The sequence below is a fragment of the Cryptomeria japonica genome, chromosome 1 (genome assembly GCF_030272615.1).
Source record: "Cryptomeria japonica chromosome 1, Sugi_1.0, whole genome shotgun sequence".
In the NCBI taxonomy this organism is placed as follows: domain Eukaryota; kingdom Viridiplantae; phylum Streptophyta; class Pinopsida; order Cupressales; family Cupressaceae; genus Cryptomeria; species Cryptomeria japonica.
Window position 1 is genome coordinate 426,158,509 of NC_081405.1, and position 72,089 is coordinate 426,230,597.

Consider the following 72,089-nt stretch of genomic DNA (forward strand, 5'->3'; position numbering starts at 1 on the left):
TACTATCAATCAATATATATGCATGTGATATATATATATATATATATATATATATATATATATATATATATATATATATATATATATATATATATATATATATATATATATATATATATATATATATATATATATATAATTTTTTCATTCAAACATATATATATATGTATGATATATTGCTTACTTCAATCCGAATGAGGCTACATCTTTAACACTCCCTCTTAGCAAAAGAGGATTGAATTTCATAATTAAGTTTAAGGAACAACATTCTAAATATGTATTCATTTGGTATGAGCATATACATTCACTCAAAAATGCTTACTAGTGAAATACTTCATATCTCAGGATTATCTGAACTCCAGCACTCTGGGACAACAACTACATGAAGTCTATCAGATAACAACCTTGATTCTAGTAACAATTGTAAGATTGTCATTATCACAGGTATTATGTTCTTCAACATATTAATTTTTGTCCATTTTGTACCTTCATTATCATGACTTCCAACACATCTCGGGACAACAATTTGTGTAGTCCGTCATGATAATGAATCAAAACTAAGGAGCAATAATTTTAGTATCATGACATCCGGCACATTCCAGGACAGCAAATTAATATAGTCAATCATGATATGATTGTTATCATAATCTCTGACACATTTCGGGATAACACTTAATGATAAAAAATCAATAACTCAAACACAACAATTTCAGTATCAAGATTTCTAACACATTCTGGGACAACAACTTAATGTAGTCAATCTTGATAACAGATCAGGCTATTGTTGAGGTTGTCACCTTACAATAGCGATCTTACACATACATCACATGAAAGATCGTCACCTTTCATGAAATAACACATAAATGCAATATTGCATCCAAGATATTCATGAATATATTAAATTACATATGACTGAGATTCAATATCAAAAATTTCAATTATAATTTAGTCATACCAAGTTTACCTCTAAAGTACTCCACTTTCAACTTTGCAAGAGGTTTGGTGAATATGTCGGCACTTTGCTTTTCAGTGCTAATGTAGGTCAATTTTATAACATCTATGTCTACCATATCTCTTATGTAATGGTAAGGAATTTCTATATGCTTGGATCGATTATGAAAAAATGGATTTACAAAAAGTTTGATGCAACTTTGATTATCATAGTGAATCATAGTGGGGTTCAGGGGCTTCCCAAATAGTCCAACTAGCAATTTCCTTAACCACACTTCTTCATGAGCTCCCATGGAGGCAGCCATATATTCGGCTTTAGTGGAACTCTGAGCAACTACTAACTATTTCTGCTAAACCAAGATATCATAGCTGATCCAAGACTAAAACAACACCCCATTGTACTTTTACGATCAATGGAATTGCCTGCCCAGTCGGAATCAGAATACTCTTGGAGTTGTATCTCAACATTTTCATACTTCAGGCCAAGTCCAATAGTACCATGCAAGTATCTCAGAATATGCTTAGCAGCCATTAGGTGAATCTTCTTGGGTTTGCACATGAAATGACTTAACACATTAGTAGCGTAACAAATATTAGGGTGAGTGTTACCAGGTACATAAGAGATCCAATAACTTGTCTATAGTATGTAGGATCTGTAGGTTCTGAATCTCCTGCTTCATTTTTGAGCTTATGAAGATTTGTTTCCATTGGAGTGGATAGAGGTTTACAATCCATCATATGAAATTTGGTCAAGATATCAGTGGTGTATTTTCCTTGATTTAGGAAAATATAATTCTCTTTTTTCCATACTTCTAGACCCAAAAAATAGTGCAGATGACCTAGATTCTTCGTATCAGATTCAGCCACAAGATCTTGTTTGCATTTTGCAATAAGATGATCGTCTCCTATTATCAACAAGTCATCAACATAGAGGACAAGTATTAACATCTCACCATCCGATATTCTGAAGTATATGTTAGGATTTTCTTCATTTTTAGAATATCCTAGCTTGAAGAGATAACTATCTATCCTTTCATACCATGCCCTGGGAGCTTGCTTAAGGTCATAGAGAGCTTTTTTCAGTTTACACACATAGAGGTTTCTATCATGTGTGTAGAAAAGCCTTTAGGTTGTTCTTTATATACGTATTCCTCAATAACATCATTCAAAAATGTGGTCTTTGCATCCATTTGATGTATCTTCCACCCTTTAGACGTTGCAATGGCAATAATAGTTCTCACAGAAGTAAATCGGGCAACTGGAGCAAATGTCTCTTCGTAATCAATTCCAGCCTTTTGAGAAAACCCCCTGGCAATGAGTATGGATTTGTGTTTTTCAATACTACCATCTGTTGCATATTTGATTTTGAATAACCACTTTGAAAAGACAACTGATTTGTCTTTTGGTCTAGGTACAATGTCCCAGACATCATTTTTTAAGATAGATTGGTATTCCTCAATCATTGCATCTTTCCACGATTGACATGTTAAAGCCTCTTCAACATTTGATGGTTCAAATTTTGTAAGCTCGGTCATGAGTGCAACATAGCATGATTGACTTCTTGTTTTCTTATTCTCTCTGAAGATTTCATTAGGTTCCACATTATTTTCTTCAATCATCTTTCTTGCCCATAGTGTTCTTTTCTTGTTGTTAGGATTTTCAGCATTCTCAAAATTAGATGATTGAGGTTCGTGATCTTCTATGCTATTCTCCCTCTGATTCTCAATTGTAATATTTTTATCTGATTCTGTGGTTTGATCATCTTCTTCACTTAGAGAGAGTTTATAAGCAACATCTTCTTCAAATTTGACATCTCTACTAATTTCAATAGATCTTCATCCTGAAATATAGACTTGTATCCTTTAGTGGTTTCACTGTAGCCAACAAATATGCCTTTCTTCCCAGAGGGTTCTATTTTGATCCTCTTTTCTTTAGGAACGTGAATATAAATGTGACAACCAAATATTATTAGATGGCTTAAATCTGGTTTATTCCCTGTAAAGGCTTCTTCAGGTGTTATATTCTCTAAGATTGAATGAGGGCATCTATTTTGAATGTACGCAGTTGTATTTGAGGCTTCAGCCCAAAATGAGATATGTAGATTTTGATAATGCATCATGGATTTAGCAGCTTCAATGATGGTTTTGTTTTTCCTTTCTGTGACTCCATTCCATTGAGGATTATAAGGTATTGTACACTCCCTTGTAATCCCAATAGAAATGCAAAATTCTTTAAAATTTTCAAGGATATATTCACCCCCATTATCTGATCTTAGAGTCTTTATTTTCTTCCCAGTTTGATTTTCCACTAAGGCTTTAAATTCTTTGAATTTCAATAACACTTCATTTGATTCTTTGAGTTTTATGAAATGGATCCAAGTTTTCCTAGAGTAGTCATCAACAAATATCACATAATACAAAAATCCCCCTAGTGATGGTAATGACATTGGACCACACAAATCAGTATGGACAAGTTCTAGTACAACTTTTGATTTGTGTTCACTTGAAGGAAAGGACCCTTTTGAGTTCTTCCCTAGAGCACATCCTTTACAAGTTCCAACATGATCAGATTTTAGATTAGGTAATCATGTGGTGATCTTTCCTATAGAAGGTAGGGCACTAAATCAAAGATGTCCTAATCTTTTATGCCAAATTTCATTAGATTTTGATACTTCACGATTTAGTGCATTTTTTTTAGTATTACGTAGTTTATATAAACTACCATCTCTAGATCCTATAGGAATAGAATTCTTTATGCTAGAATTTTTAGGCCAGATTAGAACATCTTCATGGAAGGTGACGCAATATCCTTGATCGGCTAGTCCTGAAATAGAGACCAAATTCCTTTTGCTACCCAGTACAAAAAGAACATCTTTCAATTGTAATGTAACTCTTGTTCTTAATTGAATTGAGCAGGTCCCAATTCCTTTCCTTGGATAGGTAGAATTGTCTCCTATTGTAACTTCTTCAATTGAGTGCCCTTCAAAGGTTTCGAATTGATCTCTAAATCTGGTTATGTGTTGTGATACTCCGCTATCGATTATCCACATATGTTTGTTTGAATTTAGTTCGCTTGATAAAAATAAGAAGAATAGAGGATTCTCTACTTCCTTGACTTCAACTATGGTTGCTTGGGATTTCTTTCTTTTTGGGCAGAACCTGTGAGTTTGTCCAAATTTATTATACCTATAGCATTGAATCTTGGAGAAGTCTCTGTTTTTGTGATTATTTCCTCTCTTCCGTTTGAACTTCTTTTTCTTCCCTTTGTTGCTTGTGTTAGCATGTAGTGCTTGAATTTCTCCCTCTTTGTTTGGACCCATCCCTCTTATAATTAGTCAAGATTCTTCTTGAGTGCAATCATTTTGAGTTGATCAAATTTTGGTAGTGTCGGTCGAGCACTAATGCCTTGAATAAAGGATTCCCAACTAGATGGTAATCCCTTAAGTGCTATTAGAGATAGCTCCATATCATCTACATTATTTCCAATAGTTGACAATTGGTCTTTCAACTCTAAAATCCTCATGAAATAGGATGTGATTGTTTCTCCTTTGTTCATGTTGATATGCATTAATTGTTATTTTAAAGTGAGCAATTTGCTTGCATTATTTATTTCATATGTATTTTGGATGGTTTTGAACATATCCTAAGCTGTAGTTAGTTTTGATATGGTTGGAAGAATGTGATCTTTAATAGCATCAATTATTATTTTCTTAGCCTTGTTGTTGTGTCTTTTCCAGGTTGTTTTCTTTGGTTCGTCTTCGGGCATTTTTGTGTCTTCTTCTATGTATGCATCTAGTTCAAGTTCTTGAACAATTTCTATTATTATAATTCTCCATGAGACAAAGTTGGATGCGCCTTTGAGTCTATCCTCCACTCTAACATTGTTCACCATGATTTTCTTCCTTTGATTCTAAATGCAAGTCTGAATTTTAATTAAAAATGTCATTGTCTTTTATTTATTTCTCTACCAACCTGGCTCTGATACCATGTTAAGGAATATATATCAGTGATAGAGAAAGACAATACTATAATACTATATAGTAAGAACAATCTTTCAATATGATCGCAGATATGTATATATTGACCACTGACATATATATATATATTTGATTTTGTCAAATAATAACTGATGAATATTATTGACCACTTGATGTATCATGAAATTGCCATTGTTATCGATATCATCCACAACAAGCATCGATATCATTGTATATGTATAATGATGAAGGGTCATGTCTACATAGGGGCATGACTTCTACATGGCTTTATGCCACGTAGAGTCATGACCCTATGTAAACACAACTCTTCACATGTATTATTCATCGTTCATTAGTTATTAGTTATGTATCAAAACATTTACCGTGCTCGATACTATCGGGCTTAACAATAATACTTCGACCTCAACAGTCATCGGATAATACAATGATGACAGTCATTGATCTGTCATAAGCAGCTGGTAATATGTTAATGTTACTATCAATCAATATATGTATGTATGTGATGTATGATGTATGATATATATGTGTGTGTGTGTATAATACTTCGCCCTCAACAGTCATCGGATAATACAATGATGACAGTCATTGATCTGTCATGAGGTTACATCGTTAACAACTAATGAGTTCTTAGGAACAACAAATATAAGTAGAACCTACTATCGATGTGTTCTATCATATAATGATCCAAACAACACTTCAAAAAAAAGAAAAGCAATCTATACATAGCACAAAAATCAACTGGAAGACAAGACTAAGTATTGTGACAGAGCTTCATCAATGTAGTAGTGATCTCACTTTTTTGTTTTGAATCAAGCAAAAAGAGAAAAAAATACCAAACAAAAAAGATGGCTACATCTGTTTTACTCTTGTGGATTAATGAATTTCAGTAGCTATGAAACTGTGAAGGCCATTTTAAACTGAAATAGCTCAAAGGGGAAACCTATCTGACAATGGTAGGCACTCAGTCTTAAAACTACAAGACTTACATAACAATAAGTTTTATTTATAAGACAACTAACACAAACCACCCAATACCTCTAAATTACAGACTTCATAGAGATGAAGCACTGAGACTTCATAGGAAGTCACCTATCCCTGCACTATTCTTGCACGAGCCTACTTCAAATTTATAGATAGATTTCACCATAGATAGGAAACAACATCTAAATTTGTATCCAATCATTACAATTTGTAGCACCACAGTTACCATTAGAATCTCCATCAGTACTAATTTTAGTTCAAGTGGATTCTAGCTTGACCCATACCTCTTTTTTCTTTTCATTTTAGCAACTCTATGATTGGGATAATGAGGAAACATAATGTTGACATACTTCTCCCATCTATTTCTACAATAGCAAGCACTTACACTTTTGTCCCTACCAAATCAAAGATAATAATTTCACAAAGAGATCTTTCAGGGACAAAAGGAAAACATTCTTTGGCAAAACCATTTGAACAATTTCTACTTTGTCTTTACACTTTTTTCACTACTAATGAAAAGACAAGACTTTCATAAATAGATCTTTTCAAGACTTGAATTTATGTCACATAATATTCTCAAAAAGATCTATTTATAAAATATTTGTATAAAGAACAAAAGGGTAAGGTCATGTTTGGGAAGAGAAACATCTATCATGGGAAAATTGTGTTTTTCTTGACACTGCTACCATCATTCATGGAATAAAGAAGAAGATTAGCTAGCTATACTTTTTGTTGTTTATTATTTATGATAAATAATAACATCTAAGTCAAAGAAACCCAAATTCTTATGCTACTCAATGGAAGTGTTGCAAACAACAAAACATATATTGTTTGTTTTTTTGTCTGATGCATATGTTTCTTGTATCTATTGATTCCAATATTGGCTTATATTCTATAAGATTTTATGTACATTCAAAAGGAGAGGACTAGCTATTTCTATGAGAAACGATTGAATATTTTGAAGCAATAAGTGGTCAAGAAGAACTAATTAATATGGGCTTCAAGTTTACTAATGCGTGATATAATTTAAGAGAACATTTGGGAAAAATTTTAATATTTATTTGAAGGAACCTTTGTATGATGAGTGGTGTCAAGGAAGATAGACAACTATTGTTTGATTAAATGTCAAAATATGATGATCATGCTTGGACAAAAGAATTTGATTGTAAGATAACTCATAGTTTCCTTTTGTTATGAATATGACTAATATTGGGAAATACGTGTGATTCTATGAGGTCTAAGGATATCATGTTTTTACTTACGAGTATTATTAGTTGAGTTCAACTATTGTTGGATATTTTTATTTGAGTTGTTTCTCTATTCTACAATATAGGATCTACTCTATATAAGATAGAATTTTATCTTTATAGGTTTATATTTAAAGTTTAGAAAAAGAAAAATTAATATCTGAATGTTGGATACAATATAAACTTATGTTCATGCAATTTTCTAACCAATACATATTGTTGAGAAAAAAACTTAATAGATTACAAGATCAATTATGACACAGAGAAAAAAAATTAAGCATGGTGTCCCTTATTCAAAAATTTCAACAAAGAAAATAAATAAAATTGATATGAACTTGAAGAAAGATGTTATGTCCTCTTTGATGTTAAAAGGAAAAATATTGTATCTAAATATGAGATCCAAATTTGACATCAACCAAAGTCACAAATATATAAACTTATTGAATCAAAACTTGCTACTTTAGTGAACTCCATTATAGGAATTTGGGAATCTTAAAAATAAAAAAAAGGGTAAATATGGTCTCTGTTATCAAGGTTTTGTTCATCCTTATAATAAAGAAAGAAAAATAAATAAATAAATTTAAAAATTTTAAACAATAATATTAGGCTATGTGCCTATGTGTATGTATTTATTGCTCTGGTCCTATATCGCCTGTCCACATGTCCACCTTCAACTAGGTGTTTGCCACCATCTATTGTCAGTAACCTTCGTGTTATTGACCTTTTTGAAAAATGAAAGAGGTAGCTAGTTCTGTCGAGCATGACCAAGATCTATAATTTTCGACTAACCTTCGTGTTGTGCGGAAGTCGTGACTTTTTGGAGCCAAGTTAGCCACAACCCAAAAGTCACGATTTCCACACAACACGAAGGTTAGTCAAAAGTTACGTATCCTTGATCGTCATCGGCAAAGCTATAACTTTGAGTTTTCAAAAAATTCAATAACACGACAATTTTGAAGCCAGTTTAGCCAGGCATCCGTCAGCTCTTTTTTTCATACTACGAGTTCTTAAAAAGACTATAGATTTTCATATATCACCAAGATTTAACAAAATAGAAAATTTAACTCTAACTCCTTTATAATTTTATCTATAAACGTAGTAACCATTGATTCTTGTTATGCCTTATACACCAGAAAAACCATTCGTATAATATGTATACACAGAAAAAACTTTCATGTTATGCATTATCATTTAACTTTAGACTTACCTTCCTAGTGCCACAACCACCAAATACCAGTCCATCCAACCCAAGATGCTACCGCCAAACCCTAGTCCACCCACCTCTAAAACCCTTGTACGTACAGATAAATAATTCTCATGTTAGCACGTAAACCCTAATGTGTGACAAAGAAACGAAAAAATTTCATGCTTTCTTGTAAACATACCTAAATAAGGATGGACGAATTGTCTTTCTTCCCTTGCCTATGTCCCCCTCTAGCCCTTGATCCCTTTCCCTAGTAGGAGTTTGTATTATTTGGCTCTAAATGGCTAAGCCAAATTACTTATCCCAAAACACCCTAAATTACTAATTCTCCAAATAGATGAATGCAGATCTGTCGCACAGATGGGCAGGTTTGGCTTCCACTATGTAGGTTCGGATTATCACTTACACGTGCATCCACTGTGGCTTGTTAACATTTTCTTGCCTTCCAAGATTTGCAGGTTATTGATTGGTTTATTGAGGTCAAAGTTTCCACATGTTCTTGACTTTGTGTTATATGTACATTGTCCAACCATACTTTCCCTACTTTCCCACCTAACCGCAGATTGTTGCCTTGGTTTACGCAGTCTACGCGGCCTGCTAGCAGTTTTTTGAGTTTGCAGATTATGATAGTGTGTTATGCACACCTTGATCTTTGGTGGCATGACATCATGTGGACATTGCCTCTAGCATGTCCACGTCGTCACAGCCCATGTGTAGGACCTATTCACATTGTTTTTGGTTAAAGTCAACGGACAAATTTTTTTGATTAGGATGCTTCTTTTCCTTATTTAGCTTTCCAGCCGCGCTTGACGTATAGGCCAAGTGTCATCTCGGCATTTCCCTAACACCCCATATTTTATGTTTTGAATTCTCAAAGAATGTGGAGGTGACAGATAGATCGGTTCTAGTGACTTGGCTTTGCTTTTGGCCCCCGCCTCGTGGTTTGAAAAATGGAGACACCTAGCCTCTCCACGTTGTTGGTAGTTTTTCGATTGGGAGGCTCTTCTATAGAGTTTCCTCTATTCTTCCACGTGTCCTTTAGTGTGTTTTCTTGCGGAGTGCCACGACATGGTTTTCTATTCAGGGGGGTAGGAATATCGTCGCGGTTAGGTGAGATTAACAACTTCGGAGGCCGTTTCGTTGGGTGTGTTCCTACGGAGTGCCACGACATGTCTTTTCTATTTCAAGGGTGGTTGTGCTCGGTTGGTAGATGTTTGGGCTATTAGCAGAGCCATGGGCTCTATTTATGCCCGTGTTTTCCCTGTTATGGGGGTTCAGAACTTTTAAAAGAAACAATTAAGTTTTCTTAGTTAGAATTTTGGCCTTTTAGTTGTTACTGTTTTCTGAAGAAGGTTAATCAAATTGTGCCTACGACCTTTGTGATGCCTCTTTTTAGCATGCTCTAATGGTTTTTTGTGCTTTTTATTGTGATTCTGAAAACTGGGGAAATATATATCTAAGATTATGTCGATTAAACTATGTTTTGCATTTGTTATATGGTAGATGGATGATTGATATTTCTTTATGTTGTAAAGGAATTTTGATTGTATCTTAGTTGTGGTTATGTCTGGACATGTAGATTGTTGAAAGGGCTTCAAAACCACATGTCTTTGGGTTTTATATGCTGCGAATATTTTTAGAAAAATGCTCTGGTGTATCGCCTTAGTAGTTTAGATCTTGTTGTTTTGAGTTATTCCTTCTTCCCCTTTTTCTCAAAACCATAAGGAAGAGTCAGCTTCTCAAACCTAAAGGTCATTCAGTGAGTCTCGCGCAATTGGTCCCCCGTCACTGAATTTCCCATATGGCTATTTGCTTCTAGAGTAAAATTTAGAGTCAACAGTTCTTTTTCTAGTACGCCCGGTGGGACCTGAAGTTCAAATAAAACTCTGAGCTAGTTTATGAGTCGCAGGCCTGTTACCAAGAGTCAAACAACCTCGAATCCCAGTCTACTCTTACCACCCCTGGTGACCCTGCATTTGGCCATATCTTCATTGTCACAGAGTTTTCCCGACTTCCCTGCAGTCTCCCTCGTAGCAATGGCGCATATTTCCCCCAGGAATTTCGTGACCTGGGATAATGGGAGCCCTCTCATTCCCCCAACCCTGCCCGTGGTCTGGGGACCCATCCCTATAGCCGCACTAAAAGTCATGCCCAAGTTCACTGGAGAATATCATAAAACCCCTGGGGAACATTAACAAGATGTAGCCACTGTCTACACTATCCATGGCATTATTCAACAAAATGTGGCCTTGAGATTACTCGTAGCTTCTTTCAAGGGAAGAGCTTTGGATTGGTTCTGATCTTTGGGTCCTAATACTATAGGAGACTAGGATTAGCTGGGTGACCATTTTTTCCAGCGATTCTTCGATAAGGCTGACAAATCATCCTTGATGCATCAATTGATCACAATAAAGAGAGCCCCTCAAGAAGTACTGATTGATTTCAACCTAAGATTTCAGAGGACCTAGCAGAGGATACCTCTATCCGCCTACCCTCATGTTGATATGGCATTTGTATTCTACTTAAAAGCTTTCAATTCCGATGTATCAGTGATGATTCAATCCCTAGGAGGCAATACTCTCCTGTAAGCATTTGACATAGCAGTCCAAGCAGAAAATAATTTGATTGATGTTGGAAAGCTCTCCCCCTGCCCCACCATGCCAGCCTTTCTTGAGATATCCCCTCAAATTCTCGAAGAAGCCTCTTCTAGCACATCTACCCCACAGTCTATGTACTCGTATCTCGTTCCTTCGTCATCATCCTTGGCCACCAAAGTTAGCGATATGAAGAACTTGTTGAGATCCTTCTCCAATGAGATTGTCAATCTAAAGTGAGCCCAAGTTCCACCCGCCAGACCCCCTTTCCAGCAGAACTTCCAAGGGAACCGACCTCCATACCAACATAACCAGCATGCCAATCACCGTACTGACAAGCCCGCTCAGTGGAATAGCCAAATAGTCCTGGTCCCGAATCCATTGAAAACTTTCTATTCAAACATTGGTAAGGAGCTGACAGTGGGTCAAAATAACCTTGCAGATGATACTAATTCTTGGTGCTTCCCATGTAACAACGCTCATGCTCTGAGGAATTTCCTGAGGGAAAATTTACAACAAAAAGTTGCCAAGCAAAGGAGTCTAGGTATGGCGCCGGATGAGTCTCTTTATACATCTTTGGGTATGGATAACACGTCTCTTGTTGCTCAAATGCAGGGCATGTCATTGTAACAAGAGACAGAGGTCGCCCCAGATTATGCACTATTTTCTGGGATGGAGGACGAGGGTGCATTTTTCACCAACGGTGCATCCAATTCAAGGGAGGGAGCCCCCTTCGTGCAGTCAGATTATAATCTCTGCTCCAAAAGGCATTTCACCGGGGATAATACCAACACTTCAGGACAAGCTCCCGTAGATACAACTCCCAAACAACCAGCGATTGGCCCCGCTTATCTGAGGAAATATTTCATCCCCTATAAGTTGAAAGAGCTGAATGTGCCCGCACCCACAATAGTAGACATTATGGAGCAGCTGAAGAAAGCTTCGGCCCATGTTTCCCTATGGGATCTCCTGAGTATCCTCGAGTAGAAGAACTGACTGAAGGAAGCCCTGTCTGAGGGCGGGAGAGATGCAAGAGAGGGCACCACCAAAGCTCCACAGACCAACGAAAAGGGTTTCCAACCTGCTACCAACAAGTCATGCTCTCCAACCGTGTTGACCAATGAGCTGCGTGATGAGAAGAGATAAATTGGGAGTTGCACTTTTTTCCATGGTTACATGGGCACATGACAGGGGATTGGGTGTTTGTTGCTCAATTTGAGCATTTTATATATACTTATTTATTTTGTTTTTTCATTTATCTATTTCTTCTTCTCAATGAGAAGTGTACCTTGTGGCAGGGCATAAAGGGGAGAGATATTGATTCTAAGCTTGCAAGAGGAGTTTAGCTACCTGGCTTGGGTAGATGTATAAGGGTGAGTTCGAACTGTTTGATCAATCATTTCTTGCCATTGCCGTAATAGTTTGTTTCAAACCAGAGGGCAACGATAGTCCCTAAAATTTAGGGACTGTAGTTGATTTCATTTTATCTTGCCATTAATTTGTTTGCCTTCAATTTTAATTTAACTCCAACTGATCTAGGTGCTTATTTGCAGATCTATATTTTTGTTGTATTTTTTTTAAAAAATATTTGTATCTACTGTAGGGGTTGAATCCTAACCCCGTGACCTCAGACTATAGATTATGTTGTTAGAATGGAAACTATATCCTTCTACATATTTATATGTTGTGAAAGATTTCATTTACTCATATATTATGTACACAATATCTTGTGCTCGAGTGCAATAAATTTTCTATTCATTGCTACGACAGTGAAAGTGTAGTTTTAAAACTAGCTTCTACATGCTTAATCCAACCAAGATACTCTACGTAGGCATTATTTTATTTGATTTACAAATTAATTTATTTCATATGGGAATATTAGCTCATTACCCAGAACTAACAAATTTCTTTACTTACCCATAAGAGCTTATTTACATGTGACAACCATACAAGGTAAGAAAATGTCATAACATACAAGATAGGTCAGACATAAATTTGTGACACAAACTCATTTATGGTAACTATTAGCTAGAAATAACATTCTGATAATGAGAACATTCTATGGTTGAATTGTGTATGACAATCTCTTTTACATATATGTGTATGATTTTAGAACCATTCTTTTTCAAAGGCTTTTGTTGCAGCTTAAAACAAGTTCCCTCCTAGAAGCTATTAGTTTAGCTTATACACCATACTTTTATGGTAGCAAGATAACATACATCCTCCATAATAAGTTTTCCTTCTTTAATCAACCCGCACAAATAAATTAGTAATGGAAATTTCTAAGTTCCAAGTTTAATGTAAGTTCTCCTCCCAACCACAGGACTATAAGGCAGTCCACCCCCGAGCTTGGGGAGGTAGCATAATGATCAGGTAGCACATATACATAACATGACAACATGGTCAAGTGAACACCACAAAAAACTCTGTCACACAACAACAATCAACCCAAGGGGAAGGCACTACACAGAGGTTTTTTACTAGAACCATGAGAGGGGGAAAGCGGAACACACTTGTGGGAAGTAGAGAAACATCTGAAACATGTTATTCCACATTAAATCACCACCATATCACCATTATTTCACACCCAACATCATAATATTTTCCTCCAGCACACAAGGCTCTCCACAAAGACACGAGGGTACTCATACCCAATAGTAGCCAACCTCATACACCAAATTTTCTCATATTATTTTAAGATGATTAAGGGTACTCATATCAAATAGAAACCAACTCCATACACCAAATGTTAACCCCTTTTTTTGAAAAGTAAGGGTACTCATACCCAATATGAAGAAACTCTTCCCACAATGCCTCATACTCTCTCATACCCCAATACATAGAGTGGACTCCTCATTAAGGGAGCCTCCTCTAATCTATTTCCCAACCCAAAAATGCACCATTACATAACACAATTGTATCACAACATGATATAGTTTAACAAGAACAATAGTAAACATGCTCACATAAATCTATTCACATTGTTACAATTGTATTGTAGCATTATATTATTTGACAAGAACCAGAAATAAACATATTCACATATATATATATATTCTCATTCAAAATGCAAGAGTGATGAAGAAGAGGCCTACCTTGATTTATCTTCACCTCTTGGTAAATATAGAAGTAGCTCTACAAACCTATCCTTACATTTCTTCCTGCTCTAATTTCACCCCTTTCATCCCTCCTTCCTCACTACTCTCCACTCTCCAAAAATATGGACAAAAAAACTATGGACTCAAATTTCCTTACGAGCCAGAATGAGTCCTCTCTTTCTTTTTCAAAACTTAAGTAAAAAGAACGCCCCCTTGCTCACACATGTGTGTGTTGGATTGTTGGCATTGACAAAACCGGTCAATCTAGAAAACCGGTATATGTGCTGAGGTTTGTCATTGATGTCCAACACTTACCGGTGAAGTGGCATAGGTAGAGTGGTGTTGTTGTTTAGTAAGCAATAGTGAATGGAAACAACATTGGTATTGAATGACCAAAGGTTACTTCAGCTCAAGGAAATATAAATTAAGTTAACCGATCTATCACTCAGGAAGATCGGTCACTCTGGTGGTGGTGAAGTCACAAAAGGTGACTCAAGCAAGGAACAAAAGGTGACTCAGGCAAGGAAACTTGTTTGCTCCAACCAACCGGTAACTCACTGGCATACAGGGGAGAGACATGATGCTAGCACAACAAACCGACAGCCAAAGAATGAACCGGTAAAGTAAGAAGTGTAGTTACATACTGGTACATCGATATGACAGAAGGAAGACAAGCGATCACCATAAATCTCATAGCAGTGATCGGCCATTTAGTTGCGGTGGCAAAGAATGAGTTGGTAAGCTTGTGTATACGCCAAATCATTTGTTGGTAAAGTTAATTTTCAGTTATCATGCAGTCAAGCATGATTACATGCAGATTCTCGGGTTCACATTTATTTGACTAACCATGACTCAGAGGTTTATATCCTTGGGAGATGCGGTGGCAGAACTGGTTGAACACTTGGCGAAATTGTTGAAAGATGCACAGAGAAAGAGCGGGAGAGTTTGAATTTGAAATCTTTTGGAATCCTTGATTGATCTGATTGAGGATATTCCTATAGGTGTCGACAGAAAATGTATAAAGAGTTCTGAGGCTCTTTCTGAAATTTTTGATCGTGAAATTTGGAACAAGGAAATCTTGTTGAAGGTGATCCAAGGTGAAGAGCAGAGTGAGAGGAAGTGCTAAGAGATGTTAGCACAATTGAGTGTGTGTGTGAGGTAGATCGACTCAGTGCAGAGTCAACAGATAGAGAACCGGTTGAGTGCAGAGCCGAAGGATAGAGAACCGACTGAGGGAAGAGCCAAAGGATAGTGGACCGATAAAGTGCAGAGCCAGAGGTTAGAGGACTGACAGAGTGTAATGCCGAAGGAGAGGTGAACGACCGAGTGAATAGCCAAAGGTGTAAGAAGGAAACCGGTGTTGTGCAAAGAAGACAAAACTGATGTGTATTGAGTGGAATGCATATTGAGATCTGATCAAGCTATCAGTAGCTAATTCAGCAGATCATCCATTTGTTGCTTTCTAACAACTGCAACATAAATCCCTTAACTAGGTAGACTTTAATAGGTCCCTATTGTAAAATCCCTTAACCGGGTAACATCTTAGCTGATGTTCTAAGTCCTCTAACCAGGCTACTTATAACAGGTTAAAGGAACTAACTGTCCTTGATCAAAATCCCTTAACCGGGTGGCACCTAACAGTGTCTTTGTAATTTCCTAACATGGATGGCTCTTAACCGGGCGTACTCCAGAAGAGTGCAAATTTTGTGAGTTCCTACTCACACCATGGTTTTCTCCCTATTGGGTTTCCACGAGATAACTCCTTGGTGTCATTGTCAACTTTTCATGCTTGCATATTTTACTTCAGTGATTCAGTACATTTTTGGATCTTAGATGAATAAAGATTTATGATAAAAGTTAAATTGTGTAATTTTGATTAAGTGATGATTCACCCCTCCCCTCTTAGAACCGGTTGGGACTAATAATTGGTATCAGAGCATCAGGTCCCTAGAATCAGAAGAAGCTTAACTGGCTTAGGGAAAGATCAAAGATGATGTGTAAGGAGGGTCCTAAGTTCTCTAAGGAGAACTACATATTATGGTGTGGAAGAATGAAACTCTATTTAAAATCCCTAGGTGAACACTATAGGAATGTGATCACAGAATACAATGAACCTACAGGGACTCTTACTCCAAAACATATCAAGGAAAGGCAAGATAATATTGTTGCTATGGATCTGATTGTTAGCACACTTTCAGATAATGAATTTGTTGAGGTACGAGATTTGAAAACAACTTTTCAGATATGGAATAAGCTGAAGACAGTCTATGGGGGAGATCCCCATGTTCAAAAGGCCAAAGTAGACAGCCTGAGAGGAAAATATGATGAGATGAGAATGCAGGAAAGTGAAAACATAGAGCATTACAGTAAAAGGATAAAGGATGTAGTAAACTCCATTAAAAGTGCAAGAGGAAAAATCGAGGAGGATGATGTGGTTAGCAAAATCCTTAGAACTCTACTACCACAATATGCAATAAGGGTCTCTACTATCCAGGAACTTAGATCCCTGGGAACAGTCAGTGTAACTCTTCACTTACTGATTGGTAAGTTGACTGCTTTTGAATTAAGCAATTATGACAACAACATACCAAAGATTGATGATGGCTTCAAAGAATCCATGATGCATGCACCCACAAGGAGAAGGAAAGAAACTGGTAGTAGCTCTACTACTAGAACCAGTCATTCCCATGAGAGTGACAATCTGCTCTTTGAGGAGCAAGAGCAAGACAAAATTGAATCTCTACTAGAAAGAAGATTGCCAAGAGGTAAAAAATAAATTACCCTTAAAGTGATTCTCCTATAATAAGATAGGTCATATTGCTTCAAGATGCCTTGGCAATGATAGAGACATGAAGGACAATTTCAAAGGTTACAGGGACAAGAGCAAGAAGGAATGTTATCTTGCAGAAGAAGGAGTCACTGATGAAGAATCAAAGAGATCTGATGAAGATGGCATTGCTTTTGTGGTAGTCAAAGAGGACAACATAGAGGAAGAAGATATGGCATTGATTTCTAGCACAAACTGGTGTGGAGAATGGGTGATCGACAGTGGCTGCACTCATCATATGTCTGGTGACAAAAGAAAATTCCTCAGCATGGAGGATTGCAATGGAGGAACAGTGAGGTTCGGAAATGATGCCCCATGTGCAGTAAGAGGTAAGGGGTCTATAGCCTTGAATGATAAGACAAACTGTGATGATGTCTGTTGGGTAGAAGGATTAAAGTATAGCTTGTTAAGTGTTGCACAACTTAACAATAAAGGATACCAGTTAGAGTTCAATAAAGGGATATATAAAATAAATAACAGATCTGGAAGTTTAATTGCCACTGGTAAACAATCAAGAGGCAATTTGTTTCATCTAGACACCACCATAGGTATATTGTCTAGTGGCTAAGGTAGAAGACAGTTGGTTATGGCATAAAATATTGTGTCATGTTAATTTTGATAGCATAGATAAAATCAATAAGGCAAAATCTGTAAGAGGTATGCCTGACATAGTAAAACCTGAAAATGCTATGTGCAAAGAGTGTCAACTAGGGAAGTTGACCGGGTCCAGCTTCAGCAGTAAAAATTTCTCATCCAAAAGTGTGCTGGACTTAGTTCACACAGACCTGTGTGGTCCCATGAGAACCAAGAGCTTCTACGGAGACTGGTATTTTATGTTATTTGTGGATGACTTCTCAAGAATGATGTGGACTGTATTTTTAAAAGAAAAATCATAAGCTTTTCACATGTTTAAAGTGTTTAAGGCTCGAGTAGAAAGAGGAACTGGTAAGAATCTGAAGTGCCTAAGATCAGATAGAGGAGGAGAGTTCACCTCTCAAGAGTTCATGAACTATTGTGAGGAAGAGGGAATCGTGAGACAAATGTCTACACCCAGAACTCCTTAGCAGAATGGAGTTGTTGAAAGAAGAAACCGAACTCTCATTGATTGTGCCAGAACTCTAATGATACAAAAGGATATCCCACATACCTTCTAGAGAGAAGCAATAAGCACTGTTGTATACACTTTGAACCGGATACAGGTAAATAAGGGGACAAACAAAACTCCTTATGAATTATGGAGTGGTTACTCACCTAATGTTTTCTATTTCAAAGTATTTGGGAGTAAGTGCTACATCAAAAGGGATGAGTACACTGGAAAATTTGATCCCAAGAGTGATGAGGGATTCTTCTTAGGTTACTCAACAAAGAGCAAGGCACACCGGTGTCGAAACAAAAGGACCAGTAAGATTGTGGAAAGTGCAAATGTCAGAGTAGATGAGTACTATGAGAAAAATGAATAGGACAATAAGAGTGAACCAGAGGACTACAAAGGGTTTGAGTACAATGTACCAGTGGAACGTACTAAAGATGATCCTATTGAAGTGCCTAATGAAGAAGCCTATGAGATAGAACCTGCACAACCAATAGAAGAAGTTCCAAGGAGTGAACCAGTATTGGCTAAATATGTTAGAAATAATCACTCTGCAGAAGATATCATCGGTGACAAGGATGCAGGAGTTCTAACCAGAAGAAGAGCAAGAGAGAATGAGTGTATGCTCTCCATTTTTTAGCCCAAAACAACAAAAGAGGCTTTGAAAGATGATGACTAGGTCAAAGCCATGGAAGAAGAACTGAAGCAAATAGAGAAAAATGATACATGGACTCTAATACCCAGATTGGAAAATAAAAATGTAATAGGCACCAAGTGGGTGTTCAAAAATAAGATGGATGAAACTAGTAAGGTAATAAGAAATAAGGCAAGATTGGTCTATAAGGGCTATACTCAAGAAGAAGGTTTGGACTATGGAGAAACCTTCGCACCAGTAGCCAAACTAGAAGGGGTCAGAAATGTGTTGGCCTATGTTGCTTATAAAAGGTTTAAAGTATACCAAATGGATGTCAAATTGACATTCTTAAATGAGGTGTTAAAAGAAGAAGTATACATAGAGAAACCAGAAGGGTTTGCATCTGAAGATGGGAGGAATATGGTATGCAGGTTGCAAAAGGCTCTGTATGGGCTGAAACAAGCACCGAGAGCTTGGTATGAGAGGTTACACTCATATCTACTAAGCATTGGGTTCAAACGAACCAGTGATAACAATAACTAGTATCTTAAGAGCGAAACTAAAGGAAAACACCTAATTACTGAGATCTTTGTGGATGACATCATCTTTGGGGGAGATGATGAGATGAGCAGGAGCTTTGCAGGACAAATACAACAAGAGTTTGAGATGTCCATGATTGGTGAGATTAAGTTCTTTATTGGCCTACAAGTCTCTCAGTTAAAGAATGACATCTTTATTAGTCAGACTAAGTACATAAGAGAAATTCTTAAGACTTTTGGAATGGAGGATTGCAAACCTATTGGAACTCCAATGGTTATAGGTTGCAAGCTATCTAAGTATGATGAGGCTGCAAAAGTGAATGAGACACTTTACCGGTCCATGATTGGTAAATTACAGTATGTTGTACATAGTAGACCAGACATAGCACAAGTTTTTGGCTTGGTTGCTAGATTTTCTGCAAATCCAAACGAAACTCACATGATGGCAGTCAAAAGAATATTCAAATACCTAAAAGGGATTGATGAGTATGGTCTCTGGTATCCACACAAAGGAGATTTTAGTCTAAGTGTCTTCACTGATTCAGATTGGGCCGAAAATGTCGATGACAGGAAGAGCACCAGTGGAGGAGCATTCTTTCTCGGAGAAAGGATTGTATCTTGGACAAGTAAGAAACAAAACTGCATATCTCAATCTACAGCTGAGGCTGAGTATGTAGTTGTTGCAATTAACTACACACAGATAGTTTGGATCAAGCAACCGCTGGAAGGAATTCAAGAAAAAATGGTTGGACTAGTAGTGATTCATTGTGACAACACCAGTGCCATTGAAATATCTAAGAACCTGGTGATGCACTCCAAAACGAAGCATATAGCCATCAAATATCACTATCTAAGGGAACAAGTTCAAGAAAAGGAAGTGGCATTGGAGTACATACCAACAAAAGAGCAGGTAGCTGATATATTCACCAAACCACTACAGAATGACACTTTTGACTATCTCAGAGGTAAGTTGGGGGTTATGCCCCTCCATTCAATATAGTAAGCAAACAGGGTTCTACATCAATCTAGTATAATTTCAAGTTTTTCAAATAAAAACAACTATATTGATGAGTGTGGACTACTCCGGTTAGGGGGAGTAGTCTTGTAAGTGTTCAGAATGGACTCTTTGGCATTGTTGTCAAAGGGGGAGATATGTTTAGAGTGTTTGAGCATTAGTGAGCATTGGCGGATATCAGTGACAGGGGGAGATATTCTTCACTTAGGGCAGAATGACTGGATTGTTATAGAGATGAAGAAGCATGCATCTAATTAGTCAAAGTTTGAAGTGTTTACCATCAATGCCAAAGGGGGATATTGTTGGATTGTTGGCATTGACAAAATCGATCAATCTAGAAAACCGATATATGTGCTAAGGTTTGTCATTGATGTCCAACACTTACCAGTGAAGACACTAACCAGTAAAGTGGTATAGGTAGAGTGGTGTTGCTGTTCAGTAAGCAATAGTGAATGGAAACAACATTGGTATTGAATGACCAAAGGTTACTTCAGCTCAAGGAAAGATAAATTAAGTTAACCGATCTATCCCTTAGGAAGATCGGTCACTCTGGTGGTGGTGAAGTCACAAAAGGTGACTCAAGCAAGGAAACTTGTTTTCTCCAACCAACCGGTAACTCACTGGCAAACAAGAGAGAGACATGATGCTAGCACAACAAATCGGCAGCCAAAGAATGAATGGTAAAGTAAGAAGTGCAGTTACATACCAGGACACCGATATGACAAAAGGAAGATAGACGATCACCATAAATTTCAGAGCAGTGATCGGCCAGTTAGTTGTGGTGGCAAAGAATGAGTTGGTAAGCTTGTGTCTACGCCAAATCATTTGTTGGTAAAGTTAACTTTCAATTATCATGTAGTCAAGCATGATTACATGTGGATTCTCTAGTTCGCATTTATTTGACTGAACATGACTCAGAGGTTTCTATCCTTGGGAGATGCGGTGGCAGAACTGGTTGAACACTTGGCAGAATTATTGAAAGGCGCGCAAAGAAAGAGCGGGAGAGTTTGAATTTGAAATCTTCTGGAATCCTTGATTGATCTGATTGAGGATATGCCTGTAGGTGTCGACTGAAAATGTATAAAGAGTTCTAAGGCTCTTTCTGAAAGTTTTGATCATGAAATTTGGAACAAAGAAATCTTGTTGAAGGCGATCCAAGGTGAAGAGCAGAGTGAGAGGATGTGCTAAGAGATGTTAGCACAATTGAGTGTGTGTGTAAGGTAAATCGATTAAGTGTAGAGTCGACAGACAGAGAACCAACTGAGTGTAGAGCCAAAGGACAGAGAATCGACTGAGGGTAGAGCCGAAGGGCAGTGGGCCGACAGAGTACAAAGCCAAAGGTGTAAGAAGGAAACCGATGCTATGCAGACAAGACACAACCGATGTGTATTGAGTGGAATGCATATTGAGATCTGATCAAGCTATCAGTAGCTAATTTAGCAGATCATCCATATGTTGCTTTCTAACAATTGCAATGTAAATCCTTTAACTGGGTGGACTTTAACAGGTCCCTATTGTAAAATCCCTTAACTAGGTAACATCTTAGCTGATGTTCTAAGTCCTCTAACCAGGCTACCTTTAACAAGGTAAAGGCACTAACCGACCTTGATCAAAATCCCTTAATCAGGTGGCACCTAACAGTGTCTTTGTAATCTCCTAATAGGGATGGCTCTTAACCGGGCGTACTCTAGAAGAGTGCAAATTTTGTGAGTTCCTACTCACACCGTGGTTTTCTCCCTATTGGGTTTCCACGAGATAACTCCTTGGTGTCACTGTCAACTTTTCATGCTTGCATATTTTACTTCAGTGATTAAGTACATTGTTGGATCTTAGATGAATGAAGATTTATGATAAAAGTTAAATTGTGTAATTTTGATTAAGTGTTGATTCACCCCTCCCCTCCCAGCATAGGTTGGGACTAACAATGTGAGCAATTTCTTCATGAATCCGCACCTTTCTCATGTGTGGACATGATAGTAGAAAAGATGCCTTGTATAAGATTGTTCCAAGTGTCCCCCATTCCCTCATGTCTACCTTGCCAATTTATCCATGTGGTCAAACTCGTCACATTTGAAACTGATCATAAGAGGGGTCAAAAATCACATGTAACTAACTTTAAGGTTTTCAAAAGGGTCCTATCCCATAGCCCTATGGCCTAAGAGGTTAGAAACCCCATAATTTAGTGAAAATGACTTAATAACCTCACTTAAGCATTAGATAAATATTAGTTGCACACCAAAATCTACATGCCACATTTTACTATTGAACCCACTTAAAACATCACATTGACACAACCTTGCAATACATCACATACTTAAAATCGCATTCACATTTTACCACACAAAACTTTTCTCATCACAACATAAACACATAACAGAAGACCTTAGCCTCTCCAAAAGGCTAGGTCGGCTTAATTGGCTTAGCACAAGTTCACCAAGTTACCTCCCCGTCCCATTGACCATGGAAACTTGCACACTCAATTTCAAATGTTAGTGTTATCTTGTAAGTTTTATAACTCAAGTAATGGAAACATGAACATGTGTAAATTATATACATCCTATCTAACAAATATCTATAAATCATGTCATTTATGATTTAATTTCATTAGTAATTTAACATATGAATAAAATAAGTATTCATGATAATCCATTCATAAACATGTGCACCATACATTATAATTGAGACATGCACTACATTTCGAAGAAGAATTTCTAGCTAACCACAACCGGTATCATCCACATAATCTCATGACCACATACAAGCATACTCACGTATCAATATTTAATTAGATAACAATAATCAATGGCCCATAACAAAATAGTAGCATCATGATAAAAAGTCTCAATGGCATAAAAATGAGCAAAACATTGATTAGATAGTCCATCACAGGGAGGTGAGCATCACACACACACACACACACACACACACACACACACACACACACACATATATATATATATCTTGCTATATCTATCACTCCTCCCCCCCCCCTCTCTCTCTCTCGTTAACTTCATCTCTCCCTTCATCTCTCCTACTCTATATCTTTATCCCTATTTATTTATCTCCATTTCTCTTTCTATCTCCCTTACTCTATATCTTCATTATCTCCACCTCTCTGTCTCTTATTTTCCCCATCCATCTTGCTCTATATCTCTATCTTCACTCTAACTTTATCTCCTCCTCTATCTCTCTCCTCATCCCTCTCAATCGCTCTATATCTCACTCTATCTATATCACTTCCTCTATGTTTGTCTCTCTCATTCACTTCATCTTTTCCTCTATCTTTCCTACTATATATCTTCATCTCTACTTCTCTATCTCTATTTCTTTCTCTATCTCCCTCTCACTCCTCTCTCTAAATCTTTATATCCATATCTTTCTCTACCTCTATCTCCTTGTCTCTATATCCCTCCCTTTATGTCTATATCGCTCTTTATCTATATCTTTTCCTCTCCCCCTCTCCCCCTCTATATATTGAGATATATCACCTTCTCTTACCCTTTTGTATCTCTCTCCCTCTATATCATCATATATATCTCTTTCTTCCTCTATATCTCTCCTTGTCTTTATCTCTCCCAATACATATCTCTACATCTCCATCTATTTTTATCTCTCCCTCCTCTATCTCTATATATTTATCTCTTCCATCTCTATTTATCCACTTTTTCTTTCTACCTTTATCTCTCCCTCTCCTCCATCTCAATCTCTATATTCTTCTTTATCTATTCCCACCCCTCTGCCCTTCCTCTCCCCCTCCTCCTCTCTCTTCCCAACTTTACGTCTCCCTCCCTCTCCCTCTTCATTTCGATTGGAAAAATAACATGAACCTATTGGTAATGGAATCTAATTATTCATACAAACATGCAATAAATAAACCAAAATTTTCACTAATTAACCTTCCAAACTTCTTCAATGTACCCATTGCACACCAAAAGTACAATTGCTAATTTAAAAAAAAACAAACGTTAAACTTTCTCAAATCTTGTTTCTCAAGACCTTTCGCTTCCTTGGAAAGGCGAAGTGTCTGGTCACCATTATAACATTCCTCCACCTGAACGCCTTTTATAGTCATTATGAATTTTGTCGCGTCTTACAAAACAAACTTTATAATTAACAAGAGTAATAATCAATGTTTGAACAAAAACGTGAGCAAAAAGCAGGGGCACATTTGCAGTTGTATGTAAATTCAGAGAATTCAGATGAGCGTTTCGACGCTCCACCTCCAACTCAATTGTTCTCTGCACAGGCATCCGTCTCGCCAACTGCTCATGTGAGCCTCAGTCCAAAGGCCGAGGCTCTCGCACAGGCTCATCGAGGGCGTGTAGAAGCCGAGGCCCAAGCCTACCTCGACTCTGAGATCAGGAAACTAGAGGCTAGGGCACAAAAACTCCAGGTACACTTTTCTCAGGATGAAATTTAGTAATGCCCCCTTATATTTGCTCGATCTTTCTGTTTCTTATTCAAGCATTTTCAATGAAAATTTGTCCAGGCAAAAGCAGAGAGGAAGAGGATGCACGAAGAAGCAAAGGCCCTCCAAGTTGGGAAACAAGAACAAGTCCGTGCTGATCAAACAATGCAAAATGCCCAGGTATTGAGTTTTTCTTCAATGTTCAAAGATCTCTAGTACACATGCTTAATTCATTCCCACACAAGTTATAGTAGCGTCTTTTGCTGTTCTCAAAGATTGGTCTTGCTTCAGATACATGGGAATTACTTTAGGAATTGACCCTCATGAACTATTTTATGTTTCAGTTGATCAGCTTTTGCAGGGTCATTTTGTGACTAATTTTTTTTAACAGTTCAAGTATGGCTTATTTTTACAATTCCCTCCAGTCATGTTTGTTGATGTTTTTAACTTTGACTGTAGTGTTATAGTAAACTTTACATATATCAATTAAAATTCAAAATGTAAACCTCCCAGTACTTAGTGTTCTACCAGTCAATTATAATTCTTTTTTTTACAAATCTTATATCTAAATTTGGGTTGATCAAATGTTTGTAGTTCAATTGATTAAGTACAATTGATGGGGCGATGGTATGTTCATTGATTTTACTATCCACCAAAGTTCAAATCCGGAGAGGTAATATATAAAGGATGAGATCAGGTTTGTGTCTAAATAATTTTGGTGAAACGGGTACTGCTCAGTCTTTGGCTTTTAGCTGAAGTAGTATAAACATAGGCTTGTACTCTTCAAGTCCTTGACTTTTAGCTGAAGAGGTATCAACATAGGCTTGTACTCCTGTATTGGGTAGCAAAATGAATTCATATGTTAAACTATTTTGATGAAATAAATACCCCTAATCCTTAACTCTCAACTGAAAAAATGAAACCTATACAAATCAAGCTCCTTCCAGATATTTCTTTTAATTTCTTTGCTACACTTGGGAATTAAAATTATATGCCCTGCAGCTGACATCTTAATTACTATAATTTGCCCAATGAATATTTGTATGGTTTTACCTAACGACCAAATTTACACCCAAAAAAGATCCTTACAGTCAGTCAGCAACTATAACTCAACATTCCTTCTCACAAAAACATATCTGTCAATTTTTACATCTTTAAGCGGGGATCTTACACCCAAATCTTAAAAAATTTATCAAAACCTTGATCCTTTCTCTCACTTGCCTAACAGGGTGTCTCTGTTATGAAGAATCAACAAGAGGGACGGAGAGGGAATATAACATAGAAATCTGCAAGCTTATAAATTCTAAATCAAAATAGGATTGACTGCAGAGCAATCTCTCAGTATTGCAATTGTCTTACTAATGCTGACACTGTTTTCTGTTGGTTTAGGTAAAGGCTGATAAAATTCTATCAAAGGCTCGAGAAGATGCGCTTAGAATAAAAGCTCATGCCAGTGAGCAGACAGAGAAGGCCATTGCAGATGCATATACAAGAGCCGAAAGGGTGAAAAATTTTGTTCAATAAAACAATAATGGGTATTGTTTACACTTAGAGGAGTTATGGTATGCTATATATTTAACGTTGGGTAAATCTGGATGTTTTGCAGTGCAAAGCAGAGGTTGAAGAGACAAAGAAAAAGGCTGTGGCAGAAATTACTGAACGTGCTCATTTAATGATAGCTATTGGTGAGCTTCCGTCTGCTCAACAAACAGTGGTTATAAGAATGAAGAATAGTTGGGTATGCCATCCTTGAAAAATCAAAACACATTATTATTATTATTATTCATTTGACCATTTGAGAGCAATAAGAGAGCAATAGGAGTAATTTCAACTTTCAGGGAATGTATATATCTACAGTAGTCTGGATTCCATTTATTTTTATAGGGTAGTAGTATTTCGGAGTATTCTTGCCTTCAATATTTAGAAGGAAATGTATTGGGCAGTCAACATTATATTTTCTACAGCAAAGTGAAAGCTCTTCAGTATATATCTTTTTTGAATAATAAATATGCATATTGCAATTTTTTTGGTCTTGATAGTTGGTTTTTAGTAAAATATTAATGATAAGCACCGCCATGAACTCGAACATTATGAGATCACATCAACTAGGCTGCACTTTTTTTTAATCTCTTGTCCTGTACATCAGGGTTGTGCAAATTATTCCATCTCCAGAGAGTGCAGTCACAGCAAATTCAGAATCTGATCAATTGCTTTTTATATTGTTTTAATATTTTTGATTTCCCAATTCAGTAAAAGATGTATTGGACTGGTTTCATACTATTGAGATTACCAATAAGAGTGAGTTATTGGCATTCCACATCTGCTTGACAACCAAAGGGCTAGATTGCAAAATCATCTCTAATCTTGTTCTATCTGCTGTTAAAATTGCCATTTATAAATAAGAGAGCACTCTGCATTCAATTGGCAATATTTGTTATCATATGTTGGGATATTTGAAACAAGTATGTGACTATAGTAATATTTTTTTCATTATAGATTTGTTTAAAGAGGAAAAGGTTCAGAAATAAGGAAGTTTATTTACAAGCTTACTTACAAAAGAAGGATTTACTTTATCATAAACCATTTTTGATCTTATAAGTTTAAAATTTTTTCTATTCTATGTTATTCCAATAAAATGAAAAGAACAAAAAATGCAATGCAGAAATCAATGACAAAATAAATCTGTTGATACTTATGAGTTTGAATTCTTTGACTTAACATTACACCAGAATAGGATTTAATATTTAAATTGCATTGCCTACAATTGTGCTAGTGAACTTAGTGGGTAATGCCTGCAAAAGTATAAGATGATGCTGCTGTGAAGGAAATCAAAAATCTTGATAAATGGAAGTACAAGTCCTGTTGGGAATAAACGGTCATTCAAATATAAATATTTTATTTTTAATTTAAAGTGTTAGTAGTATTTTTAATTTATGACGAGAGATACTAAATTTTAAATGTTAGGAGCATTTTTAGTTTATGATGAGTTATACAAATCACATATAAGCTAAGTATATTATTAGTTGCTCAAGTTTAGTTCTTGATTTGTATGTTGTAAAATCAAATTCATTAAAATGTTAAAATAATTATTTGTTGAAGATTAATAAATAGAAGAATGTCGAAAGATTTAGCTCTTTAAAGTTCATTGTTCTATTATAATATTCCTTGGACATAAATGCAAAAATAAAAAAATATAGCACCTCATTTTGAAAGGGTGACCTCTAAAATTAAATAATAATATGTAAATTCAATATTTGATGATATGATGATATGGGAGAGAGTTATTTTCCTTATTTATAGGCTTAATTATGTAGGGCATAGTCTTTTATCCTAACTTAGAGGGATTAGTTTATCAATTAATATTTATGCGAGTTAAGCATGCCACAAGTGCTTGTCCTTATTATACTTTAAATATAAAATATATATTTAGGAATATATCATATTAAGATCATAACATGACCCCATCCAACTATATTAAATTTGGTGCACTTTTTATTGTCACAACTATCTTAAGTCTTGATTTTAGAAATATTTTATATGAATCCTAGGTTTTTAATCTGTTGAAGATTGGTGGATGGGACCAATTTCATAGTGATGCCAGTAAAATGAACAGTTTTAGCAATCAATATAAATTCATAATAAAGTCCAACCATAAATCTAGGAATTTAACCATTTTACAACATATCGAGGAATATTAGCATATGAGTAAGTATGGAATATAGAACATTACCTCCCTTATGATGCTCCCAATGCCATTTGATTTTCCTCATCCTCCTCTTCATGACCCCATTGCTACAAAATTGACAAATGAAGTTTTGGAGATGGTTGAAGATAATGAATGTGGATTGCTCTCACGTTTGCATAATAAAGGATGGATGGATGGATGAAGATTTTGACATGGTAAGGAGGGTGTGGATTGGTGACTAGATGGCTTATGCAATCAAATTGATAGCATACGAATGCAATGGAAGTGGATGATTTGCAAAGGGGAGGGACTCCAATTTATAGATTTATAGATTTAGAATGGACGATGGAGATCAAAAGATGATGAAGGGTCAAGATTGAATGTGAGAGAAGAGGACAAGTGGGAGATCCAAGAGATTTAGCCATAAAGGCATTCCTTGACTCCACACTCCTCAAGGACATGGGGAAGAGGGACAAAGGACATTGGAAAGATGAACAAGGAATTGAAAATACCTTGGGAATGAGAATAGGAATTGAAAATTCGTGGGAAGAGAGGTATGGGTGGGTAGATAAAAGTGGGTAGCATTCAAGTTTGGGAGGTGAGATGGGAGAGCCATTTACGACATGTGGTTGACTCATTCCTAATATGTGCAAATGATTAGTGAGTGTGATTAGGTTAGATAATGAGGGGTTATGGCGCAAGTGGACAACTTAGGAGGATGTGATGGGTGGAGAGAGAGTGAGTGGAGAATTTTAAATTGAGAGAAATGATAATGATGATTAAGCCTGGATTAATTAGGCTAAATGATAGGGATTAGGAGGATGATTTGTAGGAATTGGGATATTAGTTTAATTAATTGTGAATCAATTTAACTCATTGGGATTAGAAGGAAGATTGAAATATTTGCCTAAGGTTGAGTTTGATTTATTTAAATAAATCAAACTTTAGAAGAAATGAGATATATATAATTAATTGATAAATTAATTATATGGATGGAAGGGGGTAATTAATTAAATGTGATTTAATTAATTTAGGAATAATAAAGGGCTAACATGGTTAATAAAATTAATACACTTCACTTCATTAAAGCATAGGATTTTCGAAGTGCTGCCGCTCAAAAACTCCCACCCAATGGCCTGCGTTCTAGGGACGACGCCTGGAGGAAGCCCTTCGGCTTGCGTTGTCCCTGGTCTTGGAGGTAGCCCTTCGGCATGTGTTGTCTCTAGTCCTGCGCCAGGTGATGTGTCGTCAAGCCCTGCGACTGATGGTGGTGGTGCTGCTGCAGATTCTGGGATATTGGATGCAAAGCATGTTGTTAGTGAGGCTACTAAGAGTTCGTATGCGGATCGATTGGGTAAGGAGACTCAGTGGTTCCCTGTTTGTCGCTCCATTGTTGTTAACTTTGATGATGAAATGATTAATGAAATAGATCAAGTGGCCTCTGATCTATCTTTGCATGCGGTTATTTGTCGATTTAAAGGCTTTTGGCCTAGTCTTCCAAGGCTTCATGATTGGGTCTCTAAGCATTGGGAGCCCCTTATTTTAGACTCGGTGCATATTTTCCCTCTAGCCAAGGGTTTCTTTGTTGTTAAGTTTGAAAAACCAGCTAACAGAAAGGTTATTCTTTGCGATCATTTTTTTATTTGGAAGAATCGTTACCCTTTGATGATTAAACCATGGCATGAGAACTTCGTTCCTTTGTCTGAATCCTTCTGTAAGATGCCAAAGTGGGTTAGACTTCCTAACCTCCCTCTTCACTTTTGGGTGGATCCACTTCTTGAGGTTGTGGGGGATGCTTTGGGAGATTTTCTGATGGTAGATGTTGAGTCTTCTGATATCCTTCATTCTACCTACGCTTGTATCTTGGTGGATATTGATGCTTCTAAGGGGTTGCCTGAGGAGATTAAACTATCGACTCCCGAGGGTTTCTGGATCCAACCTCTGGATTATGAAGGCATTCCCTTTAGATGCAGAAGGTGCTTCAAGACAGGTCATGTACAGCTAAATGTGATTTACACAAAGTTAAAGCAAAGAAGCCTTCGTCTTGGTGGCTTGGGGCTTCCTCCCACCATTACATGGTGTTAAAGGGCTCTTCTCAGATGGGTATGGGGCCTGATATTTCTTCTGAAAATGTTGTTGAAGATGCTCCGCCTACCACTAATGTGAATGGTGAGATGGTTCGTTTGGAGCCAATTGGCGGTTCGCAGTTGTCAAATGTTGTTGGATCTGCCCCTGTTGCTGGTTTTGATAGGTCTGAGGGTGTTGTTCATGTGTCTAGGGAGGTTGTTGGAGCGGTTCTTGTGCCTGTTGTTGTTTCCAATGGTGTTTCTGACCCAAGTCCTGCTATGCCTGCTGGAGCTTTGTTGTTTGATGGCTATCCCTCAACTGTTGATTTTCCTGCGTTAAATTCATTGGAGTGGCAAGATGAGGCTGCTAAAGTTGAAGATGGTTGGATAATGGTTAAAGGTAAACGGTCTAAGAGGTCCTCACCTTCTTTTGACATGACCCTTCGATCCCACATGAAGGGTCCCAAAGGGAAATCCTAAGTGTGGGGGTTGTCTTAACCCTTGTGGGTAGTTGTGCTATGTTTGTTCTGGGTTGCCTGTATTTTCTCAGGCAGCTTGTCTCTTTGGGGTTTCTACCCTTTCTTTATCTGGTAGGCCTGCTGGTTTTCTATGTCTATTCTTTTTAGCAGCTTCATTTTGCTTTTGTTGGAAGCTGTAGAGTCAGTTGTGCTGGTTTTTTGGTTGTGGTTTTCATTGTTAATATCTTTGCGCAACCTGCTTTGTTGGGTTCTAGATCTCGGTAAAATCTATTGGGTTTCGGGTCCCTTCAAAACCTATTGTATGGGGTTTCTGGTCCCCTTAAAACCTATTTTCCCTTATTCAAAAACATGGTTAATAAAATTAATTATGTAATGCGGGGTAATTAATTAAATAATTTAATTAATTTTATGTGTCTACAAATAGGATGCACATTTTCCATATAAGCCTCGATTTTTATCAATTTTCTCTACATTCTTCAAGTGAGGGTGGTCTTAACTTTTGATTTCAAACTTCTTTTTTGGTGTCAATTTTTAAAAGCGTGTACTTCTAAAAGGAGTTCATAAAAGAGGAGTTTAATAATATTAATACATGTGAAGTTGTATATCAATAAAATTTATTAATTTTTCCTCTGTTTGTTAATGGGTCTACGAGGTTTAATCCTACGTTGAAGGCGAATAGGAATGTGGAATGGAGTAAGCCAGAGGAGGGTTGGATTAAAGTAAACTTTGACGAAGCATCACAAGGAAATCTTGGCCTGTCAGGGGTTGGCTATGTGGCAAGATATTGGGCGGGGATCATTATAGCATTGGGGGTGTATAAACTTGTGAAAGAGATAGATAATGAGGTGGAAGCCCAAACAACGTGGTTGGCAGTTAAAATGGCTAAAAGATTAAACCTCTCCATGATCCATTTGGAGGGTGATTCTCAAATAATTACAAATGCTTTGATAAAAGGAGAATTTGGGGCTTGGCGGATTAATAAATTGATTAAAAGCACAAGGGAATCACTTGAAACATTCACAAAATTTAAAATTTCTCACATTGTGCGTGAGGGTAATTCGGTAGCCGATACACTCTCCAAGGTTGCAATAAATCTTAATGAAGAAGGAAGTCAGGTGATGTGAGATGATTCACATGGACTTCACTTAGTGAACCTAGGTTATATCACGTGCATTCATGGCATACTAAAGAATCCCCCTATTTTCAAAGAATATTGCCCTAAACTCCTTTCTTGCCACTCTTTCCAATACACAACCTAAATTAAAAACCCCCCTATTTTCACCAAATACACCAAATATTGTATGTATCAATTTTTTCTTTAACATTTTCCATACCCCTCTATATTTCTATATTATGTTATGATAAAGAGTTGGCTAGGTTTTAAGAAAAACTCTACATTTGGTGAAAGGTGCTAATATTAATTGATGGGTTCTAAATTAACTAGAGCTACTATTTAACCTGGCTTGGTTTAAAGTTGGAGCCCTTGATACATGTTAACCATTGAATATCAGAGGAAATATTGTTATATTCTTTCGATTGAAATTAACAAGTCATAATATTGGTGTTTCCAACTTGTTAGGACCATTTAAAATTTGGCAAGATTTAGTTAAGTGTTCGTCCTAATTTCCCCCTTTTTGTTTGTGCTAGGGTTGAATAAATTTTTTTAACGCAAGTGTCAAAAAATTACACATCATTCTTGGTTTGTTTCCCCTTTTGTTATAATCATGCGTTGACCTATTGAACCGGTTAATCAAGCCTTTAGTATGACTTTGAGCCTATCACATTGTTTTTTCACCAACCCCTTTGTGTTAGGATTTATGAAATTGACTGGTCATAATAGCTCCATGGGCCTTTTGTTCGAAATTGTTCTAATTTTTCCTAAGCCCTAGGCGAAACGGCCCCATGACCCTTTATAAGTCATGACAAATACCCATGTGCACAATTGTTCACTTAAGTTTCCCCACACCCCCACACTATTTGACTCTAGTCAGACTATGGGTTGTGGGTTGGTGTGGTCATACTCCACGAGGTGTATAACGTCAACAAAATGTAGGTCACAAGTTGGCGAGATAAGGCAAAATCTTAAGGTAATGTTTCCTCGCCACCCTGCTACTAAGATATAGCGGTTAAACATAAGACACAGACTAGTGAGATCAAAGAGAGAGAAAGTCTAGCGGTCAAGGGCTAGTAATCCCTGCCACCCTAAGTGTGTAAAACAACATAGGTTTATACATCACAGGATTGTGGGTTGTTATTGAAGTCATACTCCGCACAGGTTGACTACATTAAAGAGAGATTGTGGGACAGAGGGAAGCAAAGTAAATGGTAAAAGGCTTCAACAACCTTGTGGGCCTTGAATTTAGTTAGAGGATGGACTACGAGATAGCAGGGATAAACAAAGTAAAGGAAAATTTCCCCCATTGTCCCATTGGAAGGAGATACTTGAGGCACAACACTGGTGTAGGCTCGCGAGACACGATGCTTGAGGAAAGAAAGCATTTAATGAATGAACAAATGCCATGTCATCCGAGCAATTAGAGTCAAGATAAATAGTGACCATCTGATCAAGGATCAATGGTGGAGTTTTAAAATCGATGTATCTACCACCTTTCAACACTCACACAAATTGAATTAATGGCGTCTGAAGGATGCATGAAGACATACCATAAATTCTAGTTTTGAAAAACATTTTCCCATCTTACTTTCAAAAAATTTAGTGTAAGGAGCTGCCAAGTGAGAAAGAGCGTTTTGCGCAGTGAAGTAGGGTTTCAAAGTGATAGAAAACCAATAAGTTGACTATGTTGCTTGTTTTGTATTCTAGGTGAGAGGCGAGAAAACCATTCCATTGCTTGCCCTCCTAGATTGTGAGGGAAGAGATGCATAAGGTGGGTTTCATTGTCTACAACCTCTATACAAGTGGTAAAGAACTCGTGGATAATGGTCTTAGGGGTCTCCTTTTCCCTTATAATTTTCAAATTTAGGCACTTAAAAACTTCTAAGGAAAGGTGGCATGTACAAAATTTTACCAAAGGGGTATAGACATAAATCCTCCATGGTATAACTTTTCTTTGTACCCCCAACTTGAAGATTAGACATTTGGCATTGTAAGCTCTGCGCTTGTTGCATGACTATATCAATTTGGGTCGGTAGGAACCTAGATGTTGAGGTTTGGATCGAGGAATAGGTTGGTGTTGGTATAGGTATGTAAAATTATGAAAGAGTTGAGAATTGTCTAAAGGCGCTCGATGGGGTGAATTAAGTGTATTAGGTATTAGCATTTTATCAATGTTATAGAGAAGGGGTTTTGCAAGTTCTAGTTGGGTGGTGGAACATTTTGATGACTAAATGTGGATTACACTGAGACTAAAGTGGAGATTTGAGACACACTAGTCATTGCTTAAGAGGGAGCACTATTATTTGCTTGAGACGAGGCACTATTATTCGCTTAAGGATTTGAGGACAATGTGTTATGAGTTGAGCTTTGATTTTGGGTGTTGACATTGGAAGATACGGGATCTTGTGTGGAAGCCACATTGGTTTGATTGACCAATGGGGTGTTGAAAAGAGGATTGTTGTAGAAAGATGTAGATATAGCACTCTACATGGCACTTTGGTTGGTCCTCACCAAAGGAATGCTAGTGGATACTTGTTGTGAAGCTGAGCCTTTTGAAGATCCCATACTGTGAGAATTTTGAGATCCTGGTTGCATTAAGTTGAGGGGAAACTTGACACCATTTTGTGCTAATAATAGGAAGCACCTATTTGGGTCATGGTTGAGGAGCACATTTATGATTGCGAGGATTTAGGGGTTTTGTTGAGCATCATCAAGTTCTTCACTAGTTAACCCCTTTTGATTTTTTCTACGAAATATGGATCATTAAGATTGGAAGTGGTAGCATGATCCATTAAGGTAGCTGGTTTTCGACCTTATCTACATGGGTGTGATGTAAGGTCTATAGTGCTAGTGGGATTGAAATTGGGGTCATTGTTGAGATCTTGAAATTTTCACTCTTTGTGATCAGGTATAGGTCATGGAGGACACCTAAAAAAAGAATGCACTAAGGAAGACAAAGAAGAAAATTATGTTTTTGGTGTTTTTAAGAATTTTGAAGATAATGCAACTAAAGGATGGTGATGTTTTTTGTATTTTTGAGGTAATACCTTGGATGATAATGGATCTAAAGTGCACCTATGTTTTGGATTTTTCAGAAAAATAACGAGACTAATATGCACCTATGTTTTTTGGATTTTTTAGAAAAATAACGAGACTAATATGCACCTTTGTTTTTGGATTTTTGAGAGAAATAATGAGACTAATATGCACCTATGTTTTTTTAATTTTTGAGAATTTAGGAAGATGATATAGTGATAAACTTAATCATAGAGTATGCAATTCTACAATCTATTGATTGCTAATAAATTTATAAAATTGAAAGAGGTAGCATACCTGGAAATAAGATGTGGTTAATTGACAATTTGATAAAAGTTGTGACCTTGTGATAGATTAATGAGTGTAAGGGGCTAAACTTGAGGACTGGTTGAGAATGAAATTTGACAAGGTCTTGGTATCTTGACAATAACCAAGGTTTAATCCTAAGGCTTGATTTCCTAATTTCTGTAAGAATGGTTGATTCCTATAATGCGATTTGTCTAAGGACACTAATGTTTGCAAACTTGAATTTTGATCTAGGAGGACCCTAAAGGAAACTAATGTTGCAAAAATAGAACTAGATGAACCTCTTGTTCCTAATGACCTTGTAAAACATAGAGTTAAAAAGTAGATTTTGAATCCCAATTAGATAGTTTGTGACTAGATTGAGTTTATTATTTTAGCAGACAATTGTGTGACTGAAATAGATAGATGCTTGAAAGATTGTAGGTAATCACATAGCTCAAATGTTAGATGCGTGAAATATTGTAGGCCATTGCGTGACATATTTTAGTGAATGTGTAAATTAAAAGAAGTTGTGTGATAGATTTATCAGTTGCGTGACTAATGGTTTTAGACAATTATATGTAATTTTTTTCAAGGAAACCAGATTATCAACCAATCATAAAATAGTGCATACAATTTGGTTGCTAACTTGCATTACTATGAAATTCAGAGTTTCACATTAAGGGCCTAAATTAGCCTAAAAATAGACTAAATCTACTAGCATAAACACAACAATTTTAAAAAATACTTTAGAAGCAAGCACTTGTCCTACTCAAGGCAACAAAGGATACTACTTGATAGGCCCCCCGTTGTAATAAAATACCTATCCATAGCATATAGATAGAGATCCAGGCCTACAAAAGTTTTCCCTTCTCTCTTACCCTAAAGGTCTAAAGACCTTATGAACTAAGGAGTTCCTATTTTACTATGGGAGGTACAACAGGGTACGATCCTCACTCCCTGAACTATCAAGCATAAGGTTTTTGGCTTCTAATTACAAGGGTTTTTAACTAATATTCAAAGGAATTGATGCATCCACATTTGATAGTGAGACACTTAAGTCTCTAGTCAACCTTGTATGGCTCTAAGTCCACCCCCAAATTAACACTATTGGCATATAATCGTGAGATGGGCTACAATTTTCATTCTCACCCTTTTTGTATAGCAACATGAATAAAATACTACTTGCGGTTAAGCCATGGGGTGATGAAATCTCCAGGAAGCCTCTCTTACTAGAATCCTATGATTTTCTCTTACACCTAGGATCCATAAAGGCAAGGGGAGAAGATACTTCTCATAAGATTCTAGGTAAAGAATAAAATGTGCCGAAGCACCAGACAATCAAGCAATTATTAATTATCCTTTAGAAATCCAAATGTTTGCTAGCTACCAAGCATGGAAGAATACAAGAAATAAAGATATGAAATCAGATTGTTCTTCAAGGCTTTTGCAAGGCACTTGATAATAGTTTGAATGATTTATTTCTTTGGTCCACAATCACCATGTACTAAAAATCAGAAATTGGTATCAAAAGCACTAACGCATAGAACTAAAAAAAATAGAAAACAGTAAAAAAAAATGATAGAAAATATGAACTGAAAACATATACTTATATACCTGCCAAACCTGATCAGGTGATTGCGTGAATGCAATTGCATAAAAACTGAATATCACTTGCATCATGAAAACTAAATAACAATTGTGTGAATTCTTATACAATTGTGTGAGAAATCATAATTAAATGCATAAATCCTAGCAGCAAATGTGTAAATCATTTGTCAATTGCATAATCAAAAACTTGTAACTCCACATTTTCCAAAATTGCACAAAAATTAGAAGTTAGCTTGTTATTCGTTCATTTTAGGTTCACCAGATGTATACGAGGAAAAACTCAACATGTTAATTAAACTTAATAAGGTGACCACTAAACCTTAAATCTAATGACAAAGTCCATCGTAATACAATGAAAGTCCATCGTAACACAATGAAAGTCCATCGTAACACAATGAAGGAATACTTAAGGGAAATCAACAAAACAATATAATAATGAAACAATCAAACTCATGTTGATGCTCAAGCACTTGGCCTCCATTGTCCTTCTTTTCCTTGTGTGGGATGATGGCTCTCAAAGTTGCACTTTTGAAAAACTTGCACAACATAGATGCATAAGAATATTAACATAGTGGTTGTTGAAAATGGAGATTGATCTTGAATTTATAGATTTTTTGGAATTTGATTCGATTGTTGAGATTGATTTGAGACCAGAGATGATCAATTACTAAGATTTGATGAGACAAAGTGGTTGGAGACAATTACTCAATGCAACTAAATTTGATTGAGGAAGTAACTCATTTGACTAACTGGTTAAGAGATTTGATTGAGAGTGGAATTGAATTGATTGATAAGTCAGGAAAAGGTGATTTTGAAAAGAGGGGAAATGAATAGCTAGTTAGAAAAAGTGATTGTTGACACATTAGTTAGAACTAAGTTTCAATGGCAATTATGAATTTCCATATGTGATGTAGGAAATTGAAGTGAAATGTCATTTGGAGGAAATTTGAGTTTTTTGAAAACATGAAATTGAGATTAAAATGAGAGGAAAATGAAGTTGATTTGAATTTGGAGGGAAAATAAATTTATTTGAAATGAATGTTAAATGAAATTAAACAAATTTAGGAATTTTTTAATTTGAGAAAACATCATTAGATAATCAAATAATTTGAAGAAACTATTTAATTATGGGAATATAGAAATTGAATTTAATTAAATAATAAAGATCATTTAATAGAACCTATTGAATAATAAGATTATTTAATTAATGATAGGAGGAAAATGATTAATTGATTATGGGATGAATTCCAAATATTAGTTTGAAAAAACAAAGTTAGATTAATTAAAAAATTGAAATTACTTAATTAAGGAAGAAGAATAATTAGTAAAATTGGCGTATGTAGGTGTGAGACAATTTTATGTGTCTACAAGTTTCACTTTGTTTCTTAGCAATTTCAAAAAAAATTTACTTATAAAGTGTAAACATATTAGTCATGATGCTATCTTGATTAGTGACTTTAGATCGTATCTAAAGGGTGGACCCTCATGTGGTTTGATAAGTGATTCAAGCATAATAAATTCACATATAATGTAAGTATGTTATATAACAAGCCCATGTTATGTTATATGACCATGTTACATAATTTGTTCACATTATTTAATCAGAATTAGTCCTACCCTTTTAGGCTTAGAATAAGCTTGGATGACTATGCCTTAGGGTCGAACTTTTATGTTACATGTTCACTTGTATTTTTGAACTTCATTGTCATTATATTTACTTGTTTTATAACATATGATTAAATTACCACCAAAGAATATTCTACATTTTATTCTTTACCAATTTAAGAGATACATTTGTATTATTTTTTAGCACATTATGTGATGTGCATGCTTAGTGATTTTCAAGATGCATCCACTTCAAAAAAAAATACACAACTTATATTACTTAGGCTTAGCTGTATTTCTACTAACTAAATTTTATAAATATATAACGCAACATAAAAAAGACAAAGGCAAACCTAAAATGTTATGTTATATTTTAGTGATAAAAATAAGAATAATTTTGTGCACACTCAACATTTCACCCTCTTAATCATTTTTTTAAGAGTTGCTTATAAAATAGATTCAAAGTACTACAATTTTTATTTTTATCATATCTTCAAAATTTGAGTACACACATATTGAATTACACATCCAATTCAGGCTTAACTTATTTTAAATTATAAGTGGCCACTTTTGACCTTGTTTTTGTTTCCCATTTCCATGCACTTACCCTAGTTCCAAATTTGATAAAGATGTTATTGGATTATTGTCAGAAACATGTTTGTCACAATGCCAAAATTTGAAAACTTGTGTTGTTATCCTTAAATTTTGACTAAGCATTGTATTTGCCCACTTCCATGTGAAAGTGAACTCCACAAGTGCATATGTGAACTTTTGCATAAAAGTAAACCTATGACTCGTAAATTTAATCTACTTGATTTTTCTTGATTCTAATTTGTTTGTATTTGCGTGTGCTCGCTGAACCTTGTAAGGAAGAAGTGCTTATAAACACTTATGGGGAAGATGTTGAATTATGAGGGTGTTCTCTTTATTCAAACTCCTAAATGGACCAATTCAACATGTTTGTAATAATGATCAAGGACATAAAGAAGTATGCAATGGGCCTAAGATATTGCATGCTAATGCAATGCTTTGATAATGATCTTATGATGCTCTATGATAAATGTTCTTCAATGATTACAAGGTTGCTCTTGATTATTCTTTTCAAATTAAGGTTAGTACCTAAATATATAATCCTAGAGTGTATTTAGAAATAATTCACATTTTAGTTAGCTCACAATGACTAGTAATATGGTTGCTCTTGATTATTCTTTTCAAATTAAGGTTAGTACTTAAATATATAATCCTAGTGTGTATTTTAAAATAATTCACATTTTAGTTAGCTCACAATGACTAGTAAAAATATTACTGGGGTTTTGAATTTAAATTTGAAGATTTGAAAATTTTGAATTTATATTCACTAGTGCAACATATTATGCACACATGAACTTGAATAACCTTATGTCCCCATGTGATTATTTAAGTGTGTTTTTTGTTTAAATTTGAGCATTTGAAATGTTCCCATGCAATTTTTTAATTATGTGAAAAAAACTAGAATTTTCTCCTATTTTAATTCTTTAGGAATTGAAAATAAACAACCATTGCATATTGTCAACTTTTTGTTATTAATACTATTAGCACAAATTTAAGATGAGTTCTTAAAATAAGAAAAAAAAATTAAATACTCATAGGACCACAAATGTCATAAAATAATTTTTAAATAAATTGAACAATGATGCTAGTCAAAATAAATTAAACACTTGTAGAACAATAAATATATCATTTATGTATTTCCCATTTCCATACAAAATATATCAACTTGCACACTGATCAATACATAAAAACAACCTAATCTTATACCCAAAACAAAAACCAAAAAATATAGAATTTACTAATATAATTTTGTGTTTATCTAGTGGCACCTTAAAAGACCAAAGGCAACGAATATTTGAAGAACATTCCTTAAGATGCGGAAATTCGAGTAATCTTGAATTTTCTTTTTTATATAATTCTTAAACAAGTAGAATACATTCATTATTTATTTCTCCGAAGTTTCGTGTGAAGGGAGCAGAGCAGTTACTTTGTTTGTACTCTTTCGAGAAAAACGCGTGAAGGGGCATAAAAATAACAATAAATATTTGGGAGTAGACAACAAGTATAGCTAATCCAGACTGAAAGAAAAAGGAAGTAAATCTCTGTGAGTATGATTGATGATGATTCAAGTGTATGGATTTACAGCTGTTAAGTTTTTGGACAGAGGGGTATAAGTGAAGATGAGGGTATAGAGTTGTCATTCTCGTCTGCAAAACCATGAAAATGTATATTCAGAGGGGGTAAGGAAAAAATGCTGTATGTGGAACTTGTCTTGCGTATATCTCTCATTGTTCGAAGCGCTGCCACAGTGCTTGTGTAAATCTTCTCGATCTTCTCTTGAGATTGACTGCGCTGCTGCAGAGGCTCAGATGTTGTTTGAAGCTCAGGGGAAGGAAGTGGAAGTGGATGCTCTGGAAACAAACTGTGGAGGGTTTCTTCGCACTGTTTGACGAGATTGGAGAGAAGCTCTGTAGTGAAGAAGGGCTGTTGCAGAACCTCCTGGATGAATGGCTGCCGTAACACGCCTCCTGTTCTCTTGTCATATTTCTTCAAGATCTTTGCAATTCCTGTGTAGTGGCCTCGCTCAATGGACAAATTAAACCAGTAAACAAATCTGGTGGTTTAAATTCGAGTAAGGGGGGAAAAGGAAATACCTGTGTAGTTGAGAGCACTGTAATTCTCTAGCAGAACCATTTCGCCGTGGAAATTGACAATGTCTTTCCTCAGTTTAATCATCTCTTCCTCGTGTTCTTTTTCAGAGAGAGGTTCACCGTTAGGTCCAGTTTTAGTCTTGAGCTTGTCAATCCTGTCATGCAGTTCCTGTTTTACGGGTATTCAAGTCAGTAAAATTGAGCTCTCAGACCTCTCAGACACATAACCATGCCTACTGTAATCATATGAAATGACTAACTGTTCGTCAAAAAAATTCTGAAGGTAAACAAACAGCCAATATATTGTCCGTTATTAGGGATATCCAAAAATAACAAAAACAATGGGCTTATTTAATATCAAAATTTAGGGGTTTTCTTTCAAATTGGTTTACTCAAATTCATGAAATTCGAGTCAATGAGTTTGACTCAAAACTCCAGAGTTGAATCTTATAAAAAATACCTCACTTATCAATGTGTTTGCTTTTTACCGAACAAGAATCCAAACTTCCAGCTCACAATCAATTCAAAAGTTAAAAGCAACCTGTTACAAGAGCAAATTCCACCAAATGCTATATTTATCAAACCCAAAAAAGCAAAAGCAATTTGCCAATTCCCATCCCATCCGCCTGAACTAAATAACGGAGACAATAATTAATTTCTGTAAAGATATCAAAATCCTAGTCTCCGCCTCAATCAGGAAGGTTATTTAAGTCAGATTAGAGCTTAAAAGCTTTGTTCAAAAGAATTATGGCGTAAATTTTACAGTTAAATGTAATTTAATTGAACTCATACAATGATAAGAGTAACAGAGATTCAGTGAATGTTGAAAGCTAAAATGACGGTGTATGCCGTCTTATAGATTATTTCTGACCTTGCAAACATTAAAATTCTTATGTTCTTTTCCATTCTTGGATGAATTTGAAAAAAAATAAGAAGATAAAACATCAGTAAATGAACCGTTACCAATCTCTCATACTTCAAAAATATTTCAAAACTGTGTCGCAAATCCATACCTTTTGACGAATAATGTACTCTTCTTCCTGCTCCACAAAGAAGGAATTGAACTTCTCGATCTCGGCGTTGAGAAGCTGAACAAACTCCGATTCCTCTGCACTCCGAGTCATCTCCCATTTGCCGTGCCCTGGATCATGATCGTTGTGTTCCAGCCTTGGCCTTTTGCTGTTTCTTTTCTCTTCCCCTGCTGTGAGCTTCACTAGCTTCTTCAATTCCTTATACGACACAAATTTATTCCGCCATTCCGGCAGTGTCTGCTCTATTTGCACTTTCAGCCTTTTCCCAAACTTCATGGTTACAGAAGACACTGCAAAAGTCGAGGTTAAACAAAACAAAATGCTAAATTGTGAGAGAAAAAGCACGAATCTGTACAAGAAAAGCTGCAAGAAGGATTTGGCGCAGGCATCTCTGGAAAACGGAAAAAGGGGTAAAAATAAGTAAGAATGAGAATGAATGTGAGGATAATGGGAGTCACGACAGGCCACAGACGCAGCATTTAATGGTAAACGAAAAGTATCTCCATAATATTCTGAGAATAGGAATATTAGGACAGAATATGCTAAACAGGCATATACACGCACATGGATATTCTCTTTTTACCACCATTAAGAAAACTCGATATTGATGAGTACCACATCGCTATCATAATGAACCGGCCAAACTTGACTAATTTGCGACTAAGTCGTAGGTGAAACTTAAATATATGTAATCTAATGTTAGATTTAATGTAAAGGTGTGTCTTTATGGTCACAATAGTTGTTGCCCTAATAAACTACAAAAAAATTCAGATTTTTGGGTAAAGTACTACACAAATTTAAAGAGAATATACTTAAAGAATAATATCAATTTTTCTTGTAGAAATGCACATCCTAAATTTGAGGAAATCCATGGAGAAGAGGAATGAGGAATGAGGGGATTGGTTTGGCAATTGATGATTAACTTTTTTTTTTAATATCTTATAATTGTGAAAAATGCATATTCTAAATTTGACAAAATACATTCAAAGAGAGGAGAGAGAGGGGTTTGGTTTTGATTTGATGTCTATTTTTATCATTAGGATTTTTTCCATATGTCGCTTTTCGATATTGTATAAAGATATATTTCTATTATATGTATTTATTGTGTAAACTTTTAAAGTACTTTTCTTTTTGTGCTCTTAGATTTTGTTATAGTGTTGTCCAAACCTTTCCCTTTCATTTGTTAAGGTTGAGTGATGGGTGTTGGAGAAACTCATAGTGTCACCAACAAAAAGAACATCATAATTTTTTTCCAAAAAGTATTCCATGAGGTGTGAGCTCTAAAACTCTCTTGGATGTTGTTCTTTGAATTCTAGATTTTGATCATGCTTACAATTGATTAGAATAGTTTTCTCTTATGTGTTACTTTGATTAAAAATCATTTATAGGAATGGTTATATCCTAAGAATTTAGGTGAACACCACTTGAATCCTTCATGGTGTTAAACTAGATGTTATCTAAGATTTAACTAAAGGTTTTAAATTCTCTTCCACCTTGCAGAAGCTAACCATATGAACATCATGCCTTGACATGACCCTTTCTACATGTCGACAGTTCTATTAGTTCTCTCCCCTTCAATTAACTATTTTGTCATGTCTCGAGAAAGATGAAACTGTGAATCTAAATAAAGTGGAACAATGCAATGCAAGATCCAAATTCACACTCACACTCACTCAATATAGCCTAAGATCTATGTGCATAAAATCAAATGATAAGAAATAATACCATAACAAAGACCTTATATTTCTCCATTGTTTACTTGATATTGCTTGAATGCTTTATGTAAATTGCTCTTAGATTTTTAAAAACCTTGATATCAACATGTTAAGATGAAGGTTTGATACTTGATGCCGGATAATGTATGCTAAATAATGGTTATGAAAATGCTAGGATAGTGCCCCTTTCATAATTATGCCGGTGAAGGTCTTATTTATATAACTCGCTTAACATTTGATCAATGGTGAGAAAATTCGAGAGAGGATAGGATTTATATCTAGCACATGGAATGATGAAGTGGACAGATAAAGAGGGTGTAGTGCATAGAAGAAATAAATAAACATTTATTTTATTTGTTTGAGGTGGGAAAATTAAATAAATTATCTAAAATTTATTTAATTTTGGAAGAATGATATCTAATTAATCATTTTTTAGAATTACTTAATTATAGTGGATCAAAAGATTAATTAATTAAATAATAAAATGATTTAATTAATTTTAAGGAAAATTGGAAATTAAATAAATAAATTGAAATTTATTTAATTTTGGGAGAACTGTTAGTTAATTGAATAATGTTTTAAAATTATATAATTATAGTAGACCAAAAGATGAATTGATTACATAATAAAATTATTTAATTAATATTGGATGAAAAATAGTTTAATTAATATATGGTGAAATTGAGATAACTATATAGTTAAATATTATTTAATTATTATAGATGAAGAGAGGTGTAATGTCGTAAATTGTACCCTGTGCAATTCCATTTCACATGAGCACCTTCACTTTAAGCTAATTGGAATCATTTGTCGCCTATTTGTCCTTTTGCCCACATGGATTGCCTTGTCAACTTAGAACTTGGCTTTTATCGAACATGTTGACCAATCGATTGATGGACTCTAGCACGCTGCAAAGACATTTGCGTGCCACACTAGCATGCCACAAATATGTCAGTCTGCAGGTGGCCATTTGAGTGTTACACCTGCACTTAGAAGAGTTTGTAAGGCCTCTGTCCATGGCCACCAACATCGAGATTCTTCTATGAAGGTTATATCTCATGCATTTTGTGATTTTACAAGGATCTGTTGATCATTTGGTAAATTTCTGAAGCTCTTGGCATATTTTCTATATCTCTCACACGTTCTTCCAATACTGGTTATCCACCATTGTTACAGCTTCAAGAGGTTTTCATGTGCTTGAATTCACTCCTTCAAGTGCCATCTTCTTGGTTGTTGAAGGGAAGTTATCTCCACTTTTTCATTTCATAGCATTGTATGCATTGCTTTTTATTTAGTATACTCATTATCTTGTCTAGCGATCTATCTTAGATATCTTTATCATTTGTCTTTCAATAATTGCTACTATTTGAGTTGTTCATGGAGGTGGAAATATCGAAATGGGGGTTTGATTGAGGTAGGCCTCTAAAAATAACCCCAAACATTTTCCTCAGTTGCTTGTGTGTAGGGTTTTGATCGAAGAGAGAAGCTCATTTAGCGAGAGGCTTCAATCAGGGACCACTTGTGAGCTTCTAGCCACCTTTTCCTCACTTTCTTTTAGCTTTCTGCATTGTCTTGTTTTAGATTGTTCATTATAATATCATTTGTTTAGTCATACGGTCACATTTGTGTCTTTTGTGCAACCTTTGTGCTCTGTCTGTATAGGACGTTAGCACGTCGCACTGGTGTCCTAGTTCTGCATGCTCATCCCGAAGACAAAGGCTTAACTGAGTCATTCTGAAGCCTTGCTTGTACTCTTCATCCCTTGGCTCACCTTTAGCACCAGTTTAAGTGAGGTAGAGTAAAGGTAGGTTTTCTCCTTGAGGTTCATCACTTCGAGGGTAGTAAATCCCGTCCTCTACATTTTGATGAACCCGACATGAATGCCATTTGAATCATCATTTTTTTTAGTGTTTGCTTTGTAATTGCATTCAAAATCCAAAGAGAAAAAGAAAATAAAGAGATAAACATAAATGCACTTCAACTTTGAACAAACTTTGAATCAACTTCCTTCATCACTAAGTATTCTAGAATCCTTGCGACATCCTCATAGAGTGGATAGAGCATTGCATAGCTTGTTCATAAGCTTTATGACCTACACTGCCACAAGAGTCATTGTAAGAAGGACTTCTAGGAAGAGTATTCATATGAATCGCTATAGTCTTCCTCGACCAAGTCTAATGTTTAACGATCTTCTTCCTGATCCAAATGACTTCATGGACTCTCACCCTATTAGGACCATTTTGACAGGGGGTCCTTCTCCATCTAGTTCACAATCGAATTCTCGAAATAAAACCCCAAGGAATTCTCCCATGTCTTCTCCTCCTATTGTTGATCATGATTCTACTATCACAATTGACTTTGACCAGATTAACATGTTAGAGAAGAACTTTGAGAGACTTTAACCAACAGAATGTTCTTCCCTGGGATAGAAATTTTGTGAATGCTTTGAGAGACATATTGATCTCAAATAGAAGAGGCTTAGAGATGTTGAGAGAATTGTCCATGATCGTTAAGAATCATGTGCCCTTAGCTGGTACTCCTTAGGATAATCAACCTGACACTTGTGGTTCTCAACTTGGTGTTGATATACCTAGGATGATAGTGCATATGGTTGACTCCACCATTCCTATCGTCAATGCTTCTACCATTCACCTGAGTTATACTGGCATAGCTAGCAGTTCCATTACCACTTCTGTTGTAGGACACACTACTTCTATCAGTGTTGGTCCAGGTGTTGGTGCTATCCCTAGTTGTGGCACCAGTCCTCATGCTAGTGTTGGTGGAAGTGGTGGCACAAATGGTGCTCCTTCTCCTCCTTCACCTGCCAATCCTATCCTAAATACCATATTGTAGAATACAGGACAATTACAGTTGCAGCTCACAAACCTTGCGTCCATCTCTGGCCAATCTTTGATGCCTAGTTATTATTGCAAGAGCCCACTTGATATTACCATCCTCAATACCATCCTTCCCCAGGGGGTTGAGTCATTGAAGTTTGATCATTTAAATGGTGATGGAGATCCTAATGAGCACATTGATTTGTTCATGACCATGTGTAGTGATTATCATAGTCTAGATTTTGTCTCGCTCAAGCTATTCTCGCATTCTCTTAAGGGGACTAATATGTTGGAATGGTATAGCTCATTGCCCATTCACTCCCTCCAGACATTTGATCAGCTTATGGATTTGTTCCTCAAATGGTTCCAAGCTAATATTGGGAGCAAGGTCACCATTGCAGACCTTGTTCATTGCAAACAAAATTGAAATGAGAAGGTTATAGATTTCATTTCTTGGTATCAATCTATCTCTACCAAGATCCCCTTTGCCCTACCAGATAGTAACCTACAAAGAATATTCATTAGAAATATGTAGTCGACATTGAGGAAGAAGTTATCTCTTCATTGCTATCAGAACTTTTCTAATCTATATTCTGTACTCATTGATTACCAGCATACGATGACTCGGTTCAGAGAATCTACTTCGAACCCCATACTGGTACTTTCAAAGGCATGTTCGTGGAAGGGTCTAGGAATAAAAAAGTTGTGGCTAATGTCATAGATACTCCTCTGATAGCTATTGCACAAGAACCACAATGCAATAGGGTCTTTACCAAATTGAACGATACCTATTTTAGTATAATACAAAGATTATTGAAAGATAATCTCAATCCTTTCGAAGATTAGACCTCTGCCTGACAACAAACCATACCCTCGTTGGTATGATGGTTCTAAATTCTGCCAATATCACAATGTACTTGGTCATGACACCGAACATTGTTATCATCTTAAACATATAGTCTAAGACCATATCGACAATAAAGCTATAAAGTTCAGTGATAGAAAACATAATTCTAACAAGTTTGTTGACAAAACAAACAATGAGTTTCAAATATACTCAGATCCTTTCCCACCGCATTCATCTAATTTTTTCTTTGCATCAAATTCAGTGATGGATGATGGGCCATATATTAACATGGTTACTATCACTCCAATCTTGCCTCCTAGCTAGAAGACAAAAGTATATGATGTCATTCACCCTTCCGGATGCCCCATACCATGGAGAGTCTGCTTCTCTATACATCCCCACAAATCTTAACGATCAAATTGTTGCAGTTATGATGGATGAACCTTCGTGCAGAGTCGATGTCATCATGGAGGAGACTTTGTTCATAAATGGATGGCATAGGCTGAGATATGATGAGTGGCGTGCTACCTTGAGAACGCATAATGGGTTGTCTCTTTCTCCTTTGGGTAGTATCACCTTGAAGATCGTGGTGGGACCCAAGGCTATTTCATCTACATTTGTTATCATCCCTGAGTCAGATATTTTTCGAGTTAAACTAGGTATTCCTTGGTTAATTGCTATGGATGTGGTCCCTTCAATGATCCATAAATGTTTGAAGTTTCCTCATGAGGGTTCGATGCATATCGTCCAGGATATTGGATATCGACCTCAAGTAGCTCATGGGGATTTTTTGTTAGACCATTTATGGCTTGCTTTGGTGGGGGCCATGCTTCCCAATGGTGACTTTATGTATTAGGCATATTATCAATATAAGATGGGGGAATCGACCCATAAGTTGGTTCAACCTAGCTCTATTTGTTTCTACTTCCTGCATCAACCTATGCTTCGTCTATTCATGTGTTAGAGAAGGTAGTGCCTTATGCCCCTTCATCATCAAGGGCTGAGGTTAAGCTCATTCCTTTGAGTAGACCTCCACATCCACCCAGGACTACGCATCCTCCAGTGGTGTCTTTTGTTCCCATGACTGCACCTAGTGCAGGCAAGGGAAAGGCACCCGTGCTACCAAAGTTTGCAGCTTGTCATCCCTTTGAGCTCTAGATCCTGGCCAATATCCATCGTCCTTTTTGATATGAGAAGGGGAAGCATTCCTCTTGTACTCATTTGTCATTGCTTGCTCTTGCTTTACAACCTGTGCAAGCACCCTCTATTCCTCTAGCTTCTCCTTGAGAAAAGCGAGGTAGGGTGCTTGCTGCTGTGAATATAGTGCCTATCTCAGGTGCACCTCATGTTCCATCATTCGGGTCTTCTTCTATCCATAAATGGTTTTGGAGGCCTCTCTTATGGAACATGATGTTCTTGACTCTTCTCGGGCCTTGACTCTTGGTCCACATCTTCATCGTAATCAACATGCATGTGAGCATTAGCGCTATCAACAGGCAATGTCTCAGGAACGTGATTCTACTTTGCAGTCTAACAGTGCACCTTCGACACCTTCTTGTTGTATCTATTCCTCTCTTTGGATATTCCAATCTCTACATCATCTTCACTATTGTTGCTAGCTATTTCAGGGCCTATTGATGAACCTCCCCCTAAAAGGGTGCAAGTCTTCATTGCTCCTTCCTTGGAGATGCCTCTTATCATCTCGTTGTGGGATGTACCTCTATTGTCTTGACCATTAGATATGTTGCACACACAGGTGGTGTTTAGTGCTTATTTGTTTGATCCTCTTGTCTCGTAGCCACTTCTTGATCAGATTTTTCCTGGGGTCCTCCAACCTACCACGGTCAATTAGTGACTTGTGCCTCCTATCTAGTCTAAACACAAGTTTGAGCAGGGCCCTGTTTTGGCATTTCATCATTGCAAATTGGCTAAGGTATGCTCCTCACCTATCTCTTTGGCTGCTTCAGTTCCTGTTTCTGTTTGTGTTGTTGAGAAGGCTCCACCTTCTCTTGAGTTTGTCGCTGCCCCTCTTGTCAAGGTCAATAGTCTAACTTTTGTATCGCCTCCTTGAACTCAGTCACCTACTTCTTCTACAGAGGCATGCTTTTTTTGACTCTCTAGAGGATATCCCGATGTTGTTTATGATCTTTATGTGATTGTTGACTCTTGCCACTTTTGAGCTTATGGACGCAAATTTTGACGCTCCCTCATCCCTTTCCCTCGCTACTAGCAAGGCACCTAGTGATGCCCTTGGGATTGTTCTGCTTTGGTCTCGCCCTCCTTCCCCATATGATCAAGATTGGGAAGATGATGACCCGATCATTGAAGGGTTGTAAGACAATACCTTCTTTATCTTGTAGTATAACGTGTGCGCTTGATTGTGTTCTTTTGTGCTTTCTTTACATGTGTGTTCCCTCCCAAAGGACCCAAGATACTCTGTAGGTGATTCGGAATAGAATGGGAAACCATAGAACCTTAGCAAGAAGTCAAAAATCACCAAGTTTCCACCTACTATAAGAACCATGAAGCCAATTTTAGGAATGGGAAACCATATAACCATAATTAGCAAGGAGGCAAAAATCACCAAATCAGGGACCTTCGTGGTAATAACTTCCATGATAGGGGTGAATGTGGTTGCAATGGGAGTTAGAAGAGGGATAACAACAATAAGAGAACCTTCAATAAAGATAAGTTTGGAGAGCATAGGGCACCATGAGGCAAATGCTATGTATATGGAAGAGAACACTTTTTCAACTTGTCCTCGATGAATATGGATACAGAAGGAAAGGAACTAGCAAGATCTATCTAACACCAAATCTATGTAGCGGTAGATAATAGGCAAGTTGATTTTGAAGCCTTAACCATTAAGTTTTCAAGTAAGCTCTATGACCAAATTGTTTCTATATTAATAGATACTAGAGCTATAGAATATTTTATAGATCCTAAGATAGTATCAAAATTATTATTTAGACTAGGGTACATGGCTAACTCTTGGATGGTTTAATATGGGAATCAAATGGAGAAGATGGTAAGCTCTTGTCTATTTTGAAATGAGTTATAGCTTCCAAGCTTCTAGATCCAAGTTAACCTTTATATTTTGGATTAAGGCAAAAACATGTTTTGAAGGGGCCCTGAAACCCTTTACAAAATGATTCTAAGAGGATTAGAATCAGAAAGAAACGTCCAAAGCAAAATGGGCTGCAAGGATAGGCATAAAAAGCAGTAGCCAAAGAGATAGCAAAAGCCCAGTCGGGCACAAAAAGACAACAAAAAGACCAAACCTAGACACAGAAAGAACCAGCAACAAAAGACAACCCAATTTCATTAGGCTTTTGAGGGTCTCAGTGACCTCAACCTCAAGGGCATTCATGGTACCAGCAACAACCTGCATATCTTTATGATCCAAGTTCTGAAAGGCCACCTTTTTCTTCATGTTCCCTCAGGTCCTTTTACAGGGTCCTTCACCACTTTGAGTCGCCTCAACTTCCTCACCAATAACAACAACAACCTTATCTGGTTGGTCCAGACTTTTCACCATGGTATTCATAACCATTGCAGACTGTTTAACAATTTTATGACTGCTAACCATAATGGTCTTGAGGGTGTCTTAGATATTTTTGTAGCCATCCTCAACCCGGGTGATGCGTTCCTCCAGTTTTTTCTTCAGCTGGTCAACCCCTTCCCCTGTTTTCTTGATATAGTCCATGACCGAATTCTTCTCAGCCTTAGTCCAATTCCCTTCATTGTGCAGACCAAGAGAAGAACCAATGGGGAGAGAATCCATTTTTCTTCCCAGAGATCTTTGGTTAATCCAGATCTCTTTAAGTTCATGAAATAGCCACTTGAACAAACTGAAGGTGTCAATTGCATGATCACGAGCCATACCCAACACATTTTCATAAACCTTCCTCTTATCATTTAGCTCATCACTTTTAGGATGAAGGTTTGCAATACCAACCACACCCACATTACCAGTCTCCTTAAAGGAAAGAGGAGAGGCCGGGACATTAAGATTATTAGGGTTCTTAACATCATCTACCTTCTCAGTAGACGAGGGGGAGCCAATCTCAACCGAAGTAGAGGAGGAGGACATAACATTGTTCTTATGACCTATGGAACCCTTCCTCATTTTGGGTTTAGAGCTCGAAGGAATTTCCACTTTAGCTTTTTTCAGGGGAGGGGGAGTCTCATCAGACCCAGACCCAGAGGAATCATTCTCAGAATCTCCTGTACTAGTCTCATCCTTCTGAGAAGAAATATGGATAAAATCCCCAGGGGGAGGAAGAGCACGAAAATGGGCATCAATAAGAACCAACAAGCCTTCATGCACTATGGGAAACTTAGCAAGTTTCTTATGATGGTCACTAAAATTAGCCCTAAGAGCACACACGAGGTAGAAAGGGAAAGACATTTTCACTCCATGGTGGAAATGATTCAGAATAACAAAATGGTGGCCATACACCCTAGTATACCAACCATCCAAAGTGAGGTAATTCATAATTACCTTGAAAAGCTTCTGCCAGAAAGACTTGATGACCGCAATATCATAGTAGCTAGCCGTCTTCTTAACAATTTTAGCCCACTCCTCCTCCTCCTTAAGGAAATTCTGCACAGCTTGCTCCTTGTACACCCTATCTCTGTAATAATTCATGCCATCCATAGATAACCCAGTGACCTATTCAATTAGGGCTTCATCTACTAGGACCCTCCAACCATGAAGAATAATCGATCCATCCTTCCAGTTTTTAGCAAAATGCCTAGTAACATCTTGATTTCACCCTTGAAGCCTCTCAATGTAAGTAGCGAACCCATCTTTCTTCAGAATGTGCCATAACTTCTTTTTTATTCTTAAGTTGCACACAGCTAGGCGACTCAAATCTCTTTCTCGCACCACCCATTTTATCGAGCTCTCTATAATTCTCTCTGTGACAAATGTCTAGAGTTAAGGCAAACCTCTAAAAAATGTATGAAATTTCCCACAAAGCATGCAAAATAAATTCTCATCAATTCTTATGTCCTCTATGTCCACCTGTCTCAGAACGAAAGGTATTAGCAGTTCTAAAAACACTCAAAGTCATAATAGTGCTAGTAATCATTACCTTTACTCCCCTGACTTCGCTCGTGGAGCAGATGCATCACAAGTTCTAAGTCCAGCCTGTCACCATGGGTCCAAAAAAGTTGGGCTTTACACGTCACTCCCCTATTGGCAAGGAAGTCAACAATCACATTGGCTTGTCTGTAAACATGAATGAACATATATTTATCAAAGGTTTTAATAATGTCTTTAGCTTTTTTCATCTAAATATCAACATTCCAATCCGGAGTAGAATTTCCCTTTAGGTAGTTGATAATGCTCTTAGAGTCCCCCTCGACCCAAACAAGCTTACAGTTGTTCTGTTTTGCAAGTTTTAGACTGCAATAAAATCACATGGCTTCGACAATATTATTAGTCTATTTACCAAGAGGGAGAGCAATAGCCGAAATGAAGTTGCCATAGTGATCCTCCCTTAGGATACTATAATATAATTTTGGGATTTAATTGGTTGACTAAGCATAATTCCATAATTAGTTATGAAGATAAGGTTGTTAGTTTCTTGGATGACTATGGGAATATTGTTAAGATCTGTGGTTTCCAGAGACCACTTGAACTTGTGCAAATTTCAGCCATGCAGCATAAAAAAGCTCAAAGGAAGGGATGCTCCATCTATGTCATTCATGTCAGTGATCTCATTGATACAAAACCCATGCTTGATGACTATCCCATCCTTAAATTATTTAAGGACATGGTCCCATAAGATCTCACAGAGTTACCACCAAAGAAAGAATTTGATTTCTCCATTTATCTTATACCTAGAACTAAACCGGAATTGAAGGCTCCCTAACTGATGACCATTACAAAATTGTATAAGTTAGAAGCATAACTACACAAACTGTTGAATAAGCTGTTCATTAGGCCTAGTGTGTCATCATGGGGTACTCCAATTATCTTTTAATAAGGATGGTACCTTGTGATTATGAATTGATTACAGGATGTTGAAAAAATCCACCATCAAAATTAGGTATCCCCTTTTGAGGATTAATGATATTTTTTATCAAATGAAAGGGATATAGTATTCTCCAAGGTAGACCTTAGATTCGGTTATCATCAATAGAGAATCAAATAGGATGATTTCTCAAAGACAATTTTTAGAACTTGATATGGAGACTACGAATTCATAGTGGTACCATTTAGGTTAACCAATGCTCCTACAACTTTCATAAATCTCATGAACAATGTTTTTCGAGACTGCTTAGATGGATTTGTGCTAATACTTCTTGATAATATCTTTATCTATTCAATACCTATGGAAGAGTATGATAAGTACCTAAGGATAGTGTTGCAATGCTTAGAGAGTGTAAACTATATGGAAAACTATCCAAATGTACATTATTTGGTCCATGGCATATCATCATATAAAATTGTTGTGGACCTAGAGAAAATATAGGTGATTGTGGGATGGCCTACACCTCGAAATGTGATACAAGTTTGAAGGTTCATAGTTGCTGCTAGGTATTACTAAAAATTTGTGAAAGGATTTTGTAGGATTGCAACATTAATCACTTCACTTATGAAGAAAGGTAAAAAGTTTGAGTGGATAGAGAAGCGTGAGCAAACCTTATAGCTATTAAAGGAGAAGCTCACTACTACTCCCATATTGACTATGCCTAATCAAAATGGGTAGTATACCATAATAATGATGCATCAAGAGATGGTGTAGGGGAATTATTAATCTAAGGTGAGAAATTTTTAGCATATGAGTCAGAGAAATTGAAGCAATATGGTCTTAACTATGGACCTTATGTCTTGGAACTAGCTACCATAGTTCATGTATTGCATATGTGGAGGCATTATCTTTTGGGAAAGCCTTTTGAGTTGAAGACAGAGTATTTGGGACTCAAGTACATCTTCTCTCAATCCAATCTTAATGTAAGGTGGAGGAGATGGCTAGAGTTCCTTAGTGAATATGACTATAATTCAATATATTAAAGGAAAGGAGAACATAGTATTTGATTCTCTTAATAGGAGAAGAAACCTAGCAGCGATGACCACTACTAGATCTAATCTAAAGAAACAAGTGGTTCAACATTTATCAGGGGATGAACACTATGATAGGGTCAAACAAGCTTTGGAGAAGGACCCTTTAGACCCTCATTTTGAAGGGTATTTTTGAGAGTCTGACGGGTTATGAGATACCAAGGGAGGATGTACATTCCTAACCCAAGAGATTTGAGGAAGTTGATCTTCTAAAATATCCACAATGCACCCTACTTAGGGCATCTCAAAGTGGCAAATATGGTTATAGAGTTAAATTCCCTATAATCTGGGCCAAGACTCAAGAAGGATGTCATAGAATTTGTGGCACGATTCCTCAAATTTCAATGAGTTAAGGCCGAGCATGTGCATCTAGTGGGACTCTTATTCCACATATCATACCAAACACAAATGGAAAGTGATTAACATGAATTTATATCGGGGTTGTCGATGTCCAAGAATTGACATGATGTCATCCTAGTAGTGGTGGATAAGTTTATTAAAGTATCACATTTTATTTCAATAAATCTAAAGGATGGATCATAGACTTTAGCTAAGTTTGTCCAAGAAATATTTTTCTTACACGGGGTACCCAAAACAATTATGCTTGATAGAGATACTCTCTTGAATTTAATATTTTGGACAATTTTGAATGCAACATTGTGAACAATGTTGAATTTTATCTCAACATATCATCCTCAAATAGGTGGACAAACTGAGAGGTTGAATCAAGTAGTTAAAGACCTCCTTAGGATGTATTATATTGACCAACAATTTAAGTGGGAGGAGTATATTTCATTGGTGGAGTTTGCATATAATAACTCCTACCATGCATTCATCAAAATGACACCATTTGAGGATCTTTATGGGAGAGGATTGAGGAAAAAACTGTGATTGGCCCATACATGCTTAGAGAGATGGATGATTAGATGAGATTGATCAAGGAGAGACTGAAGGAGGTAGTGGATAAACATAAGAGCTATGTGGATAAACATAAATATTTTTTAGAGTTTATATTGAAAGAATTTTTTCTTAAGATTTAGGCCTCACAAGAGTTCCATTTATTTTGTGAAATCTTCCAAGTTAGCACCAAGATATGTAGATCCATTTGATGTGTTTGAAGTAGTTAACTTAGTTTCATATAGATTTGCTAAACCACCCGCTCTTGCTTGAATCCATAATGTGTTTCGTGTATCTATACTTAAGCCTTGTCATCTTGATACAACTCATGTACTTGATTGGTGTGATTTGTAGGTTCAGGATCCAAGGATGGTATTATTAGAGCCCATTTGAATGTTAGATAGATGAAACATTAAGTTGTGTAATAGAGATTTGATCAAATTAAGTTCCAACATGACCAATATTCTATGGATAATGCCACTTGGGAGAGTGCTAAGGAGATTGACCATTCCTTTCTACATTTTAATGTCTAGTTAAGATACTTGTTTATTGTGATGAGATACTTATGTTGAATATAGTGATACTACATTTTGCATATTGGGATGTTTTTCATTGCATGAACATGATACTTTATTTGCTTAGTATTTTGTCTACTAAGACATTGAAACGATGTCTCTTCCTAGTGGGGAAGGATGTCACACCTCAACTTTTTACTTGCTTAGAAAATGCAATAATTTGATGATATTTATGGTTGATTATTTCATGCTTATTCTATTATGCGTAAACATATCTTGGAAATTAATTTTTAAATTATAAATTATATTTGATTTAAACTTGAAATGGTGTATAATGTATGTACTTTCGCTTCGACTGCGGTTTTATGGACTAACCTACTAATGAAGATTTATGTGTAACTAAGTGCCAGTACTTGTTGAAGGCAAGAATATGATTGAGGTAGAACTGTCCCAGCCTCTCGGTAATGAATGGTTTGAGGGATTTTGATGTGAACACCATTCAGATGCATAGGTAGTTGCTTTTATCAATTTAAATGTTTGCATTGAATTATTTTCATGAAAACGTAGTTAGTTGATCATATCAGTATGTTAGTGTAATCAATCGATTTCATTATAATTATATGCATAGTATGATTTGAATTGTATGATTGTTGTAATTATTATTTTATAAAGACAATTTTAATACCTTGGTTAGATTAAATCGTTGTTATTAATTATTGATCAAAATGATAAAGTAAAAACTGTATGTAGACTAAACAATATATAAATATATATACTATATTATTATCCAATATAACTAAAATGATTTTTTGTTATTTATTATTTTTCTTTTAATTTTTAAAATAAAATAGATGTTTGAATATATATATATATATATATATATATGTAATTAATTAAATGTACACACACACACACACACACACATATGGTAAGAGCAATTTAAAATTAGAGACTTAATCTTTGAAGGAATTTGAACTATATAAGAATTGGGAATTTTTTTTATAATGCTATTTTTTTTCCATGTATTGGTCATTCTTTAAAAATTGGATAGAAATATCTTCAATTTGCCAAGTCATGTCATCTTGGAGGCAATTTGAATAACACAAGAAATGGAAATGAAAATCAAACTGTAGTTTTATTTTGGCATCCAAAAGGATGCTATTGGCATGAATTTTACAATTTTAAAATACAAGAGAGATTATTCATTGAAACACAATAGTTAAGATCAATTCCTTGGCAAAAATATCAAGTTAATTTGGTCATAGGCAATTGACTTTATTAATTATAGTTGTAGATTTTGTAATGCTCACCAAAATACCTCGAAGAAATATATCTAAATACACACTAATAATATTTTTTACAACACATAATAGCACTTAAGCAATGCAACGAGAACTCATCAACATTTAAGTGTTACGAACATAGAATAATTCACCCAAACTATTAATCAATTACGCAAGCGGAATATAATAAATCATTACTACTAACTCCCTAGGGTATCTCAACAACATTACTTAATCTACCTACATAAGCAATAAACATTTACTTTCTTCCAGATCAATACCTAACACTCATGATATGCAACCTACTTAACCATTCATTTAATATGAGATTCTATCTTTCAATGCATAGCCATTTCCCCTTCTTCCTTAGGTTTATTTAATACACCAAGTCCAAATGTTCCTATTACCCTTAACCAATCCTCAACTATTATGATCATCATACATACTATGATTAACCCTTACATTAACATTAGTATAATTTTCCATTTACAATTAACTTCCACATAATCATTTAACCTACAACCTAATTTATTCCATTCCAATAACATCAAATTACAAATTAGGTAACCACGTGAATTCAACTCAACACAACTTAAGATATAATATACTAAATCCATAACAACTAATAACATCCACCAAATGGAGTTATAATCCTAATCCATAACATATAATATGATCTAATCCTTTCCTAAAAGACAAGCATTCATTTTACCGTCTACCCATACACTTACTAGTAATTTCCATTAATAAGATTAGTAATTCGTTCATTAAGAACATCCATACAATATATTTTCATAAGGAACATTCAATTACAACCCAAGCATTATAAGATTTCAACCCTACCATTAGATCACTGACTATGAGGTATGATACTATAAGTTCATATTCTTCAACCACAAATCATAAACATGTCCTAAGATATCTTCCATAATTACTCATACTCATACATCCTACCAAGGCATAACATTTCTTCTACTTAAAGCATTAGTTAAAGACATCATTTCTAGGCTATTAACATTATCATAACATTTGCACAATTTTCCTTTTAACAGGGTTCATCATGAATACAAATTGCATCATTTTATTCCAAACCATAATACTTATTCACATCTCATGCATCTATTTTTTTGCATGTAAAAGAATTCATCTCTAAAGCATCAATTAGAATTCAAAGGGAAATCACGAATCCCTATCTAATCAAAGAATTGAAACAAACAGACAATGAAATAACACAATCAAATCAAAATAGGAATTATAAAGTAATTCAATCAAAACTCCCTATTCCGTGACTACGTATAACTTCCATTGTTCTTCTCCTCTTTGTGGTATGATGACTCTCAGATATTGCGCTGGCAACCTACAATTGACACAAAGATTCAACGTTCATGATTGTTGAAAATGGAGATTGAATGCTCAATTTATAGATAATTGGAGAAGATTGATTGAAAGGTGGAACGATTTGATCAAGAGGCGGAACTCAGGTGAGCGCACATGAAAATTGATAGTTGAACTTATGATTTAGAGGTGAAACTGAATAGATTGAATAAATTAATTGAGTCAACTGATTGAGAAAAAGCTAACTGAAGGATGAAAAAGAATGATTGGAGGAAATTAAAGAAGATGGCAAATAAAGCTTTATTTAAAAAAGCTAACTAAAAGATGAAAATAGAGATTGAAGAGATAAATGATTTAATTAATTAATTTAGCATGTGCTTGCACTTTAACTTAGATTTTCAATTTAATCTTTGCATGAAATTTAATTCAAATAATTGAATTTATTTTAAATTCAATTTAGTATTTGAATATATTTAGAACTTGACCTTGATTTTCAATTTGATTTTTGAAATCATGCACATGTAATTAAATTTGGAAGAAATTAGAAGAAATTGAAATTAAATGAAATTAGAATTTGGGGATTTGGGAACGGAGAATTAATTAGTTAATTAAATAATTTAAAGAAACTATTTAATTATTTTAGAAATGGAATTTAATTAAATAATAAAGATTATTTAATTCAAAAGATTAAATCACAATTAATTAAATATAAATATTTAATATATATTTAGAAAAGGATTGAATGATTAATTGATTAGAGATAGAAATTAGAATTTATTTAAATAATAAAGGTTATTTAAATTGGGGAATTAATCATAATTAATTAAATAATAAATATTTAATTAACATTAGAAAATGGTTAAAATGATTGAATCATGAAAGAATAAGAAATAGAATGATTAGTAAGATTATGAGGAAATATGAAATTAGAAGAATAAGATTACTTAACTTAATTAAATAATTGAAGAATTATTTAATCAATTAGAGGAATAATTAGTACATGATCAATGAGACATTTTTAGGTGTCTACATTTGCCCCTCTTTGAGACAATGTCGAAACGATGTTGTTTCAAATAAAAGGAAAAAATTATGCCCCAGTATGCCCCAGTGACGCTTAGGGTGTAATGCCCCCTCGAGAGATTGTTTTTGCATTAAAGGTATGAATGATCTCTTGAAAAAAGAAGAATGTGAGATGAAAGATAGAAGAATGGTTAGTTGATTAGAGTTGGAGATAGGTCATGTGAAGATGATATTGAGATTGAATAATGTTAGAAAAGAATATGATTTAGAAAGAAGATGGGAAATCAACAAACTATCAATAAACAAATGAGATGAGAATGAAATTGAATGAATCACGAACCTGTGTCATTTATTTTATTGCGCAATATATATTCATCACTGAGCCTTATTATTGAATAATGAAGCTTAGCACATTAGGGTATAAGGAACCAAGATGTAAAGATATCTCATTGAAGAAACAAACACATAGCAGACAAAGAGTGAACCCCTCCATTCTGGGAAATACACTAGGGGTCGAGGTATGTGTGGCATTCAATAGCTGAATGCTCCTATCATAGACACCCACTAGAGAAATTTCCCTAGAACTTCATCAGTTCACACCATAAACAACAAACAAATAAAAATATAATGCCCATCATGGCTCATCTAGTCACTTGTGGACATCCTTAAGTAGCATAGGAACATAATCTGTTGCCAAATGATAAAAGATAAAGTCCGACCCGGACAAAATTCAACAGCTATACTGACCTTGTGCCTTCGTTCTCAGTTGCTTGATGTGATGGTTGATAATGTCTGATCTCAGAAAGTTACAGACCCCGTTTAAGACTAACTTGTTTGATTTCGAGTGTATCCTCTTTTGTTTTAGACAAGATAATGATCACTTGATATGGATATGATACGATTGATAAGACAGTTCAATCAGTTGATTGCAGATGTTTGACTGGGTGGTTGTATCCTTTGTTAACTTCGTGCGAAGCGTTTGCTGGATATCTGCTAGGGTATTTGTTTCTTGTGAGACATTTTATTGCAATTTTTTTGATTGATTTTTGATTGTTTGGTTCTTTTCCAAGAGCTTTTTCGATTTTTTTGGATTATGTGGATCGATATTTGAATATTTTTTATTTTTTTAGGACATTTTCCAGATTTTTTTGGTATTTTCACTACTCTTTCTAATGTTTTTGGTATTTCCAAAGGACGTTATATGAATGTTTTTGGTATTTTTTGTACTCTTTCCAATGTTTTTGGTTTTTTCAAAGGACGTTATATGAATATTTTTGATCAAGACTTTTTATGATTTTTAGAATTTTTTCAGTTGTGCCCCCGGTGTGCAGACCTGTATGACATGATGATCTGCGAAATGCATGCAGAGACAATGAATTTTTGACATGACCTATGTTAATGCAAGATGCATGATGAATATGCCTTTCCTATTTGAACAAGGTCGACTGTGTTTGTTTGGCATTTTGTAATACACCAATTGAAAATGGAGGTACAATATATTTAGTAGATAAGTGGTCAATTGATCCTTAAGGTACCTTGGAACATACAAATCAACACACTTAATGACTAGGATTTACAAATGGAGATGCGAAAAACTTCCCCATTGATTCTTGAAACTTTGATCTTCTTTTGCCCATGTGTGTGCAGATGAGTTAATTCCCTCTCTTGTATTCACTAAAGATCCTTAGCATCCTATATGAATAGTTACATGGATTATCCTAACTTCAAAAGCATCCCGAATAGAGCCTTGCTGCCAGCAAGCTTTTAGAGCTTCGATGAGGTTATAGACTGTAATTTCTCAAATATTGCTCCATTGCCAGCAGACATTCATAGCCTTGATGGAGTTACTTGCACGTTCCCATAGTCAATCTTTTTGTCGCACTTGCATGCCTGATATTTCAGTTATATATCATTTCTCTTTTGCCTTAAGATGAATATATGGCATAACTCTTTTTCTTTTATTATTTTCTTGCCTTGACTTGTAAGTAATGAAACCTACTTGGGTGTGATAATTACAACGGCGCTGAAGTAGAATTTTAGATTTTTCACTAGTCATATGATCAACTAGGTGTCTAGAATGAATTAGAGATTTTCTTAATATGTTTGAGATATACCAATTGATAGATTTTGGGTTAACAAGTCTCAAATATTGAAATCACTACCCAACCATAAGTAAAGCATCGTCACAGGGTAATGTTGAAAATGAATGACCCTAGAACCTTAAAGACTTCATGTCCGAATATCTAAGAAAGGAGATGACCCTTCTTTCTCTTGGATGCAAACATATGACAAACTTGGACAGTTGTCTTGTTTTATTGATGCTGCTATATGAAAATGCAGAAACTTATGTTATAAAAATTGTGAATATGATGTTCTTGAAAAAGAAACTATATGCAATGCAGTGCTTTGAATAAAATGATATGCAATGTGGAAAGTAAAAACCTAAACTAACCCAACCCTTAGGTATAATATCGTTTAAGGTGCATGTTGTTCATAGGGTCGATATAAATTTTATGTAGAGAGTTCATTGGTCTTGTTTGAAGAGTCAGATAAAGATGTCTTTTCTAATAGAATATAAGGACTCAACTAAGTGTACACGTTCAATATCTCCAATGTTGATTTTTTTAGTTTTTGGATTTTGTGGATCATCAGAGGGAAATACAGCTCTAGAACTCATGAATTGAGCTATAGCCTTATGATTTTCAATGAAATCCAATTGTGGTAGATCCTCTTGCCCCCAGTCTATGAGGCAAATAGATTCTAGTTCTGAAGTTGTGACATGAGCAGGTCTTATGTTTGTTTTTATTGATGCACTTGAAGAGGATGATGAAACTAGCCAGGTGTCGATCTCATTAGCTAGTGTTATGTTTGTTTTTGTCACTACATTAGCATTTTATGATGACACACATACAATTGTTGACAAGTTGCTTTGTATAGTATGATCTGGATTGGTGATTTCATTGATAAGGGGTTCACAAACAACTTGTGTAGAGGGATTGGGATCATTAGGAGAAATGGTAAATTCATTTGAGAGGGAAACTTGTGAGGAACATGGAGGATTATGACATGAAGATGAAGAGATGGAGGGATCTTGATCAGGATTTGGAGAAATAATGGGATCTTGTTTAGGACATGAAGGTAAAGGTATGCTTTAATCTTGGTTTGTAAAGGGATTATTATGAAGGATGGAAGAGATGTCTCAATCTTGTTTAGGAGGTGGATGTTGGATGGGACTTGAAATGACACTTTGTTCTTGAAATGGAAGGGTTTGATTATGAATGTAATAGAAAAGAACGAGGGGATCATCATATGATTCTTGGTTGATGGGATCTTGATCAAAAATTGGGTAGGATGGAAGTGGTTGTTCTTGATCTTTATTTGTTTCAGAACTCATTTCTTCTAATTTTGGATCACCCTCTTGACACAGGGAAGGAGTTTGGAAATGCATGGGAGATTATTGGAATGTTTCAACATTTTGGCTTGATGAAGAAGGATTTTGAATGAGATGCTCTGAATCATGACTTGAATTAGATTGGATTTGTACAATGGATAGCAATTGGGAGGTTGTGTTATTAGATAGAGATGACATGGATTGGTCTTGTATGACTTCAGGGGATGATGAAATGGTGGATAGATATGGTTGATTTAGGCTTTGGTTGAAAGGGATTTTGGTGTAGGGCACCTAGCACTCCAAGAATGTAAGCTTTGATATTATTTTAGTTTTGTGTGTAATGTGTGATGTAATAATGGACCAACCATTGAGGACTCAGTAGAGCCATGGTTGAGTTATCCAAATTTTGGTTTGAGCCAATTGTGCTCAGGATGTTGTTAACCTGAGAAGTGAGATGCTTAGGTAGTTCATAGGCAAAATACTCCAGATAAATGTATTCATGAACTAGGAGTCAATTTAGTTGTTTTTAGGTCTTGTAAGGTGTTTGAGGACCTTCAAGAGTCTTAGAATGCAATAGAATGGAAAATTGCATCCTAGAGCAAAAGTTGTCAAAAGTTGTTGAGCAACATTTTGCAATTTCTTGCAAAAGTTGAATTTTTGGTTATGGGAATTAGGTAGTTGGTTGAATTGACTAAACTAGTGGATATAAGCCAAATTTAACTTCATTGTATGGGTTGGAGGATTGTAAATGCAAGAGCAAGTTTTTGGTTTGTGAGACAATCTTGTTTTCACTGGTTTTTGACAGTTTCGTCTTGTTTTCATTGCTTGTATGATCCACTACGGACTAGATGGTGTAAACTCATTGCCATATTTGTATGTTCATTGTATTTGTTTTCAATCAGGTTGTTTTGTAAGTTTGATTGTTCCAGGTTGTAGAGATTTCTCTCATTCTTTACAACCAGGAGCAAAACCCTTGCAAGTAGGGTTTAAGAGCAAGAAATGGCTCTAGCCTAGGCATTGTTTGATGGAACTTGTTGAAATAATTAAGAATGCTAGGTTAGGGTCTGTACATATTTTTGGAATAGGGTGTGTGATATTTCAGGTCTAGGAGGAGGAGAAACAATGAAGACCTAGGCTCACCGCTGGGAGTAGGTGAGTTATGACAATAAGCAAAATGCGATTTGTGAGCACTTGAAGATTGATGCAAGCCCAAGTGGCATATGTATGGAAAGACCTCAGAGTGTCCTTGAAGGTTCAAAAGGTTTTTAGAGAAGGATTTTTGATTGGTGAAAGGTTTTAGACCAATTTTGTCAATCCACCGGTTAAGCCTAAAACCCCACAAATTCGTGCAGCATTGGAAACCACACCTGTACGGATAACCCAGATGCACTTTTTCAGTATTTTCTATAACTTACAAAAGGGTATCCAAATCCATGATTTATTCCTAATATTTTTTGGGACTTTTTCAAATTAAACCCCAAAAACTTCTTAAGGGGGGCTAATGCAATTAGGCCTATTTAGGTGCCGGTAGAGACCTAGAAGGCTTGAGAAACCATGGCGATGGAGTTGGTGAATCTTAAACTTAAAAACACAATGAATACACCTTATTAATGCATTGGGAAACCATAATAAGAGTTGGTGTGTTAAGATCCTAGCAGGAGTGGTTGGAGCCTAGGAGAGGTGAGTGTGAGTAACTGAGGTGACAACTTCAAGTGGAGGAGTTGATTGTCCAAAAACCATTGGCTATACCTAGGAGTCAAGTCAAGAAGGTTCAAACCTTGGAGGTCTCATTGTCATAACCCTTACCAAGTTCCACAGGAAGGACTTGAGTAGTAGTAGGGTTGAGTAGGACAAGTCACTCAAGAAGGTGAAACAAACAAGGCTCCAAGAATCTCTACATTAGATTTGATTTTGGTTGAAAGGAGTATGATTTTGGGTGAAAGAGGTTTGATTTTGGTTGAATGAGATTTGAATGTTGGGTTGGTGTGAATTATGATTTGGATTTTGGTTGAATGGGGTTTGATTTTGGTTGAAAGAGGTACTTTGAATGTTGGGTTGGTTTGATTGGTATGATTGATATAGTGGGTTGAAAGAAAAATAAGGTTTACATGACTCTAATGTTGGTTGAACTGAGGTAGGAACAATTTTGTTGAAGAATGAAGGTTGACATGTTCAAATGGTCTCACCAAAAGAAGAAGGTTGGCCTGATACTGATCCCTTCATGGTCATCACTTCTCTCATAATGTTTTCTAACAAGCCCCTATGGTTGTTAGGACTAGTCATGTCTATCACTCGTTGTTGCAAAGTCTTGATTTGTTGAGCTAAGGTTTCTATGGATGGTGATGGAATAGGAAAGGAAGGGATGAATTTTCCACCTTCTCTACGAAATGTATAATGCCAATCCATGATGTTTTCTTGATTGGTTTGGAACTAGGATCACAACATGTAAGATGTTTTCTCCATTTCTCTGAATGTGACAATGTTTGATTGAACTTAACCAACTTGTTTGAGTTGAGGTTGAGTTTGATCGATCCTCTGATTGTGTTTTGGACATTTGGGGTATGACTTTCTAGGATTATTATGCAAATGACGATGGACTAGGATAGACATATATGAGGTCTAGACAAGGACGTATATGATGATGATAATGAGGACATAAATGAGGACTATGCAAGGGTTTATGTGAGGACTATGGATGATAATAAGGATGTAAATGAAGACTATGCAAGGACTATGGATGTATATGAGGATGATGATAAGGACATAAATGAGGACTATGCAATGGTTCATGCAAGGACTAACTATGGTCACAAGTGTATAAACCTTTGAGTTTTGACGTTTTAAAAAATAGACTTTGTTTTCAATAGTTCTGTGTTTAGGACAAGTTTTGTGTTTTGCCAAGTCTGAGAATAATTGTTTAGAGGTAAATATAGTTGACTGAACAGGTTTTCAAACAATCTCAGAAAATTTAGAGATACGTAGGATAGGGGTTGCAATAGCCCAAATAACTAACTCAATACTGGTATGATACAATGATACATAAAAAAAACCAGAATACAATCGTAGGCTGGAAATTGGAAACCATTCAAATGAGGCCCTTACAATAAAATACCAAAACAAAACAAACAGATAGAGAGTTTGGCAGCACTAGATCCACTCCACGACACACACTTCTTGGGCATGCTAGTCTCTCTTACCCCAAAGATCCGAAGATCTTATAACTGAGGGATTTTTGTATCATAATGCAAGGTACATGAAGGGTATCTATGGGGTACGATCCGCACTCCCAGAATCATTGAATGTAGGGTTTTGGGCTACTAAGTTGGTTCTTATTATAAAATTTTGAGGGGTCCTGATCCAACGACAAAATCTCAGAGCAAGCCACTAAGGACTTTAGTTGAGCTTATCGATGCAGGGAAGGCCCCCACATACGTTGAATTCACTCAACACTCTAGCCGCCTAACCAGTATATTTATATAGCAGCTCAAAAAACCTGCTCGAGAGTATGCTGGGAGAGATGATATCCCCAACGCATCCCAATTTGAAGTACCTCTGTGGGGTGATGAAATCCCCAGTCAAAGGTACGCCTCTCTACGTGAAATAAAATAAAATAGAGTGTCGTTGTCACCTCCTTCCTTTTTCCCAAGACCCCGAAGGCGGGTGGAAAGTTAGTTAATGCAATAGTAGGTCCACCCCAAACACGATAAAAGTTCTTTCCCTTAAGAAAATAAATGTGATTTAATCTATATGCAGCCTGATTCACATTCATTTTAAAGCCCAAATTGAGGTGTTGAATACGCATGTGCGTGTCAATTTTAAACACCAAACTAAAATGTGAAGGCATGCATGTCAATTTTAACCATTGTTGATTTTAAGCCCAAATTGAAGTGTTATACATTCATGTCAATTTTAACCAATGTTGATTTTAAGCCCAAACTAAAGTGTTATGCATGCATGTCAATTTTAACCAATGTTGATTTTAAGCACCAAAAAATGAAGTGTGAGAGCATGAGTGCAATTAATTTAATATTAATCCGATCCTATTTGTAAATTCCCCACAAGCTACAAACAGATGATTAGTAGTAAAATTAAATCAATAGAAAACAGAGAACCCAAAATTAACAAAAATGAATGCGTGATGATACCTGCATGATTGCGTGACCTTGAATAGGCGATTGTGTAATTCTATCAGATCAATTGCATGATCCTGACAGAGCAAATGCATGATCCTAACAGGTTGATTGCATGATGATAACAAGGAGATTGTGTGATATACAGGCATATAACACAAAAAATAAAAACTGAAGCTAAATTTGATCAAAAACTTGCAAAACAGATTGCACAGCTCTAGCTAGATCTCTCATTATCCATTTAATGTTAACCAAATCATATTTCACCTAATATGAGAGATCTAAGCTATTGTATACATCGATGGTTGGTTGGTCTTCCCAATCTTGTATCTGCTTTTCTGCTTTGAGAATTCTCTAATAGCGTCTAGCCTGTCTTCTTTGCTCCTTTGTCCTTCTGGCACCTGAAATCCTGAATTGTACCTTATGTTCCATAAACTATTATAACAAAAACATGCAATAAAAATAATCTGTTTCTAGATTTACTCAATTTTATACATAATTACATAGATTAGAGAACAAAAAGGAAATAAGAATAAAAATAACATAGCAACAATTTTCCTAACGAATGCATAATAATCTCAGAGCGAATGCATGGTCCTGAGAAATCGATTGTGTGATCCTGAAAGGTCGACTGCGTGACCCTGAAAGGTTGATTGCGTGACCCCGAAAGGTCGATTGCGTAGTTTTGTCTATGTGATTGCATAATGATGCAACCGTGAATGCGTGACGAAGAGATTTGTTTTTGAAATTCATGCAAAACCTGCAAAAAAGGAATAAATCCGTACGATCTGCAAAAATAACACAGAAAATAGAGAAGGTTAATTAACTGTTGTTCACGTCGAGTTCATCAAAATGTCTCATGTAAAAGAATTCATCTCTAAAGAATCAATTAGAATTCAAAGGGAAATCATGAATCCCTATCTAATCAAAGAATTCAAACAAACAGACAATGAAATAACACAATCAAATCAAAATAGGATTTATAAAGTAATTCAATCAAAACTCCCTATTCCATGACTACGTATAACTTCCATTATTCTTCTCCTCTTTGTGGTATGATGGCTCTCAGATATTGTGCTGGCAACTTGCAATTGACACAAAGATTCAAAGTTTGTGATTGTTGAAAATGGAGATTGAATGCTCAATTTATAGATAATTGGAGAAGATTGATTGAAAGGTGGAACAAATTGATCAAGAGGTGGAACTCAGGTGAGCTCACATGAAAATTTATAGTTGAATTGCTGATTTAGGGGTGAAACTGAATAGATTGAATAGATTAATTGAGTCAACTGATTGAGAAAAAGCTAACTGAAGGAAGAAAAAGAATGATTGGAGGAAATTAAAGAAGATGACAAAGAAAGCTTTATTTAGAAAAAGCTAACCAAAAGATGAAAATAGAGATTGGGGAGATAAATGGTTTAATTAATTAATTGATTGAATTAATTAATTTAGCATGTGCTTGCACTTTAACTTAGAATTTCAATTTAATCTTTCCATGAATTTTAATTCAAATAATTGAATTTATTTTAAATTCAATTTAGTATTTGAATATATTTAGAACTTGACCTTGATGTAATAACCCACCTTAATTAACCCAACAAAATTGACCATTCTTTTTTTTTTGTTTAATTTAATCATTGTGTTCGATTCAATTGCATACTCTGGGCATCCATCCATTTGGATTAGGCATTCATCCATCCGGGATGAGCATCTAACCATACGGGTTAGGCATCGGTCCATACAGGACATAAGATTTCATCTATCCAATACGGGATAGGCATCTACCCATACGGGGTAGGCATCTATCCAAACAGGATAGGAGGTGCTCTGGCCAGAGACTTAGACTCATTGGGACCATTCGGGTCCTGAGCCACTCAATAAGTACTACACTCTTCTAACAGAAGTGCACCGAGGTCGCCGTCCTTAGGAGTAATTAAATAACATAATATAAGCTTGAATTCCGCCTTGGAATTCGGCTTAAAGCCTCGGGAAGTCAAGCGAATCCATATGGGATTCCTTCCGAGTATGCATTGAATTACTTTTTCCAATTTAATTATCTTATCTTTCAAATTAGGAATCTTACTCAATCTTTCTTTTACCAAGCCTAGAACCCACCCACGAACGCCTGAGTACGAGGGACAACTCCATCCCAAGACTGCCTACATACCCGCTTCGGCACGGGATCAAGGTGTAAAGTATGTAGTTCTATTTTCTATTCTATGGTTTAATGTAAACTGATTAGTGGGTACGCAACCCTTTCTAGGGTCAATGTCCCAGACAGTTTCTCTGCGGTTGCTACCCACGATGGTAGTGCTTAAGCAAAGGCTCAAGATGGCCTATTGCTTGTGGCCTAAAACAACTAGATCCTAATTCTTACCATGAGCGTCACCCTTGACCAATTGTCAATCGACAAAAATCTTCAAGATTAAAACAATTTCACAAAAGCATTTCACTTATCATCCCTATAGGGGTTTACTATAGTTTAACTCAGCGAATCTTATTAAATTATCCATCCAAGGGGGATTGCCCGCCCCTTGGATTTTAACTTCCAAGTGTCCCTTATTACTTCCCGACGATTTATAGGGATGATGCCACAAACGTCATTGATGTAGCTTTATTAGGCGTTAAGTGCAGTAGCTCAACACGACGACATTACCCGTACGCGTGACCTAGAGGCACCGTATATACCGAATGCTACTAGGTTTTGGTTTTCCATCTTCCTTTATTTAGTTTTCTAACTAAGATGCTATGAAAACATCATGCTTGAAATAATTACTAATTGAACGTGCATAATTTTAATTGATTGAAATAACTACTTGATGAGCTACATAGAATAAAAACCATAACTTGAAATATAACTTGCATATGAAAACTTGCATATTAATAATCACATGTGTACTTGCATGGAGATGATAACATCAATAAATGTAATTAATCTATAAGTAATTTGCATGATATAAGAATAGAGTAACTTGCGTGCATGATTAAGCAATCCAAAAATAGTAATTAATTTAGACCTTCGATTCAAATCATATTAATGTGAATTAATTGATAAAGGCCAACTAAGTGCCCCAATGGATCTTAAATGGAAAGAATAACTCTAATTAAAAGAATTTGATATAATATAATTTACGAATATAAAATTTACTAAGGATAAATTAGTTATGAATTTACTACACAATAATCCCCAATATTTATAAACTTTTCTAAGTTAAAATCAATAACTTCAAATTTATACTAAGGAAAGAATTAACATTTCCTAAATTACAATTATTAACAATTAAACTTAAAATTTAAACTAAAATAATTATTAGCAATTAACTTAAAATTTAACCCAAAGTAATTACTAAAAATTCCAAATGTATTAATTTTAATTTAAAAAATTACAATTATAAAATTTTTTTACTAAAGATTTATGTGAAAGAATTAGTTAACAATGACCCAAGTTTACTTATAAATTTATCTAAGTTTATCATTACTAAACTAAAATTTAAATTAACAATTTCTATTTTGTAAAATAAAAAAGAATAAAAATAAACTACCCATCATGATATTAACCTACCCATTTAAGTCTCTTCCATTTTTTTTGAAAACGGATGCATGAAGCGGTGAAGGCAGGGGTTTAAACAAGGGAAGAGGAAATGGGAAGGTGGGCCCATGGGCCCTTGCCCACCCCATACCCCTGCGGTTCACTGCGCTAGTAAAGCCTGCAAGGAGTGGGGTGGGAGGGTCCCTCGTGCCCACCTCACCTTCCACCCATAACCGAAACCAATATTAATGGCGCCCCAAAAATACATGTACTTTGAGACGTAAATAAAATTTGATGACGCCAAAGTTTTATTGAGACGCAAATATAATTATTTATATATGTATATAAAAAAAATACGATATATGGAGATTAATAAATTGTAATTAACTTTTGCCATGAGATAATAATGACTTAATTTAATAAGGGAAATCTATGATGCAATTCCAATCTCAGGGGTTATATACTATTCGTGCATTTACAGAGAAAGATCCCCTCTTTTTTTTTTTTGAAGGCTATTGAGAAAAATAATGAAATCTTTCACAATATAGCTGGAAATAGAGTTTTCCCATGAAGAAATAAAACACCCAAATGTACACAGTTTTGACACACAGAGAGAGATTTGTTTCCACAAAGGATAAGGAATACAATTTATATTTTATTATCAGACATTTTTTTATGTTCACAGAGAAGAAAGGCCGCTCATAAGGAATTTAAAATTTATGATCAAATCTTCATTCAGAGAGAGAGATTTATATTTCATTTTGCACAGAGAGATTTATATAACCAGATAAAATAATATTTATGTAAACAATGAGAATAAAGATTTATTCACAAGAATGAATAACACTAAGAGAGATTTATACTCTTTTTTTTGCACAGAGAGATTTATATAACTAGATAAAATAATATTAATGTAAACAATGAAAATAAAGATTTATTCACAAGAATGAATAACACAAAGAGAGATTTATACTCTTTTTTTTTTGCACAGAGAGATTTATATAACCAGATAAAATAATATTAATGTAAACAATGAAAATAAAGATTTATTCACAAGAATGAATAACACAGAGAGAGATTTATACTCTTTTTTGCACAGAGAGATTTATTTAACTAATAATCACAGAAAAGAATTATTTAACTAATAATCACAGAGAGATTAAAGAATGAGATTCAAATTTCCATCCGAAGAACCAGAGAATTGAATTAGAGGGGAGAATAAAGATTCAAATCACACAGGGAAGAATTTTAATCTCAGAAAGAGAAATTTTAAACAAATAAAAGAATATGATTTTCTTTTTGCTAAAATCTTTGAAAAAAAACAAAAAAACAAAAAG

At 35.7% G+C, this 72,089-nt stretch overlaps 3 protein-coding genes across 3 annotated transcripts; 2 read left to right on the forward strand and 1 right to left on the reverse strand.

The window, feature by feature from the left end:
- Window positions 1–24,265: 24,265 nt before the first annotated feature.
- LOC131066572 (uncharacterized) lies at window positions 24,266–26,618 on the forward strand. Its single transcript, XM_058001379.2, has 4 exons — window positions 24,266–24,570; window positions 24,667–24,765; window positions 25,975–26,088; window positions 26,192–26,618. Exons 1-4 carry the CDS (start codon window positions 24,307–24,309, stop codon window positions 26,336–26,338), a joined length of 624 nt encoding a protein of 207 aa, XP_057857362.1. The 5' UTR covers window positions 24,266–24,306; the 3' UTR covers window positions 26,339–26,618.
- Window positions 26,619–29,401: 2,783 nt separating this feature from the next.
- LOC131857612 (uncharacterized) lies at window positions 29,402–30,355 on the forward strand. The gene has a single exon (XM_059210300.1). The coding sequence runs from the start codon at window positions 29,402–29,404 to the stop codon at window positions 30,353–30,355; it is 954 nt and encodes a 317-aa protein (XP_059066283.1).
- A 10,030-nt stretch (window positions 30,356–40,385) lies between these two features.
- Window positions 40,386–42,648, reverse strand: LOC131065137 (SPX domain-containing protein 1). The gene is made up of 3 exons (XM_057999566.2): window positions 42,161–42,648; window positions 41,151–41,316; window positions 40,386–41,063 (listed from the first exon to the last, which is right to left on the reverse strand). Exons 1-3 carry the CDS (start codon window positions 42,452–42,454, stop codon window positions 40,645–40,647), a joined length of 879 nt encoding a protein of 292 aa, XP_057855549.1. The 5' UTR covers window positions 42,455–42,648; the 3' UTR covers window positions 40,386–40,644.
- Window positions 42,649–72,089: the final 29,441 nt, after the last annotated feature.

Bases quoted from the DNA above. Each gene is read 5' to 3' on its own strand.
- LOC131065137 (XM_057999566.2), bottom strand. From the start codon at position 42,454: ATGAAGTTTGGGAAAAGGCTGAAAGTGCAAATAGAGCAGACACTGCCG. The intron at 41,317-42,160 runs GTATGGATTTGC...CCCGTAAAACAG, and splicing joins AGTACATTATTCGTCAAAAG to GAACTGCATGACAGGATTGA. The intron at 41,064-41,150 runs GTATTTCCTTTT...GCCACTACACAG, and splicing joins CAGTGCTCTCAACTACACAG to GAATTGCAAAGATCTTGAAG.
- LOC131066572 (XM_058001379.2), top strand. From the start codon at position 24,307: ATGTTTGAACAAAAACGTGAGCAAAAAGCAGGGGCACATTTGCAGTTG. The intron at 24,766-25,974 runs GTATTGAGTTTT...CTGTTGGTTTAG, and splicing joins AAACAATGCAAAATGCCCAG to GTAAAGGCTGATAAAATTCT. The intron at 26,089-26,191 runs GTGAAAAATTTT...GATGTTTTGCAG, and splicing joins CATATACAAGAGCCGAAAGG to TGCAAAGCAGAGGTTGAAGA.
- LOC131857612 (XM_059210300.1), top strand. From the start codon at position 29,402: ATGGCCTGCGTTCTAGGGACGACGCCTGGAGGAAGCCCTTCGGCTTGC.